This window comes from Carassius auratus, chromosome 36, assembly GCF_003368295.1.
Source record: "Carassius auratus strain Wakin chromosome 36, ASM336829v1, whole genome shotgun sequence".
Taxonomy (NCBI): domain Eukaryota; kingdom Metazoa; phylum Chordata; class Actinopteri; order Cypriniformes; family Cyprinidae; genus Carassius; species Carassius auratus.
In genome coordinates, this window is record NC_039278.1 from 456013 (window position 1) to 528101 (window position 72089).

The 72089-nt window shown below is 38.0% G+C and overlaps 3 protein-coding genes across 7 annotated transcripts in view; all 3 read right to left on the reverse strand.

Annotated features, from left to right (window-relative positions):
- Positions 1 to 20760: 20760 nt before the first annotated feature.
- Positions 20761 to 24955, reverse strand: LOC113054905 (uncharacterized). Its single transcript, XM_026220687.1, has 2 exons — positions 21292 to 24955; positions 20761 to 21101 (listed from the first exon to the last, which is right to left on the reverse strand). The coding sequence occupies exon 1, from the start codon at positions 24917 to 24919 to the stop codon at positions 21677 to 21679; it is 3243 nt and encodes a 1080-aa protein (XP_026076472.1). The 5' UTR covers positions 24920 to 24955; the 3' UTR covers positions 20761 to 21101; positions 21292 to 21676.
- A 15569-nt stretch (positions 24956 to 40524) lies between these two features.
- LOC113054906 (SAP domain-containing ribonucleoprotein-like) lies at positions 40525 to 51651 on the reverse strand. Of its 5 annotated transcripts, none has more exons than XM_026220688.1 (12): positions 51488 to 51651; positions 50623 to 50722; positions 50207 to 50233; positions 50013 to 50053; positions 48875 to 48933; positions 48730 to 48781; positions 46355 to 46428; positions 45983 to 46020; positions 45285 to 45304; positions 45117 to 45185; positions 44929 to 45015; positions 40525 to 40707 (listed from the first exon to the last, which is right to left on the reverse strand). In XM_026220688.1, exons 1-12 carry the CDS (start codon positions 51518 to 51520, stop codon positions 40669 to 40671), a joined length of 639 nt encoding a protein of 212 aa, XP_026076473.1. In that variant the 5' UTR covers positions 51521 to 51651; the 3' UTR covers positions 40525 to 40668. The 5 variants fall into 5 exon arrangements, with proteins under 5 accessions (XP_026076473.1, XP_026076476.1, XP_026076474.1 ...); XM_026220691.1 differs by having other exon boundaries at positions 50013 to 50050; positions 50219 to 50233; positions 51488 to 51650; XM_026220689.1 differs by having other exon boundaries at positions 50219 to 50233; positions 51488 to 51649.
- Positions 51652 to 63129: 11478 nt separating this feature from the next.
- Positions 63130 to 72089, reverse strand: part of mmp19 (matrix metallopeptidase 19) — a 19057-nt gene continuing 10097 nt past the window's right edge. Inside the window, exon 9 of the mRNA XM_026222069.1 lies at positions 63130 to 63446. Within this exon, the coding sequence (XP_026077854.1) occupies positions 63213 to 63446 (234 nt within the window). The 3' untranslated portion in view covers positions 63130 to 63212. The remainder of the gene's footprint in view (positions 63447 to 72089) is intronic.

The following is a 72089-nucleotide window of genomic DNA, read 5'->3' on the forward strand; positions in this document are numbered from 1 at the left end:
TCTCATCAGTGTAGTCTATATCAACAATTATTCTGAGAGAAACCAGCTATACTGAGCTGAATATATGGGTCAATATCACTGTAGGATTCCTTTTGATGTCCTGAATATAAATAAATCATTTGCCATGATAACTGAACATGCAAATGACTATGAAAGGTGTGTTATATTAGGCTAAGTTTTTTTATTCATAACAGAAGCATTACTTGGCTCTTTGGATACATTTTCATTATTTTCTTTAGTTTTGTATGAGAGGATGTATGTTGTGGCACTGCTCATTAAATTTGAATGAGAGTAAAATAGTCAAAAAAAAAAAAAAAAAAAAAAAAATATATATATATATATACATGATGCCCTGTCGTATTGCGGAATCTGCCCTTTAAGAAGAGGCCATCACCATTAGTGACATCATCACAACAGATTTTTATATCTTCAGTGGTGGGAATTTCAACTGCTGAGGTGAGTAGCAGTTGACTTTTCAACTGACAAATTTTCTTTATATAAGTTTGCTTACTTGTTTTGCCAAAGCTTAACATGTCCACCCTGTCGCTATAAAATATACAGGAGTGATTAAAATACAATAATTTCAAAATATGTAAGTTTGAATTTCAAAAAATGTCCATAGCATTAATTTGTAGTTAATATTGCAATTTATAGAAATGTTATATTACATTTTGTAGACCTCTCCTTGAACTGTCACCTTATAGTGGTGGAGAGGTTTGAGTACCGAATGATCCTGGGAGCTATGTTGTCTGGGGCTATATGCTCCTGGTAGGGTCTCCCAAGGCAAACAGGTCCTTGGTGACGGGCCAGACTAAGAACAGTTCACAAAACCCCTTATGCCAAAATTTAAATTAAGGACCGTGATGTCGCCTGGCATGGCGCAGCCGGGGCCCCACCCTGGAGCCAGACCCAGGGGTGGGGCTCGTATGCGAGCGCCTGGTGGCCAGGCCTTCCCCCATGGGGTCCTGCCGGGCTCAGCCCGAAGGAGTGATGTGGGGCCGCCCTCCTGTGGGCTCACCACCTGCAGGAGGGAGCGTAAGGGGCCATGCATAGTGGTTTGGGCGAGACCCCCGACGACCCGATCTCTGGACACGGAATCTGGCTTTAGGGACATTGAATGTCACCTTGTTGGCGGGGAAGGAGCCTGAGCTTGTGCGGGAGATCAGCTTGGGATCTGGAACCACACTTCTTGAGAGAGGCTGGACTCTCTACCACTCTGGAGTTGCCCATGGTGAGAGGCGGAGGGCTGGAGTGGGTTTGCTAATAGCCCCCCAGCTCAGCTGCCATGTGTTGGAGTTTACCCCGGTGAACGAGAGGGTGCTTTCATGCGCCTTCGAGTCGGGGATAGGTCTCTCACTGTCGTTTGTGCCTACGGGCCGAACGCCAGTGCGGACTACCCGGCCTTCTTGGAGTCTCTGGGAGGGGTGCTGGAAAGTGCTCCGACTGGAGACTCCGTCGTTCTACTGGGGGACTTCAACGCTCACATGTGACAGTGACACCTGGAGGGGCGTGATTGGGAGGAACGGCCCCCCTGACCTTTACCCGAGCGGTGTTCTGTTATTGGATTTCTGTGCTAACCACGGTTTGTCTATAATGAACACCGTGTTCAAGCATAAGGGTGTCCATCAGTGCACGTGGCACCAGGACACCCTAGGCCGGAGGTCGATGATCGACTATGTGGTCGTGTCATCAGACCTTCGGCCATATGTCTTGGACACTCAGGTGAAGAGAGGGGCGGAGCTGTCAACTGATCACCACCTGGTGGTGAGTTGGATCCGATAGCTGGACAGACTCGGCAGACCCAAACATACTGTGAGGGTCTGTTGGGAATGTTTGGCCGAGCCCCTGTCAGATAGATCTTCAACTCCCACCTTCAGCAGAACTTCGACCGGATCCCGAGGGAGTCTGGAGATATGGAGTCCGAGTGGACCATGTTCTCCACCTCCATTGTCGCTGCGGTTGCTCGGAGCTGTGGCCGTAAGGTCTCCGGAGCCTGCCGAGGCGGCAATCCCCGAACCTGGTGGTGGACACCCGGAAGTAAGGGATGCTGTCAAGCTGAAGAAGGAGTTCTATCGGGCTTGGATGGCTTGTGGGACTCCGGAGGCAGCTGACAGGTACTGGCAGGCCAAGCGGACTGCAGTCGTGGAGGCTAAAACTCGGGCCTGGGAGGAGTTTGGTGAGGCCATGGACAAAGACTATCGGTTGGCCTCGAAGAGATTCTGGCAAATTGTTCCGTTGAGGAAGCAGTGGCTCAGGACTCACAGGGGCACTCGTCCATCACCCGGGCTGAAGTCATCGAGGTAGTTAAAAAGCTCCTCAGTGGCAAGGCACCAGGGATGGATGAGATCCACCCCGAGTACCTCAAGTGTCTGGATGTTGTGGGGCTGTCTTGGCTGTCTTGGCGGTTGGGGACAGTCTTGGCAGTTGGGGACAGTACCTCTGGACTGGCAGACCGGGGTGGTGGTCCCTCTTTTCAAGAAGGGGGACCGGAGAGTGTGTTCCAACTATATGGGGATCACACTTCTCAGCCTCCCTGGGAAAGTCTATGCCAGGGTACTGGAGAGGAGAATTCGGTCGATAGTGGAACCTCGGATTCAGGAGGAACAGTGTGGTTTTCGTCCCGGTCGTAGAACACTGGACCAGCTCTATACCCTTTCCAGGGTGCTGGAGGGTTCATGGGAGTCTGTCCAACCAGTCCACATGTGTTTTGTGGACTAGAAGAAGGCATTCGACCGTGTTCCTCGCGACATCCTGTGGAGGGCGCTCCGGGAGTATGGGGTCGGTGGCTCCCTACTTAGGGCTGTTCGGTCCCTCTATGACCGGAGAAAGAGCTTGGTTCGCATTGCTGGCAGTAAGTCAGACCTGTTCCCGGTGCATGTTGGAGTCCGGCAGGGCTGCCCTTTGTCACCGGTTCGGTTCATAATTTTTATGGACAGAATTTCTAGGCGCAACCAAGGGCCGGATAGTGTCCGGTTTAGGGACCATACGATTTCATCACTGCTTTTTGCGGATGATGTTGTCATGTTGGCCTCCTCAGACCAGGACCTTCAGCGTGCACTGGGACGGTTTGCAGCCGAGTGTGAATCGGCTGGGATGAGAATCAGCACCTCCAAGTCCGAGGCTATGGTTCTCAGTCAGAAAAGGGTGGATTGCCCACTTCAGCTTGGTGGAGAGTTCCTGCCTCAAGTGGAGGAGTTCAGGTATCTTGGGGTCTTGTTCACGAGTGAGGGAAGGATGGAACGGGAGATTGACAGACGGATCGGTGCAGCTTCTGCAGTAATGCGGTTGCTGTACCGATCTGTCATGGTGAAGAAGGAGCTGAACTTTAAGGCCAAGGTCTCGATTTACCGGTCAATCTACGTTCCTACTCTCACCTATGGTCATGAGCTGTGGGTCATGACCGAAAGGACAAGATCCCAGATACAGGAGCTTTCTCCGTCGGGTGGCTGGGCGCACCCTTGGAGATAGGGTGAGAAGCTCGGTCACTCGGGAGGAGCTCAGAGTAGAGCCGTTGCTCCTCCACATCGATAGGAGCAAGCTGAGGTGGCTAGGGCATCTATTTCGGATGCCTCCTGGACGCCTTCCCAGGGAGATGTTCCAGGCACGTCTCACCGGGAGGAGGCCCCTGGGGAAGACCTAGGACACGCTGGAGGGACTATGTCTCCCAGCTGGCCTGGGAACGCCTCGGGGTCCCCCGGAAGAGCTGGAAGAAGTGGCTAGGGAGAGGGAAGTCTGGGCGTCTCTGCTTAGACTGTTGCCCCCGCGACCCAGCCCCGGATAAGCGGAAGATGATGGATGGATGGATGGATGGACATTTTATAGAAACATCTGCTGTAGATAATAGTTGTAATAAAAAAATATCAGTGTGATTGAGAATGTAATTATATATATATATATATTTTCTAAAGTGAATAAATGTTTAATTGTCATATTTTGTCATGCTTTTTGTGTTCTGCTTTATGTGTCCACTCCGTCGTGGGCTCGTCCACCCTGTCATCTTGGTATTTTTAAATAATATTTAAAATAAAAATGTAATCATACCTATATAATCCATTGTGCTATGTGCAGGGGCAATATAATGCAAACATAAAACTGTGTCCAAATATTGAAATATTTCTCCAAATAAGAAAAAATAGTTTCTTTTAAAAAACATTGTTTAGATAAAATCTTTTATGTATTTATAATTTGAAAGCAAACAAATAACCCTGTTTAGGAAAGGGACATCATACCTTTCAGAAATTATAATTTGAATGTTAATAGTGCAATGAAAAACATATTTAACTGTAATTTATATGTCCACGACAGGGTGGACATATCTATGCTTTATGCTCTAAAAAATGGCCCATAATAAAAAAAAAAACATGGTGGGAGCTCAGATAATATATTTATTATAGTATTTGAGTGTCTACTATTATGACATGACATAAAGTGAATGGTAAATTTAAATCAAAATGTGTGAGTATTGTGAGGGTTGAAAGGCACTCTATGGTGATATTGACCCATATCATATACTATTACATTATACAAGTAGCCTGTATAAAATTACACAATAAACATTCATCAATGAATCATTTTTATTTTAGTGCATTAGAAATCAAGTACTTTAGTACTTTCAAGTAAAATTAAAAAATGAGTACTTCATACTTTTCCTGGAGTAATATTTTATTATACATTTCTGTACTTTTACTTAAGAACTTGATTTTTGTCCACGATTTTAAAATGATAAAAATGTTTAATGTTTATGAATTAGCTGATTTATTTATTCACTTTGTTATAAGCAGCATGCTTCCAGGGAAAGCCCCCTCATGTGCTTCTGATTGTCTGTGGTTTGTGGTTTGATTCTGTTGTGAGGTTTGACACCAGCTTCTTGTTTTTTTTTTCATATCCCTGGTTGCACTTAACCTCAAACCACTTGTTTCCCTGTCATTCTCACCTCATCGAATTTCCTGTCATTTCCGCCTTTATTTTCATCTCATCTGTTATTCTAACTCTTGAAGTGCTGTGATTCTACAGTAATCAATCTGTATGATTAAATATATCTTGACTTTCTTTCAGGTTACTGTTGACTATCTATTACTGCTTTAGTCAGATGGATGAAATAAATTTGCTCTTGAACTAAAACCACTGACCTGAAACTGTTTATGTCATCTGTGTGTTTTAACATATACAGACATGCTATAGGAATATAATAATGTATATGCAAACTGCTGGAGCATCAAAACCACAGATGAGCAAAAACCAACAGTTTTGTTTCGTTTTTTTTTTGTTTGTTTTTTTTTTTGAGTGAAGAAAATGGGACATAAGCAACGTTTCTATGCTGATTTAATTTCCTCTTTTTTTCTAAACTGTAGTCTAAAACACTTGTATGTACAGAGGGAAATCAGCAACTGATACTGTTGAGTGTTACACTTGTTTGAGTCTCACCAATGCTACACACCACAATGAAGGCGGAGTCTTTATTTAATAAAGATGGGTCCGACTGATGAATCTTGAACTCACTCCACCGACATCTTCACTGTGGATCTTTATTTCTATTCAGACTCTGGAGATTTCTACATCTCAATTCATCACAGGTCAGAAACTTTAACATGATAATTTAACATCCTTTTACTTAAGATGTATTATTGTGAAAACTGTACCGGTATTTAATTTCATGTAGAGCTACAGCAACATGTTCATCATTAGTTCTTCTGTTACAGATGTTTGTGTCACTGGCCTTATTTATACATTTCACCAGTGCAAACAGTAAATTATTTCTTTGAATCAAATGAATGGCGTTGTGTGAGATTAAGACCATGATGATGTCATGAATGGTGTTTTGTGTGATTAAGACCATGATGAACTCTTTCATTCTGGAGTCCTGATGTGAGGATGATTCAGACTAATTAAACCCATGTGAAATCAATCATGATCTATCTTTAACAGTGTCTGCATGAAAGACTAGCTGACAGGAATAACATAAAAACAGCAATGAATCAATCACATGGAATGTATTTACTAATATTATTTTGTTTGTGGTTTGAGTTGGAATGATGTATGATTGTGCACATGATCCGAATCTGTAGCATCAGTCCAGCTGCTGTATCTACATTATGATGATGATCTGTTTTCTTAATTTGCAGTCTCTGGTGATCCAGACGGAGCAGTGAAGAGTCGTTCTGATGTATCAGAGAGGATCAGATCAGATGAAGGTAGAAGAGAAAACATCATACTTCACTTTCATTTAGAATAACTAGAAGTATTTTTTCAAGTTTAACTACAAATCTAATCACACTGAGGTTATCTGAACTTACTGTACCTTGACTTTAATTCAACTCTGTATGATTTAAAAGGAGTGTAGTAACTGAATAATGCATAAAGAAAACTGCTGGAGTGTCAGAAACTACAGACGAGCAAAAACCAACCGGACAGAGAGAAAAATGAAGGCCAGAAATAAGACACAAACAACTGGATCTCAAGAGAAAAGCAGACAGAGACTTGTTAGATGTGACAGTATGAAGAGACTAAAACCAAACTGTAAGTGTTGTTCACTATGAAACTTACTTAAACCACATTTCTCGTCTTCCTATATATAATTGATATATAAACACTCCTGTCATAAAATGACACATTCAGTCAGATTCATCACTGACGTTCTGCTTTCATCTGATTAATGATTATTGATTGAGATTATAAACCCCTGATAAATCCTAATGAGGATTAAAATAAATAAATAATATTTGTGATTTATAGTCTCAGATGATCCAGACGGGCCTGTAAAGATTCTTTCAGATGATCTCAAGAACACACAACACACCAGCGGCTGAAGACTGAGCATCATCATCATCATCACTCAGTTCAGCTCCTGTACTCTTTCAGCGTTGACAGACTCATCTGATCACAAACAAACAGAATAATGATCATTCCCTTCCATACGTAGCTCTGTTGAATGAAAGGAAGGGAAAAAAGGAATTGAAAGGACGTCAAGTGTAGATGAGCAGCTCAAGCTTAAACTTGCTCGAGAGCATCTTATGTCATGTGAACAGGATTAGATTGCATCTTTAAACCAGAACTGATCCTTAGAATTTGTCCGCTACCATCGCTACTTTATTACAAGATCCTACTGATCTAGACAATAATTTTAAATAATAATAATTTGAAAATGTATTTAAAGATAGTTTAATGTTGTGTAGTCCATAATAGCCTACTATAGACACAGCCAATTTTACTCACTGAAATATTTATTCATCATAAAATAATTACTTCCTAATTGTATTAGAGTCCTGCACACAGATAATGTAGAGTTGTGAATTAATTTGAGTGATGATGATATTATGGGCGGCGCTTGATGGAGCAGGAAATGCCGATAACATGATCTTGACCCTTAAGAAACTTTCATTAATGCTGTAATCGTAACAAATCTGTCCTAATATGTTCTCTTGGCTCTTTCCTTATACAATTCCAGAAAGGTTTCAAGTTTTTATGTCTGTCTCTTTTTAAATAATATGATGTCATTATGTTGCTGTCTTGCTGCCAGCCAACCGCTGCAGGTTCCAGTGTGAGAAGAGATCAGGGGTCTCATAAACGTTGCATATACGCACAAAATGGGCATAGAAAAATGTGTAGGCAATTTTCCACGCACATATCGGGATTTATAAAAAATAAACCTGGTGTAAATATGCCTTTTTCCTGGAGTGAGAAAAGTAATGAAGCAATGATTTTAAAATCTGTTTCATTTCGATACACACTTTTACATTAAATATTCCTCTCTCATTAATGGAGATACGTACTGAAAATACTAAAAGTCATTACGTAGAAGTTATGATTTAGACATTTATATGGATGATGCCAGGCTCCAACACCACCCAATCACAGCGCACTCCCTCACCCAAATACTGATCACATACATCTGCCGCTCATCTGCACGCCCATCATCCAACACATAGAAGGCACTCACACACACTTCACCACTGTCTGGTCTCGTTTGCACATAGGACTCTCCTACCTGCTGACTTCAAGGACTCAACGTGTTATACTTACCTGTCTTCAGCGTTTCCAAGATCCCTCCTGTCTCCACCGTGAGTGTGTGTGTGTGTGTCCCTTGTCCTCATCTCCATCTCCACTATCGCCATTCGGATCTCAACTCAGCTCTACACCAAGGAGAGTATCACTTCCCGGTCTCTTCTCAGACATTCACCTCACTAAAGCTTGTGTCAATAAAACCATCACCTGCCATCTCTTGTCTCCGACCCCTCTGTACTGTAACAGATGCACTTGATCACTTTTCCTGTGGCATGTTATGGAAAAGAATGAGATCAGATCTATTCTTAAATATTTATCTGATAACTATTTAAACAGTTTTTTTATGGATATTTTGATATGTTTAATTCTAAAACATCACAAGGATATTGGATGATATTTAGCAATAAAAACCTAAAAAAAAACTATGTCATATTCCCTGTTATTTATAATAATGTTTGAGGTAAATTGTGTATTAATTACTGTTCTACAGACAGTGGAAGTACAATCTCTGTTTGTCAGTGCATGAAGAACATCTTCTGAATCTTAACATTCATCTGTGAAGTAAATGAATCATTAAATGACTAAACCATAATCACATCAGCCTTCAGCCAACTTTCTCTGGTATTTATTAAAAACAGACTCAACACATAAAACACAAGAAACTGCTAGCTTAAAATAAATAAATAAATAAAAATGAATAATAATTTCCAGGCTGACTTTCAAACTCACTCCCTGTGACACTTACAGTTGCTTTGGTGTAAATCAAACATCATAACTCATAACTCATCATAACCGTAAATATGTAAATGCAAATATAAGCAAATTACAGTTCAGTAGACACCGCTTCAGGGTGTTGCTGTAAAGCTATAAAGATGTCAGTCTCAAACACTACAGCAGATCTCAGATACTTTCCAGCTCATCACACGGTCATTCAAGCATTTTTATCTTTAATTGTTTAACAAACTGTTACACATTTTTACATTTATGTTTGTATTAGTGAAACTAATGTCAGTCTGTATCACACAAAACTCACTAATAATGTCAAACTCCACTTTAACTCTAAACTGTAGATTTGAGAAATGAATGTCAGAACATCTGTGGAAAAGAGAGGAATCAAAAAACTGAGCAGCAAAGAGGACGAGAGACAATCTAGTGAAGCAGGAGAGAAACAGAGCAAGGGTCCAGCTTTAATGAAGACACAATAAACTGTTAGTGTTTATGATCTTTATGATTAAACACTGATACATGTCTTGCATCCACATCTCTGTTTCATCTCCAGCTATCTGAAACATCAAATGTGAGATTTCTATTCGCTCTGGATTCAGACAGAGCTGCAGAGATTGACTCTGATGGTTCACAGACACATTCACAGATGACAAGAGATATTGATAACACACAGAATAATCAAAGCGCAAACTCAATCTGATGTTATATATCTTTTAGAAGCAGCAGTTCGCGTGGCTTCAGTTTTATAGTAATTATAGTTTTTACTGCATCTGTTTTGTTTTATACAGCTCTTCAAGTGCTTTCTTAAACTTTTCATGTCTGTGATCCTTAAATATGAAGATCTCCTCATGAGGGAATACTTTCCTAAAATATTAGTGCAGCTTTATACTTTCACATATACTGACTTATACTATGAAAAATGAATTATGAACAATAGTAAAATATTATCTATAATTACTTCCTATTAAGTAGACACCTTTATTCTTCATTTAACAAAACAAAAACATTAAAACTAAACAAAGTGACTGATTTTGTAAGGTGGAAACCTCATTTCTTAACATTTGTTTTTAAAACATGTCTAAAGGTTAATATCAGCATCATGTAACAGTGATTGCATTCACACACATTTAGAATCCCAAACACAAATGCATCCTTTGACAGAACATGTGAAAAACACAGGCGACAAACTGTGGCGACACTCGAATCAGATAATAATTTGACAATCAATCAAATCATTTCAAAATAATACAACAGCTGTTCATCTTCAATTTTCAGCTTGAAGTTTTCATAACCAAACTCCATACATTTACTATCACAGTAAAGTACCACAAAACTGTGTCTGCTGAGAGAAAATCACATGAACACCTCAAATCACATCTGAATTGAGATTTTCAGATTTTAAAGTTTTTTGTTTTTTTTTATAGAAATAAACTATGTTCTTAGATGAATTATCACTTATACAGAGATGATTCAAAAAACATTTTATTAAAGCAATAAAGTAGTAAGAATATATGGGGCCCCACACATGGCATGCAGGAAAAATATAAGGCTAAATCGTGTGCACAATTTACTAATTAGTTCTCTCAATTTGCTAAATCGTGTGCACAATTTAACAAATTGAGAGAACGCAATAGTAAATCGAAGGAACGCAATAGTAATCATGTGCTCGTTTTAGTACATTGAGGGAGCGAATGAGTAAATCGTGCGCACAATTTATTTATTTTTCTTGCATGTCGTGTGCGGGGCTCCATAAGAATAAAATCAACTAAATTGAAAATAATTGTACTGACAACATGAGATCATGCAAATTGAGCAGCAGATGGCGACACTAGATCTTCACTGCAAGCTCAAAACCCTTTAGAGACAGTCTGATGATGATGAAAGATTTGATATGAAGATTAATATGAAGCATAAAGTGACTCTGATCATCGGTTAAATGAGTGTAAAACATTCATTGACTGATTTGATATGTATTTCACTCCAATGAATGTTATTATCCTTTAACCTTTTATTCTTTAAAGGTCAAATATTTCTTAGAAGTGATAGAGAAACGCAGGATTTAAGATGAGCATGTTACACATCTGCTGTTCAAACCTTCAGAAATAACATGAAGTATAAACTAGTTTGTGAGCACCCTTGGGGTGTGGCCTTGTGGTGGGGTGGGGTTATTGGGCAGTGGGCGGTCATGGGGCATGGGTGTGTGCACGGGGAAACATTTCCAGACAGGCAGAGACGTGTTAAATCTTGTGTGTAACGCATTTAAAACCTCCATCTGCAATCAACAGAAATGTTTCTTCTTATAGCATGAGCTTTGTTAAACATGGAATCTAAGCATTGAAACAAACTGACATTAAACCAAAAGTACCTAAAATTTTAGGACAAATGCTTGGAGATCAATAGGAGATAGAAGCACATTAACATTTCCTCTCAATGCAAGTTTGAGCAATAGTTTATAAACTATAAATTAATTGTAATTAAGTTAACCACAATTCTAATCAGTTTCAGCTGTCAGATGAGACCAAAATATACTTCAGATAAATTCTAAATATACTTTATTTAGTTTTATTGTGAAAATAATAAAACATGCTAATATAGTATACATACATATATATATATATATATATATTATACACAGTGGGGCTCGAAAGTTTGGGCACCCTTTGCAGAATCTGTGAAAATGCAAGTAATTTTCAAAAAATAAGAGAGATCATACTAAATGCATGTTATTTTTTATTTCGTAGTGTCCTGAGTAAGATATTGTACATTAAAGATGTTTACATTTAGTCCACAAGACAAAAAAATTGCTGAAATTATTAAAATAACCCCACTCAAAAGTTTGGGAACCCTTGGTTCTTAGTACTGTGTTCTGTTACCTGATGATCCTCGACTGTCTTTCTGTTTTGTGATGGTTGTGCATGAGTCCCTTGTTTGTTCTGAACAGTTAAACTGAGCAGCGCTGCATCTCTGCATGTTGACTATAGCTGTACTCCACCCATCTGTTTGGCTTCATTTGCACTCATGCAATCTCATGATGCCTGACATCACAGTTCCCACGCCTCACCCTAATCACAGTTCTGGAATGTGGTATGTTTTATCTTTCAGATCAAAATAATATCTACATGATCTCGTTCGGAGTTCTCCTAACAGTGTTTCTCCACACAAATCATGATGATGGTGAACTACAACATCAGAGGAATGTAAAAACACTTTTTTTGTGAGAATTGTATAATTATATATAATTTTACATAAACTGTTTCTGTCATACTTATATAACATATTCACAGTGCATTATCATTATTAAAAATAATTCTATATTCTATATGATTTGACCCAACACCATGTCAAAAAACAACCCAACAAATGAGTGAATAAAACCCAACAAGACGGTTCAAAGTGTCCAGACGGTTCATTCTGAGACAGACACTGATCCTTTACAGTGAATGAACAGACTGTAAACTGTGTAGTACCTGTGTAGAGTGTGGTATGTTATAGTTCTGTAAATGAACTGTATTATTAGTATTATACATCTTAAAGAATGGAGAATTTCCATGTAATATGCATCAAAGGCATTTAAAGTATTTTCAGGGCAGTTTAAACAGCAAAGCAAAACAGCATAATTAGATATTTTATTAAAATAAAAGCTACTGAAATAAGTGCTAGTGTTCCCGTATTAATTCGCATTGTGTTATAAAGATAAATGTTGTTGCATGACAAAAGTAGTTTAATATTTGACAGTTAAATTGTACAACAACATTTCTAAATAAGATGAGTCTCTGATCTGTGTATTTTGTCTTGTCACATCTATCATTGTGTTTTCAGATGCATTATAAGAAGCCAAACTCATTGGATCCTGGATTATTCATTCAGGATATCCATTCTGATAACTATTAAAAATTATATTATAGTAGTGCTAGGCATGTGTTTACATTTTAAATATCTCATTGCTTCTAAGAGGATGAAAAAAAAAGTACAGCTAAGTACGGTGACCACTCAGAATTTGTGCTCTGCATTCAACCCAAGTGCACACACACACACCCGGAGCAGTGTGCATTATATTAACTGCCTGCTTTACAGCATAAGTTTGTAAGTGTTAATCAATGCAGTGTATACATTTAATTATCCACTATTAGCCATCTCACTTGTAGCTGTATAAACCAGCAATATTTAAAGGTCAGAGAACAAACTTGAATTATAGCATCTGCATCTTGCATAGCCTTACATTCACCTTTGGCTAACTGTCAAACCTATGACCCCCCCCCCCCCCCCAAAAAAAAATACAGAGGCCTTATAGTGTTCTAAGTAATAAACTGTTATAGTGTTAGTTAATTAAATATAAGTTTAGTTACAGTTATTCTATATGTGATAATGAGTTCTGTATGGTCTAATTAGATGCTCTTACATCGTTACACGGGAACTAGTTTTGACTGATTGTTATGTTCAGAGTGCGTATTCTCGCAGGTTCTGGTGCAGGCGGTTGTAGTAAAGCCATCAGCACTGGGCAAGAGCATAACCCCGCTGTTGTAAATTTATAATTTACCAAGTAAAGTTCCTTCAATTGATTATCTTTGTTTTGTGCTTCTCTCCACGCCTCCATGGACACTGATAGACTAACGTTACAGACGAGTGCACAACAATGCTCTCATCTATTGTCAGGGACAAAATCTCAAATTTTATTTCCCTGTCTGAGTCAGTAGGAGACAGTAGCCAGCGTACAAGATAAAACCGGTCTGATGTCCTCACCTATCCGCCCTGCCCTGCCTCATGCACATGCACATGCAACTCAACACTTTGTATCTGTTGTGAGCACCATTTGCCTCACGCAGTGCAACACATCTCCTTCAGGTTGTTGTTTGTGCCTGTGTAATGTTGGTCCACTCTTCTTCAATGGCTGTGTGAAGTTGCTGGATATTGGCAGGAACTGTATCACGCTGTCGTATACACCGATCAAGATCATCCCAAACATGCTCAATGGGTGACACGTCCGGTGAGTATGCTGGCCATGCAAGAACTGGGATGTTTTCAGCTTCCAGGAAATGTGAACAGATCCTTGCAGCATGGGGTCGTGCATTATCATGCTGCAACATGAGCTGATGGTTGTGGATGAATGTCACAACAATGGGCCTCAGGATCAAGATCACAGTATCTCTGTGCATTCAAAATGCCATCAATAAAATGCACCTGTGTTTATTGTCCAAAACATACGACTGCCCATACCATAACCCCACCCTCACCATGGGCCACTCGATCCACAATGTTGTGATCAGCAGACCGCTCACCCACATGACGCCATATGATTGACATTAAAATCATCTCAAATTGGTCCTCCATCGCATTATGGAAAGAGTTCACAAAGAGTGCAGAATCGCGTTCATGCACTGTCATCTTATAATATAACAAAAATAAAGTTTCTGAAAACGTTTCTAAAAAATCTGAATGTCTTTTTGAAACATAAATTGTTCGACTTCCTTTCTTCTCTAATGTGAGTCAGCCTGTTAGGACTGTTGTGCAGCCTGTTAACATGGTAATCCTGTAAACAAGTATTTTAAAAACACAACACCTGGGAGAAAACTAACAGCCCACACCCTCCACAGCGTACAGAAAACACCTGTGTACAGAGCACACCTGTGTCAGCTTCCAGTGCACTCTTCAGCTGCTGAGGACCGGGACAGCAGGATTCACTCGGGATCTTTATTTCTTCAAGATGCATTCTTAATGTAGCACGGTTCTCCTCTTCTCACAGCTCAATTTCTTTTAATTATAGCCTGCTTTACTGAGCAGGTTTTAGCTTCATACGGATGGCTGGATTATTTGCAATTTTATCAGAAACGTTTAATTGTTTGTCTTTATAATCCTTGATTTATTGTTAATTAATTAGATAGAAATTATGGGGAAATGCATTATTACACAAAACAGTGAAAAACTGAACCTTGTAAAGATTGTCAGATGGTGTTGCAGTGAAGTAAGTGTGAACAGATAAACATCAGACATAATGAATATTTTAGGGAATCTTTTAATCGCACTGAGATCACACAGCTGCTTCATCAGGAAATTATCTGATGTTGTGCTTGATATGATCTGAAACTGCTGATGACTTGGATGACTAATTCAACTCTGATTTAACAGATCCAAATGGAGTATAGAAAAGAAAAATCACATAAAACTGCCACCAGAAACCAAAGATGAGCAAAAACCAACAGGACAGATAGAAAAATGGAGGACAGAAATTAAACACAAACCACTGTATCTCAAGAGAAAAGCAGACAGAGACTTATCAGATGGGACAGTATGGAGAGGTTAAAACCATTGTGTAAGTGTTTGTTCACATTCAGACAGATTCTTCAGACTTTCTGCAGTCACAGATGAATGAACCAGATGTGTGATTGTTTAACTGACATGTATTATTGATCAAGAACATAAACTTATAAATTCAAACAATGTTCTGTAGAATATAATCTGATAAATACTGTATACTGTATATTTGTGATTTCTAGTATCAGATGATCCAGACGGGCAGATAAAGTTTAATTCTGATGTCAAAAGCTCTTCAGCATGTTCTCAGGAACACACAACATCACCGAGACACCAGCAGCTGAAGACATGAACATCTTCATCATCATCATCATCATCATCTCCAGACTCCAGTCTCTTCAGCTCCAGAACTGTTTTCAGACTCATCTGATCACAAACTAACAGACTAATGAACCATTTCCTTCGCAGATCTGTGTCTGAGAACCGTTTTATTGATCTGGAGCAGCACCTTATGAGATCATTTTGTATATTGTGATTAATTTAAGAGATTCTATCCAACTTATTTAATTCTAACAGAAATGCAGGCGTGACTATTTGTTATTAAATGTACAGTATCTGGCTTCCACTGTTGTACAGTTCCAATTATTTTTAGCTTGTTATTAGGGGTGTAACGGTTCACAAAATTCACGGTTCGGTTCGATACGATACACTGATGTCACGGTTCGGTTCGGTTCGGTTCGATACGTTTTAGATACAGCAAAATGTAAAAACATCTCAACTTTTCAGAATGCCGCAAGCGCACCGCGGGTCATGTGACAAGAACCAACCAATCAGCTTCATCCTTTCCCGTAACAAGGTTGAGAGCTCAGCCAAGATGAAGGAACAGCTGATCATAGTTGTATATGGATTGCAATTTTGAAATAAATTTAGTAGCAGAGCTACTGCAAGCGATTTTTAGAGCTGCAAATCCATTTATCCTTCGCTGAAATTTCCGCGTCTCATGGAGAGAGCACGTCATTGTTGCTTAGCAAAGACAGACGCCTCATGAGCGCTTCTGCCCGAGCGCTTTGGAAAGGAGGAGAAAGATTTGCTTAGCGTTTTCCACGCGTTTTTAGGAGCGATATGTGAACGGCCCCTAAGGCGCTCGCTCACTCAGCACGCGCTGAAGGCTCGTTGCAAAATGTCTAATGCATTTAACAGACCAGAAATATAAGATCCTAAAATAACCAACAGGTCTGGTGTTTGGGTTGGATTCCCTGTAAGCTATAGTGTCTAAATGCTGCAGGGATAGTTTGCTGCGTGCATGTTTCTCCTTTTTTTCGTCTTTTCCCAGATAGTACTGACGCATATATCCCAGATATTCCCGCTGGTGTTTTTTTTTTTTTTTTTTTTTTTTTTTTGTATTCCCGCTGGTGTACCCTGTCATGTTGCAGATGCGACATACCGTTGTTTTTTTATCCACCACTCTCTTGCCATCACCATTATAGCTTAAAGGGAATCCAAAGTGCACCCAAACACCAGACCTGTTGGTTATTGGGGGATCTTCTCATTTCTAGTCTGTTAAACGCATTGGCTATTTTGCAACGAGCCTTCAGCGCGTACTGAGTGAGCGAGCGCCTGCTGAGTAGCCTAACATAAACATATAAGATGGTGTTTTTTTCTTCTTCGGGAGTGTCAGGGGCGTTGCCTGTTACGTTGTTTGGGTTATTGGGCTACCTTGTTGAACGCATATCATTATATTTCTATCTCTCTCTTTTTTTTTTTTTTTCCAAATATAATTAATTACTCCAACGAACCGTTCGGTATACATAATGCGTACCGCGTACCGAACCGAAAGCGTCGTACCGAACGGTTCAATACGAATACGCGTATCGTTACACCCCTACTTGTTATGCTTCCTGACATTGAAAAACCTGTACTTTTCTGCAGAGTTGAGCTCCAATCCTGAGTGATCCTAAAGACCTTGATGAACCTGTTCGGGTGTTCGATGAGGGCTGGAGATAAACTCTGCAGGAACTGCACCTTAAGGGCCAAAGTTAAGAAACAACTGCTGTATTGTTTCATAAAAATAAAGAAATAATTTTTTTTACAAAAAGCTGAAAAAAGACTAGGAATTGGATTCAGAATGACAATCAAAACATAGATGGAGTTACAATTGGTAAAAGTTTAACTCTATTACTATCAATCTTAGAAGTAAAGTAGTTTATAAAGTCATTACTGTTGTGAGGTTGGGAAATGTCAACACTTCTTGATGCTTTATTTTTCATTAATTTAGCCACTGTATTGAATAAATACCTGGGGTTATGTTTGTTTTCTTCTAAAAGAGACGAAAAGTAATGAGATCTAGCAGTTTTTAATGCTTTTCTGTAGGATAGGTTACTTTCCCGCCAATTAATAAGAAATAGCTCTAGTTTGTTTTCCTCCAGCTGCACACCATTTTTCAGGCTGCTCTCTTTAGGGTGCGAGTATGCTCATTATACCATGGTGTCAAACTGTTTTCCTTAACCTTCCTTAAGCGTAAAGGAGCAACTGTATTTAAAGTGCTAGAAAAGAGAGAGTCCATAGTTTCTGTTACATCATCAAGTTGTTCTGAGGTCTTGGATATGCTAACCCAGACAGCAACATAGTGTCAGCCCAGATCCGGCCCACATCTGGGCCAGATGTGGGCCAAATCTGGACCGAAACTGCTTGCTGTCAGGGAAGGAATTTGGATACATCAGGAAGATTTTTTACAAAGCATTCTTCTTTTTCTGAGCACTCCAGGGTGATTATGAACATGAAATTATCCAGCCATGGCTTCCTGTTTCACAGATATATAAAGAGGAGGGAAAACAAAAGCCCAAATTCAATTTATCATCCATCACAATGAGAATGTCCAGCAAAGGATAATTGAGCTTCACAAATTGGTGAAATGTCTTTAAGAAAAGAGCTAAAGCAGTGAAAATTCCACCATCAGGGCAATAATTAAGAATTACCAACCAACATGAAATCCTATGGATCTGTCTGGAAGAGGATGTTTGTCTATACCGTCCTAATGTGTGGCGTGAAGAAGAATTTGAGTGGCTAAAGACTCTCCAAGGACCACAGCTGGAGAACTGCAGAAAATAGTTGAGTCTCGGGTTCAGAAAACCTTTTAAAAAAATTTCAAACAGAACCTACAGAAGAAAAAATCTCCTAGCTCAACCAAAAACAAACTAAAGCATATTCAGTTATGATTCACAACATATATCTGTAAATTCTCCCTCATTCATGAAAAAAAGGGGGCCAGGAGTAGATGTAAAGCAAGTCACTAATATTTTGAAAATACAAACACTTCCGTGAATCTGAAAAGTGAAGACAGAACAGCTTTAGATTATATCAGATTTATATTATAACACAATCCTACAATTTGATTAAAATAACATCACATCTGATGAAGCTGTACATCTCTGTACAATGATTCATGTATAATAAGCAACTAAGCAATTAAAAAATATGACAAACAAGAGCTGACTTACCTTTCCATGATATTACTTGGTTAAACTTAGCAAGGTTAACTAACTAAATTATTCAAAAGGTAATTTCACTTAATTTTATTTACACTGTGGGTGCGTGTCTGTGTCTAAATATATGTACTGTATATATATATGAATACATTTAAAAGTATTTATTTCTATCAGAAATAAATCAAAACGGATTTATACAGCAATGAGAATACAATAGAAATAAAATGAAATAATAAAATAGAAAGTAATGGTATTGAAAATAAATATAAAATTTTTATGCAAGAACTGAGAACTCTTGGACTACATAAAACATTTGTATTAAGTCAAGTCAAGTAAAGTCACCTTTATTTATATGGCGCTTTAAACAAAATACATTGCGTCAAAGCAACTGAACAACATTCATTAGGAAAACAGTGTGTCAATAATGCAAAATGACAGTTAGGGTGTACTCACACTAGCCACGGTTGCCATGAACCAGACCCGAGTACGATTGTCCCCCCTCCCCACTCTCCCTCTGGCCTGCACTCAAGTATAGGGTTTCAGCATTTGTGCCAGAGCACGCTTATGTCATTATGGTGCGTTTCGGGATAAACAGGAAGAGTGGCGCTCTCTGAACACAATGGAGTCCATCGCTCTGTTTTCTTTGTGGATAATTTTGTGTCGTTTGGTCCACAGCCCTCTCACAGCCTGTTGTTAAACAGATGTGTCGCCTTAGTGGCGCGAAAATTGTCACGTAATCGTGCTGCTCGTATGAGGATGTTTGCAGCTGAGGTGCCAGCTGAAGTGCAGCAAGGACTTTGCTGTTTTTGATTTTATGCGTTTTGCACCTCTGCCGTAGACCAAAGCGACCCTTTCCCTGCCATGTTGGTTTTGGAGCGTCGCAGGGAAGTCGTGGCCTAATGGTTAGAGGGTTGGACTCCCAATCGAAGGGTTGTGAGTTCTAGTCTCGGGCCGGACGGAATTGTAGGTGGGGGTAGTGCACGAACAACTCTCTCTCCACCTTCAATACCATGACTTAGGTGCCCTTGAGCAAGGCATTGAACCCCCAACTGCTCCCTGGGCGCCGCAGCATAAATGGCTGCCCACTGCTCCGGGTGTGTGCTCACAATGTGTGTGTGTGTGTTCACTGCTCTGTGTGTGTGCATTTCGGATGGGTTAAATGCAGAGCACAAATTCTGAGTATGGGTCACCACCATACTTGGCTGAATGTCACGTCACTTCGCAAAACCGTGACGCAACGCGTCCTTTTCCGTGCTCCTGCACGGTTAGCGCTCACACTGCATGCGAACCGCGCCCGAGTCCAACTGAAACGTGCCCTGGCCCACCTCTTCCAAGCGGGCCAGGGCCGGCTAATCGAGCCGCGCCTGGGCACGGTTCGGAGCACTCACACTAGTCAAACGAACCGCGCTTTGGTGGTCACGGTTCAAACTGGCTAGTGTGAGTACACCCTTAAAGGCAGTTCATCACTGAATTCAGTGGTGTCATCTCTGTTCAGTTTAAAAAGTGTCTGTGCATTTAATTGCAATCAAGTCAATGATATCGCTGTAGATGAAGGGACCCCAACTAAGTCGTGGTCATCTGAGACAAGGTCTTTACAGGGGATTTGTATCTGGGGCTCTAGTTGTCCTGGTCTCCGCTGTCTTTCAGGGCTATAGAGGTCCTTTCTAGGTGCTGTTCCACCATCTGGTCTGAATACTTACTGGATCCGGGTGACTGCAGTGACCCTCTGATCTGGATACAGACTGGATCTGGTGGCCACGGTGACCTCGGAATAAGAGAGAAACAGACTAATATTAGCGTAGATGCCATTCCTCTAATGATGTAGCAAGTACACAGGGTGTTATGGAAAGTGTTCCCGGTTCCGGTTTACCTAATTAATGCAGCCTAAAAATACTTTAACAGATTTGGATATTAAAAGCATATTAGTATGTTATGTGTAGGCCAGGTTAAAGATATGGGTCTTTAATCTAGATTTAAACTGCAAGAGTGTGTCTGCCTCCCGAACAATGTTAGGTAGGATATTCCAGAGTTTAGGCGCCAAATAGGAAAAGGATCTGCTGCCCACAGTTGATTTTGATATTCTAGGTATTATCAAATTGCCTGAGTTTTCAGAACCCAGAGGACGTAGAGGATTATAATGTAACAGGAGTTCATTCAAATACTGAGGTACTAAACTATTCAGGGTTTTATAAGTAATAAGCAATATTTTAAAATCTATATGATGTTTGATAGGGAGCCAGTGCAGTGTTGACAGGACCGGGCTAATATGATCATACTTCCTGGTTCTAGTACAAACTCTCAATGCACCATTTTGGACTAGCTGTAGTTTGTTTACTAAGCGTGTAGAACAACCACCCAATAAAGCATTACAACAATCTAACCTTGAGGTCATAACTTCATAGTTTAACATCTCTGTATTTGACATTGAGAGGATAGGCCCTAATTTAGATATATTTTTGAGATGGAAAAATGCAGTTTTACAAATGCTAGAAACGTGGCTTTCTAAGGAAAGATTGCGATCAAATAGCACGCCTAGTGTAGCTCCCCCCCAGTAATTTCACGAGCACAAGGATTCTCTGATGACGATTTATTGACTGGTTCACCATGAGGATAACCATCCAACTCAAGATGCCGTGAGAACTAAATAAACAAAAATAAAATTACAATAAAGAATATAAATACATAAATCAAATAAATAAATAATTTCTTTGTAAACTTTCCAAACAGATTTTAATTAACTTTAACAGCAAACTGCGGTCTTTGTATATCACTTTTCACACATAGCAACACAATTCACAATAATCACATACAATATAAATGACAAACTTACTTCATTGGCTGCTTATTACCAAAGGAGAACTTAATCTTACATCTGGTAATATCTTCTGTAACCTCCGTTGAGTAAATTAACTTAAATGCACTTTAGAAATGTGGATTACAGCTTCAGGTTCAGCTTGCCATGCGGTGTAGACAACAACTTCCTGAGTTACACGGTGCCTTTCATAATAAAAGTCTCAACTCAAGCAGCTCTCTACAAAGCAGTTTCAAATTAAAGGTCTTTAACAAAATAAAATAAACATGAAATATTAAACTGACTTCTCTGTCAGTTACACTCCCACCAAAACACTTTCTTGTGATTTTTTGTAACTTAGTGACAACTTTTATTCAAAAATCTTATGGACTAACCCAAAGAATGGTAGACACAAGGTACGCTTTTAATCTGCTTCAATCAGGGTAACTATTTTCTGAATGGGCCTTTCAAGGTAAGTCGGTTTAGTAACACGTTTGCCCTTTTTATCCAGTGTCGAATCACTGATCAACAACTTCACTGTTCTTACACAGCCATCTGTACCACTGTGCACTTCTGTTATCTTCGCTAGCTTCCACTGACTGCGTGGAGCTGTGTCATCTTTTAGAATGACAATGTCATTGACCTTTACATTTCTACGATGCTTGTGCCATTTCTGCCTGTGTTGCAGGTTTAGAAGATATTCTTTTTTCCAACGTGACCAGAACTCATTCGCTAAATACTGCACCTTACGCCATCTCTTATGAAGGTAAAGGTCTTCCTTGACAAATTCTCCAGGTGGTGATAAAATTATTGAAGTCTTCATAGTCAAGATATTGTTAGGTGTAAGAGGCTGCGGACCTGATGGATCATTCAGATGCTCCGTGGTTAAGGGTCTGCTATTCACGATAGCCATGACTTCATAGAGAAATGTTCTTAGTGAGGCACTATCAAGTCTTTGAGCCGATTGATCCAGAATGAATGTCAAAACACTCCTTATTGTCCGAATTTGCCTCTCCCAAATGCCACCCATGTGACTGGCTGATGGGGTGTTCATGATGAATTCACAGCCAAACTCCTTTAGGCGTTCTTGGTTAATTTCCTTTAGTGCTTCAGCAAATTCTCGTTTTGCACCCACGAAATTAGTGCCCTGGTCGGATCTAAGTTGACGTACAGTTCCACGTATGGCAATGAAAGCACGCAATGCATTAATAAATGCGTCAGTGGATAAATCATCCAGCATTTCCACATGGATCGCCCTGCAACACATACATGTAAGTAGAAGCCAATAACGCTTCAACTCCTTTCTTCCTTCTTTGACGTAGAAAGGACCGAAACAGTCCATCCCGCAGTATGTGAAAGGAGGGGTTGTCTCCATACGTTCCTGAGGAAGATTCGCCATCCTTTGCTCTTCAGTGCATCTTCTCAGTTTCCTGCACCTAGTGCATTTGTAGATATATGAAGACACTGCTTTGCTACATCCCAAGATCCAGAAACAGTTTGATCGCAGTTCATTTATAGTCATTCCTCTCCCTTGGTGATACACTTGCTCATGATAATGTCTGATGAGTAATGTTGATATATGACTATGTCGTGGGAGAATTGCTGGGTGTTTCACATGTGGGTGTAATGCAGCATGTACTAAGCGACCTCCCACCCTGAGGATACCATGCTCATCTAAGAAGGGATTCAGGCGATGCAGTTTGTTTGTGCTGGACTCAATCTCCTTCTGTTGCCGGAGTCTCTGGATCTCATCACAAAAGGCTGATTGTTGAACCATTCTGATAACGGTAAGCTCTGCATCCTGTCTTTCTTCAATACTGGTGGCTTCATTAACCCTTGAACTTAGACCTTTCACTTCCCTGGAACATCTCTGAAGTCTTGCAATAGCTTTTACCACTCTTGTCCAATCTGAAAACTTCTGAAGTCGATCAAGCAATGATCTTTCTTCTTTTGCTTGAGTTTTATGAACTTGAGCTTTCCGTAGCTCTGGGTCATTGTCTATGATCTCTCCCACCTTAACATCACTGGGCAGTTCATCCTTCCACAGAAACCTTGGTCCTGTGAACCAGTTGGAGGATATGAGCTCTTCTGATGTAAGGCCCCTGGACGCATGATCGGCAGGGTTCTCTTTAGACGTCACATATCTCCATTGTTTAGTATCTGTGCTTTGTTTAATCCGTTGAATGCGGTTTGCTACAAAGATATGAAATCTTTTGGCGTCATTATTAATGTATCCAAGGACAACTTTTGAGTCAGTCCAGAAGTACTCTTCTAGGTTGGCTATATCCAGCTCCTTTCTGAGCAAGTCACTTGTTTGTACAGCAACTACTGCAGCTGATAACTCCAGCCTTGGTATGGTGGTAACTTTAGAAGAAGCAACTCTAGCCTTGCCCATAACCAAGGAGCAATGAACATCTCCTGATATGCTAATAGCTCTGAGATATGTGCATTCTCCATATCCCGATGTACTAGCGTCAGAGAAATGATGTAGCTCATAACGCTGAACTTCCTTAAAAGTTGACGGGAGATAACATCTCTGAATCTTCACATCCGCCAAGTTTCGCAGATCTGTAAGCCAAGCTTTCCACTTTGTCAACAACTCCTCTTTAAGTGGTTCATCCCAGCCCACCTTATCTTGACACATCTGTTGCAGTATTTGCTTACCAACAAGAATTAAGGGTGCTGCAAAGCCAAGTGGGTCATATACAGAAGCCACTGTTGACAGGATTCCTCTTCTAGTGAGTGGTTGTTCCTTAACGAATACTCTGAACTGGAAGCTATCAGATTTGATGCACCATTTCACACCAAGTGCCCTTTCCATGTGAAGCTCACCCAAAGCCAAGTCATGTTCCATAACACTTTTAGCACATTCTTCCAGAGGAATTGATGCTTTTACTTCTTCACTGCTTGACACGAATTTATGCAAACGAAGCTTTCCTGTGCTACAAAGTTCTCTTGCTTCCTTCATCAGTTTGATACCTTCATCTACAGTTGAGACACTTGTCAACCCATCATCAACATAGAAATTCCTTTCTATGAATCGAATGGAGGATTCACTGAAGCAACCACGACCTTGAGCAGCAATATGCTTGAGGCCATAATTGGCACACCCGGGCAATGAGGCTGCACCGAAAAGGTGTACTTTCATCCTATAAACCTGTGGCTTGGATTCTAGATCTCCCTTCTCCCACCAGAGGAACCGTAAGTAGTCTTGATCTTCTTCCTTCACATGAAATTGGTCACACATGATTGCCACCGGACCCTTATGGAAACGACAGAGAACACCTACAAGGGTATTTGTTAACTCTGGACCAGTTAGCAAATGGTCATTGAGGGATGAACCTTGAAACTTTGCTGAGTAATCAAAGACTACACGGATCTTTTCAGGTTTTTGAGGATGATAAACCCCATGATGGGGAATGTACCAAGCAGGGATTTTATCTGTTTCTTCAGCTGGAACCTTCTCAGCATCTCCTCGAGCAATTGTCTCATTCATAAAGTCTACATAGTCTCTATAGTATTTCTCATCTCTTTTAAGCCTTTTTTCTAAGCTTTTGAGGCGATGAATAGCACATCCTTTATTGTTGGGCAAATTTGGTCTGTCTTCTTTGAAAGGCAAAGGCATTTCATAATGACCATCTTCCTTGTGTCTGATGCCTGTTTCCATTTTTGACAGAAAACGTAAATCTTCTTGAGAAATACAACTATCCACTGCTGCTTTCTCATTGAAGTCCGACTCAAGAGCTTTGATGACATTTGGTGGAGTGATCACTTCCTTGATCTGTGTTCTACATATGTACTGAACTTTACTTGTAAGATTGAGAGAAGACTGTAGACTTGGCAGCACTTGTTTCACTATAATGCGATGGCTCACTCCAATGGCATCCCCGTAGTCTACAGAGGAATTGCCACAGCCAACAATGCTCCAGCCCAGATCTGTTCTTTGAGCAAATGGCTGATTTTCTTTACCAGACACAATTTATCTAGGAAGAAGAGCTTGAGGGCAGTTGTAGCCAATCAGAAGGCCAATATCACAAACTTGTTTAGGAGCAATCTTCTCAGCTATATGCATTAGATGAGGCCACACTCTTGCAGTTTTGGGTGTAGGAATGTGAGTTCTGTTTGCAGGAATAAACTCTCTAGAATAGGTTACTGGCAAAGAGATCTTCTTATCTGAATAAAATCCTCTCACCTTTAAACCATGAATCTTCTGGCATGGAACAACTGTACTCTTGGATACCATTGTTGAGAGCTTCAGCTGCACAGATTCCTTCTTTGTGTCAAGAGCTTGAGCTATCTCTTCCAGGATGAAGGTAGTATCGCTCTGGGTGTCAAGAAGTGCATATACCAGAACTTCATGAGTTGGTTCATCGGTAGCTGATACCCATACTGTAACAATTGTAGAGGTGTGAGTATTATTTACATCCTGTATTACTCTGTTAGATGTTACTTCACTTACGGTATCTTTATTCTGTACCAACTCTGGGTTTCTTTCCTTCAACTTCTCCTTTGACTGACCTGACTGTGGAGTCCTCTTTGCTTCCTTGATACGATCCTCATGTAAGCATGATGGGTGTTTCTTCTGACATTTCTCACAGACACTCCTGTCTTCACAGTTCTTTGAATGATGACCAGGATTCAAACATCCAAAGCATAACTTATTCATTTGGACAAACTTGACTCGCTCTGCAACATTCTTCTCCATAAACTTACGACATTTGTGAATACTATGTCCTAGTCTCTCACAGAAGGTACATTTTACAGCATCTACCTTTTCTCTGGACTGTACCGTTAACACTTTTGCTCTAGTGTCCTGATTTCTTGATATCTTTCCCTTTCCGATCTCATTAGGCTTCAGTGCATGAAGCGATGTCACTGGATTACAAGCTATCTTAGCTTCTCGCGTAAGAAACTTTACAAACCGACTGAAGGTAGGAAATGTCTTAGTTTCTTCTTCAATTTCTATGACCTGACGATTCCATGCTGAGGCTAACCAATCAGGAAGCTTGGAAATAATTTTCTGGTTCTCATTACAATCATTGAGGATTTCAAGACCCTTAATCTGAGACATAGCTGCTTCTCAGCCTCTGAGGAAGTCAGTAAATTCTCTCAGCTCAACACTGTCCTTGGAACCAATCTTTGGCCATGAATTAAGCTTGTCTCGAAAGGCTTTAGCAATGACGAATGGGTTTCCATACCTTTCTTCTAGTACGCCCCATGTTGCTTGATATGCGGACTCCGTGCCTAGGAGGAACTAACTTTCAATGGCCTTATTAGCTGGTCCTTCCACATACTTGCTTAAGTAGTAAAGCTTCTCATTTACTGGTATGTTTTTTCTGTCTATCAGAGTTTGAAATTAAAACTAAATCTGAGAGAGTCTCCATAGAATGTTGCAGGTTCAGGTATAGGAAGACGACTTGAGCTGATAGATTCTGCTAACACCTTAACAAGGTCTGCAGTGCTAGCTTCTTGATATGATTTTGTTGCACCTTCCTGTAGAGGTATGCTCTGTAACACTGAGCTGCTTAACTTTGGTACATGTTCCTTTCTTACCGATGCACAGTCACGAAGTAGCTCTCTTGTTTCTTCCTTTGAGTCTTCATTCTGCTCGTAGACTTGCATTCGTGCCCTTGCAGCATTTAACTTTTTTAGTGTCTCCAAGCGCTCAAGCTCTCTGCGCTTGTCTTCTAATGCTTTCCGTCTAGCAACATTTTCAGCTTCAATCTTAACACGTAACCTAGCTTCTTCTTCTTCTCTTTCTAGTCGTCGCTTCAATTCTTCAGCTTCTTGTTCTGCTATTCTCCTTTTGTCTTCAGCCTCAAGTCTTTGTAGTTCTTCCAGTTCATGCTCTTGTTGCTGTAATATTTCTAATGTTGCTTCAGTTGCAGCAATTTCTACAGCAGCCTTTTGCTTCTTAGCTGAGGAAAAACTTGAACCTCTGGAGCTCAAAATTGAATTTTTCATAGACTGAGAAGACCTGGAATGTCCATGACTTGATTTGGAGGCTATGGATGAGAACACTGAACCTGTATCAATACAGCATGCTTCTGGTCTAAGAGGATCTTGACCCTTAACTCCCTCACCTAGACGACTCCATGCAGACTCAACTATCATTTTTGTGACTGCTCCACAAGTGTCTACTCTACGGCGAGTATCACTATCTGGATTCACATTTTGTCGCAATTCTTCATAAACAACATTAACATCCTTTGAAGAACCACTGATTGCATCTATGAGGCTGTTCAACTTGTCACTGGAGACACGCCCCATTAGTCTTTGTCTACTATCTCTAGCAAGAGTCTTCCATTTCTCATAAGAGCGTTGAAAGCTATTTTTAAGTTTAGTCAGCCTTTCATCGTGCAACTCTTTACCTTTCTCTGTAAATTTCCGTGCTCTTTGACTTCTTCGTGGTTCTTGCTCTGTTGTGTCATCAACAGCTACTAATGCTTGTGTGTCTACACATTCTTGGTATTCTAGCTGCTGTGGTGATTGCACAGTATCTTTTATATTTTCTTTGCCACACTTAGCAGACTGACCATCTTCTGACATTTTTGTATCTCTTAGTTACACTGACTACTCTAATTGAATAATTATACATGTAACGTGAACTGTACTGAACTTAGGCAAACAGATGTTTCTTTCTTAGATTATTAACTCTGGTTAAAGTAGTATTTTAACAGTTCAATCACCTGTAAAATTTAAATTGTAAATGAAATTCAACTATTTTTAGGCATTGCACTTTGCTATTCTTCACAACTATTATCTTACTTGCAGCTTTAAACCTGATCAAAAATGACTTAAACTTGAAAAGGTAAATACATAACACTTCTTCAAACAATGTACTGAACACTTAAAGAGTCATTTTTAACAAATGGCAAGAATATGTCCACTTCAAGCACCTTAACTTGAACTTGGTTGTGCTAATCTTCTTGTCGGCCTTAACTTGACAATGCCTTTAAACTCTGTGCATATGCGTGTCACTTAGTTCTTGGTTACCAGTGTATACAATGCTTGTAGAATCCAGAATGATGGAACTTGGAGTTAACTTGATGCTCACTTAGCTGCTGTTCAGAAACGTTCCTTCTCCTACCCGTGAAGAGCAGATGAATTCTCACTGTAGCTCCCCCCCAGTAATTTCACGAGCACAAGGATTCTCTAAATAAACAAAAATAAAATTACAATAAAGAATATAAATACATAAATCAAATAAATAAATATTGTCTTTGTAAACTTTCCAAACAGATTTAAATTAACTTTAACAGCAAACTGCGGTCTTTGTATATCACTTTTCACACATAGCAACACAATTCACAATAATCACATACAATATAAATGACAAACTTACTTCATTGGCTGCTTATTACCAAAGGAGAACTTAATCTTACATCTGGTAATATCTTCTGTAACCTCCGTTGAGTAAATGAACTTAAATGCACTTTAGAAATGTGGATTACAGCTTCAGGTTCAGCTTGCCATGCGGTGTAGACAACAACTTCCTGAGTTACACGGTGCCTTTCATAATAAAAGTCTCAACTCAAGCAGCTCTCTACAAAGCAGTTTCAAATTAAAGGTCTTTAACAAAATAAAATAAACATGAAATATTAAACTGACTTCTCTGTCAGTTACACCTAGGATCCTAACTGATGACGAAGAATTGACAGAGCAACCATCAATTCTTAGACAGTGTTCTAGGTTATTACATGCAGAGATTGTAGGTCCTATAATTAACACCTCTGTTTTTTTTTCAGAATTTAACAGTAAGAAATTACTCGTCATCCAGTTTTTTATATAGACTATGCATTCCATTAGTTTTTCAAAGTGGTGTGTTTCACCGGGCCGCGAAGAAATATAGAGCTGAGTATCAGCATATCAGCATAACAGTGAAAGCTGACACCATGTTTCCTGATGATATCTCCCAAGGGTAACATATAATGCGTGAAGAGTAGCGGCCCTACTACTGAGCCTTGAGGTACTCCATACTGCACTTCCATTGATGCCAACAAAGAGTTCAAGTCATTATTAAGATCCAATAAAACTAATAGAGAACCCAGCATTAAGATCCAATAAAACTAATAGAGATATACAACCACGATCAGATGATAAGAGCATGTCACTTGTAACTCTACGGAGAGCAGTCTCAGTACTGAGATACAGTCTAAATCCTGACTAGAAAACCAGTTTTCTAGTATCTTGGACAGAAAAGGGAGATTCGAGATATAATTAACTAGTTCTTTTTTTTTATGAGGCTTAATAACAGCCAGTTTGAAGGTTTTGGGGACATATCCTAATGACAATGAGGAATTAATAATTGTCAGAAGAGGATCCATGACTTCTGGAAGCACCTCTTTTATGAGCTTAGATGGTATAGGGTCTAACAAACATGCTGTTGGTTTAGATTATTTAACAAGTTTATACAATTCTTCTTCTCCTATAGTAGAGAATGAGTGGAACTGTTCCTCAGGGGGTCTACAGAACACTGTCTGATGTGATACTGTAGCTGATGGCTTAATGGTTACAATTTTATTTCTAATAGTATCGATTTTAGAAGTAAAGTAGTTCAGAAAGTCATTACTGCTGTGCTGTTGAGAAATGTCAACACTTGTTGAGGCTTTATTTTTCGTTAATTTAGCCACTGTATTGAATAAATACCTGGGGTTATGTTTGTTTTCTTCTAAAAGAGAAGAAAAGTAATCGGATCTAGCAGTTTTTAATGCTTTTCTGTAGGATAGGTTACTTTCCCGCCAAGCAATACAAAATACCTCTAGTTTTGTTTTCCTCCAGCTGCGCTCCATTTTACCATGGTGTCAAACTGGTTTCCTTAACCTTCCTTAAGCGTAAAGGAGCAACTGTATTTAAAATGCTAGAAAAGAGAGAGTCCATAGTTTCTGTTACATCATCAAGTTGTTCTGAGGTTTTGGATATGCTAAGGAATTCGGATACATCAGGAAGATAACTTAAAGAGCTCTTTTTGTCTTTTGTGGTAGAAGTGATGTTTCTTCCATACTTGTTACAAGTAGCAGAATTTACAATTTTGGCTATATGAAGTTTGCACAAAACTAAATAATGATCTGAGATATCATCACGCTGCATAATTTCAACACTATCAATTCAATGTGACAGTATTACATTTAGAGTATGCTTAAATAGAATTTAATATGGTAAATCAATTAAGAATTGGCGTTATATATTTATTGTAATGTATTGTAGATAAATGGTTGTCATCATCTTTGTCCAATAGCACAACTGATTTTCACTGCAAACTCAAAAGGCCTTAAATTCAGAGGAGAGACATTCTGAGAAATAAGAAACCTGATCCAAAGCTGAATGAGGATCATCATGTCACACATGAAGCATAAAGAGACTTGAATATGCTTGAATCTGTATCATATTATATTACAGGATCAGTGTTAATTGGCTTCATAAGATGAAAATGTTTTAGTGAGAAGGAAAGAGCTGATGACAAATTTGTAAAAAAATAAATAAAAATGACATTATTAATATTCTAATTAATACATTAAAATAACGCATTAAAATAACACTGAGAAGTAGCCATAAAACACACACACACAATATATATATATGTATATATATATATATATATATATATATATATATATATATATCAAATTAAATGGTTACATATTTTCTCTCTTCTAATTATATTCTTTATAAAAAAACTTGAACTATTTATTTACTGCTTGTTTTCTTAAAATCTAGTTTCTCTTTCTTTTTGCATTCTATTTGTTTTCTTTTTATTTATTATACAACTATCAAAAAGCAAAAAAGGTCTCTCTAACACTAGCTCAGTTTATTCCTGTTTTTTTATTATTTATTATATGATTTAAAACACATTTGTAAGTCTGGTTTGATAAAAGCATTCTGCTAAATGTCTGAATATTAATGCTCCTGAAGTAACGCTGCTTGAGGGCCGTGGGGTACAGGGGGGGGGCCGCTGGTGCTCATGAGGTCAGCGATCTGTTGCAGAGCCAGTAAACTGGTGTGGTCTTCCCCTTCTTCATCTGATCCTGGATCAGAGACTCCAGTTCGTCACAGAACGCCTGAAACACACAAAACACACAATCTCACAACCAGAACCACACGGCTGCTATCAGCATCTTATTTTAGATATGGCTAAACATGACGCATGATTTCAGGACGCATGTGTGTCTGTGGCACAATCTTCGTTCAAATTTAATAAGACTGCTTATCGTGTATTGTTCCTTAAATCCTTACTATTGTTTTAGGGTTAGTAATTACTAAATGATGAATATAAAATCATTAGCAGGGTGAATACAGACTCTACAGCTCTTAAGTCAGCTGCTATTGTTACATGACACACTGAACACACAATAGATAAAGAGAGAGAGAGAGATAATAAGGCAAGGCAAGGCAAGTTTATTTATATATATTTCGTACACAATGGTAATTCAAAGTGCATAAAAGAAAGTAATAATGAAGAAAAATAATAACAAAAATAAAACAAGCTATTTTAAAACTTTTAAAATTATTAAAACTTATTTAAAGAGCCACACAGATGGGAAATCAAAAAGTACCTGTATTACAGTGTATGATGTAGCTGTCCATCAGTGTAAACAATGTGCAAAGTAATTAAACCAAAAAGTACATGATTTATAAAGTTATTGGTTTCTAAAATAAGAAGTCGACTCTGAATTGCTGAAACGAGTCGTTATAGATTTCAAATCTTTTGCCCATCTCTATGTACGTCACTAGGAACACTTTGCATAATAATCTCCGCCTACCGTCTTGGGAGAAACGGAACGCTGACCTGCCCTACCCCCCACAAAGATGCTCTGGTTGGTGTGATAGCATCATGTGGAGGAGACAGTGTGTTTTTTAATTGTAAAGGCAAGTTTGTTTTATTTTCACTGCCAAGAATGAAGATCAGAAGAACCAATGGCTAAAATTCATTTTTACCACAATACCAGAGCAGTACAACAAATCCCTTTTGTTGTGTTCAAAACATTTCACTGATGACTGCTTTTCTAATCTCGGTGAGACCAAGGCAGGATTTTCAAAGCGTTTGACCATAAAAGAGGGTTCATTACCAACTTTATTTAGACCAACAATCATCTCCGAATCACAACGTGAAGTATGATTATGAAGTTATGTGTTTGTTTTCTCCCGAGCGTCTTATCAGTATGTGTGCTGTCTGCAGCCTGTCTGCACTGATCTTCATTTACAAACACGTCATTAAAATGAAGTGTAACAAGTGCTGCTAACAGATATTCTGTGATAAAGTAATCCATATGAAAACAACGCGATGTCCGTTTTTCATGTCTCCCTTCATTATATCCAGAGCCAAGGCTTGAATACACCCACACAGAAGAAAAAGCAGCGAGACTGTTCAAGTTTTTTATTTTACTGTTTGCTTCGCGGTGAGAGGAATAAGACATAATTCACCCCAAAAAGATGCTAACGCATTGTTTACCATGAAGTTGTATGCGGAACAACCAATCAAAACTATGTCAGTTGACCAATCAGAACACAGTATGCTACCGAAAGGTGGGGTTTAAGGAAACTGAATCTTTTGAACAGCTTTGCGCCAACCGTCTGGGGATCTCTGAGAATTGAGGTAATTTTAAAATGATATTTTGACAAAATGACAATGTTTTTTAACCTTGGATGGATTTAAACCTATTGTACAGGACTTATAAACAGTGATAGGAAGCTTATAATTTTTATCTTACTGGCTCTTTAAAATGAATTTAAAACGAACAACAACAACAACAAAAAAACAGTGAAAATATAGTGCAATCAGTTCAGACATTGCACAGTGCATATTCAATACATGCACATCTAAACATGAGTTTTAAGTCTAGATTTAAATGTGACTAGTGTTTTAGCACATCCGATTTCTTCTGGAAGCTGATTCCAACTGCGGGCGGCATAGTAACTAAAGACGGACTCCCCTTGTTTTGTGTGAACCCTTGGTATTTCTAACTGACTCGATCCTAGTGATCTGATTGCTCTGTTAAGATTATATTCAGTGAGCATATTTGCAATATATTCCGGTCCTTGGTTCATTTAGTGACTTATATATGAGTAAAAGTACTTTAAAATCAATCCTGAATGTAACTGGAAGCAAGTGTAAGGACCTGAGGACTGGTGTGATATGCTCAGATTTTCTGGTTCTAGTCAGAATCCTGGCAGCAGCATTCTGGATGAGCTGCAACTATCTAATTGTATTTTTGGGAAGTCTGGTGAGGAGACCATTACAATAGTCCATCCTGCTGGTGATAAAGGCATGAACAAGTTCTCCAAATTTTGGCTGGAAACAAAACATCTAATTCTTGCAATGTTTTTTAAATAATAGTATGCTGAATTAGTTACTGCACTGACATGACTACTGAAACTAAGGTCTGTCTCCAGAATCACACCAAGATTCCCGACTTGATTTTTAGTTGTTTGAACCCTGGAGTCAAGGTATGCATTCACCTTGAAAACTTCCTCTTTGTTTCCTAATGAAATGACTTCAGTTTTTACCTTGTTTAACTGAAGAAAGTTCTGGCACATCCAGCTATTAATTTAATCAATGCATTGGCAGAGGGAGTCAATGTGGCTGTGGTCATTTGGAGATAAGGCTAGGTAAATCTGGATATCATCAGCATAGCTGTGATAGGCAATTTGGTTCTTTGTCATTATTTGATTTAGTGGGATCATATAAAGGCTAAACAAGAGCGGTGCAAGAATTGACCCTTGTGGGACTACGCATGTAATTGACGTCCACTTAGACTTATGCTCTCCTAGACTCACATAATAGCCTCTCCCTTCTAAGTATGACCTGAACCATTTGAGTACCATCCCATAAAGCTCGACTCAGTTTTCCAGTCTCTCTAGTAGTATATTATGATTGACAGTGTCAAACGCAGCACTAAGATCTAGCTATACCAGCACCGATATTTCGCCAGTCACAATTTAAGCGAATATCATTTATTATCTTAATGAGTGCTGTCTCTGTGCTGTGATGCGGTCGAAAACCAGATTGAAAATTGTCCAGATATCCATTTGAGTTTAAGTATTTGTTCAAGCTGATTAAAAACTACCTTTTCTATACTTTTGCCTATAAAAGGAATATTAGATATTGGTCTAAAATTGCTCAAGATAGTGTTATCAAGATTGCTCTTTTTCAGGAGGGGCTTAACAACTGCGGTTTTTAAGGAGTTTGTAAATGTCCCAGAAAGAAGTGAGGCGTTCACCACTTCTAAAAGATATGCTTCTAAGCAGTTAAGCGCACTTTTGAAAAAAGATGGGGGAAGTGTGTCAAGATAGCAGGTTGACGATTTTAGGTGCTGCACTATGTCTTCCAGAAAAACTTGAAAAACAGACATAGTATCTTTTTGATATCGTGGCCTAATCTGTCTGGCCCCTGAATTACTTGAGGATGTGCTAATTGCCTTCCTGACATTGAAGATCTTTTCAGAAAAGAAGGATGCAAACTCATTGCATCTACTGTCTGAGAGCATTTCAATGTGAATCTGACTTGGGGGGTTTGTCAGTCTCTCAACAGTGGCAAAAAGAGTATGAGTGTTTCACATTAAAAGCATGAATAATGAATAATAACATACTGACACTGTCAGAAACTCTTCATAATTTATGAGTTTTATGTTAACAAGAACATGAAACCCTTTCTACAAGCCGGAACTTTCTCATAATGTGGCTCATATACGCTTGATATCAAGGTTTCTACGGCAGATGTCATAGATGGCCTCACTGTCAACCATGAAAGCACAATCTGAATGCTCGGGGGTGTTGTGGGTGGTAAGAATGGAGTTGTAGTGCTCCACCACAGCAGTATACACCTGCGGAGCCGGGTAGATGGCATCTGTCCATCCGGGTGAATCCCATGCTCAAGGCACTAAAGTTCCCAGCAGGCATTGACAATCTGGACGCATTTGTTTCTCTGGATAATGTTATATGAAGCACCCATACTTCAAATGAGTGATACTACTTGAAGCCTGCCCTCTGAGAAATCCTGAAAACATTGTTCTAAATGGAAGCAACACCTCCCCCTTTGCTTTTTGGACGCAGCTCATGATTATAACAGTAATCTTGTGGGTAGACTCATTTAAAATAATGTAATCATCAGGTTTTAGCCAGGTTTCTCTCAAACAGAGCACATCTAGATTATGATCAGTGATCATATTATTTACAAAAAAGTGTTTTCGTAGAAAGGGATCTGATATTCAATAAGCCAAGCTTTATCATTTGTTTATCCTTATTGCATCTGTTTCTTGTTTGTTGAACCTCATTAAATTGTTACTCTTTACTTGGTTTGGACTTTTTTGTATTTTCTTGTTCGGGGAACAGACACAGTCTCTATAGTGTGATATCTAGGTGAAAGAGCCTCTATGTGTTGAGAATTAACTGACTTCTGTGAAGTGAGGCGGCTAGCAGATGGTCAGTTTAGCCAGTTTGTCTGCTTCTTGACCTGGGCCCCAATAAGTCAAGTATAAACTCTAAGACTATTTGCCATATTTCTAGAGAGAAGAGCGCCGCCACCCCAGGAGGGATGAAGACCATCTCTTTTCAACAGGTCAGGTCTGCCCCAAAAGCTCATCCAATTGTCTATGAAACCTATGTTATTCTGCGGGAACCACTTAGACATCCAGCCATTGAGTGATGACAATCTGCTATGCATCACGTCACCACGGTAAGCAGGGAGGGGACCAGAGCATATTACAGTGTCTGACATCATGCTTGCAAGTTCACACACCTCTTTAAAGTTATTTTTAGTTATCTCCGACTGGCGAAGTCAAACATCATTAGCGCCGGCAGTAATAACAATCTTACTGTATTTAAGTTTAGCATTAGCCAGCACTTTTAAATTTGCCAAGATGTCAGGTGCTCTGGCTCCTGGTAAACATTTGACTATGGTGGCTGGTGTCTCTATATTCATGTTCTGTACAATATAATCGCCAATAATGAGAGCACTTTCATCAGGTTTCTCAGTGGGTGTATCACTGAGTGGGAAGAACCTGTTTAAATGTGGTTTTATTAAAGTTCGAGAGGAGCACGATCAGATAATCATCCAGTTTAGCACAGGTGCATCTCATTTAGCTAATCATCTTACTCAATCAGGCCTATTTTGCATCGGGGCAGCAACTTAAGCAGCTCAAAATGGGCCTCTCACAAAATCTGATAGAGGCCCTCGGTAGTTGGTCATCAGACATTTTTAAATCACAGAAAATCCTGATCAATATAAAATAAAAAAATTAAATTCATCGTTTTAAATCATGTTGTTTACTTGATTAATTGAAGCCTCTCCTTCCCAATGCAGTCAGTTATCACTTATTTGGTCAAAGTAAGGGCCCTCCAACCGTCGTTACAATTTCCTCGCCTATTCATCATCAGACAGGGCTCTCCGTTCCGGTGCAGCAGGGCAGTGTTTTCCTTCGGTCATTGTGACAGCCCTCCATCCGATGCATCAAATCACACCTCGTATACAGTCGCAAGGGGGACTTCCAGTGCAGCAGTGCCACAGCTCCCTTCGGACGCAGCGAGAGTACCTCCATTAGTCACGTTTTCTTGCCTACTCCACATCAGACCGAGCTCCCCTCCCGGTGCAGCAGACCTATCAGCTCCCTTCAATCACAGGGTCATTCTTCAGTCTGATGTTCTGAGTATGATGCATGCTCGGTGGTGGACAGGGGATCTCCCTCCCGGTGCAGCATAACCTTTGGCTCCCTTCGGTGGCCGTAGGAGCCCTCCAGCTGATGCATCAAACTACGGCTCCTATTCAGTTGAAAGGGGGACTCTCCCCTTCGGTGCAGCAGAGCTGCAGCTCCCTTTGGAATGCAGTGAAAGTCCCTCCATCAGTCGCGTCTTCTTGCCTATTCTGCATCGGATGGGGCTCCCTACCCATGGCTCCCTTCGGTCACGGGGTGAACCCCCCCTCTGACTTAGGTTGCATGCTCAATGACGGACAGGAATCTCCCTCCCGGGGGAATAGAGCCACTGGCTCCCTTCGGTTGCAGCAGGAGCCCTCAATCAGATGCATCAAACCATGCCTTGCATCGCAAGGGGGATTCACCTTTCTGGTGCAGCAGAGCCACAGCTCCCTTCGGACGCAGCAAGAGTCCCTCCAGCAGTCGTATTCCAGTTACCGTCAATCAGGGCTCTCCCCTCCGGGGCAGCACTCCCGATGCAGCAGAGTCACGGACCCCCTACGGAGGCTGGGAGAGCCCTCCGAGGTGTAAAACCATGCCTCACATCAAGCCGCAATGGGGGACTCCCCCTTCCAGTGCAGCAGAGCTGCAGCTCCCTTCAGATACAGCGGGAGGTCCCTCCATCAGTCGCATCTCTTTGCCTTCTCAGCATCGGGATAGGGCTCCTCTTTCGCTGCAGCAGACCGAGCCGCTTCCAGTGCAGCAGAGCCGCAGCTCCCTTCAGATGCAGCGGGAGGTCCCTCCATCAGTCGCGTCTCTTTGCCTTCTCAGCACCGGGCTAGGGCTCCTCTTTCGTAGCAGCAGACCCAAGGCTCCCTTCGGTCGCAGTGTGAACCCCCCATCTGAGTTATGTTGCATGCTTAATGGTGGCTAGGGATCTCCCTCCCGATGGGGTACAGCGGCTGGCTCACTTCGGTTGCATTAGGAGAACTTCATCCGATGCACAAAACTGCGGCTCAAATCTCATTGCCTATTCAGCATCTGACGAGGCTCTCCCTTCTGGTGCAGCAGACCCATGGCTCCCTTCGGTCGCATTGTGAACCCCCCGTCCGAGTTATGTTGCATACTCGATGGTGGCCAGGGATCCAGTGTTGTGCCTGAACGCGTTCATTGAACGATAGAACTGAACATATTTTGGCCGAACGTGAACTGAAAGTGCTGTATTAATGCCTGATGAACATTACTGTCAACTCGTTCATTCTGGTGTCTGTGAACGGCACGCTCTCTCAGGTTAACTTCGTTCAATAGGGTGCCAGATTTCTATAGAGCCTTCCAGGCAAAAACCCGGATAAAACACACCAGTGTCGCACCGCCGTCCACCGCATGCGTGACGCGTCATCAAAAAAAATAAAAAAATAAATACCATGGAGGCGACAGTAGCATGTAGCAAGAAGGCGTATGATCATTTAAAATAATTTTATGATGTTTATGACAAGGTCAGTGAGAATGGGAGACAAAGCATTAAAGCAACAATGCTGTCCCCTCAATGCTAATGTAAACCCTGGTTGGATAAGGATTCTAAATTGGATATGAAGATGAAATCTCACACATAGCTTCATTGTTAAAACTGATAAAATAATTGCTGTCCGTGATTCTATATGGGCTGTGGCAATAATTGTGAAAAATAATAGCTCGCAGCAACATATGGAAAAAAAGAACTATGAACTAGTTCATTTTTGGAACTGTGAACTCAGTGAACTTAGTTCAAAATTTTGTAGTTTGAACTATGAACTGAACTAGTTAATTTTAAAATTTGTGAATTGAACTTTGAACTAGTTCATGTAGAAAGTGAACTTTCCCAACACTGCAGGGATCTCCCTCCCGATGGGGTACAGCTGCTGACTCCCTTTAGTCGCCTTCCCTCCATCAGATGCACCAAAGCGCGCCTCATACTCAGCTGCAAGAGGGACTCTCGCTTCCGGTGCAGCAGAGCCGCAGCTCCCTTCGGAGGCAGCAAGAGTCCCTTTTTGATATCCAGCATCGTGCTCCTCTCCTCACAAAACTGAAACAAAATTCCAAATTGCAAACAAAATCATGTTTCCTGATCATGTTATTTTTTTTTGTGTGTGCTTGTGGTCTTTTCCCCTTTGCTCTTGTTTCCACGTTCTGCGCTTGCTTTTCTAAAAGTTGCAGTTAAGACTGAGTTTCATGTAAATCAGGGCGGGCTTTAGTGTCACCATTGGCCCGCGAGTACTAGATTGACAGCTGCTCCTCTGATTTACATGAAACTCAAACTGCAACTTTTAGAAATGCAAGCTCAGAATGTTCAAACAAGAGCAAAGGGGAAAAAAAACACAAGCAGACAAAAAAGTAACATGAGCAGGAAACCTGATTTTGTTTGAGATTTGGAAAAGTTGAATTCACGTTTCAGTTTTGTGCAATATATTTTTAAATGCGTTTACATTTTTGATTTATGCTTATTATTTTTTGATCCATGACTGTTATTTTGTGCGTTATTATTTTACACGTGTTTTTAAATATTTGATCTTTGCTTATTATTTTTCGATCTGTGACTGCAATAAATTTGGCGGGATTCTAATCCTATAGGAGAGGAGAAAAGAAAACGGCGATAGGTTAGAATGAAAAGGCTAACGAAAGGCTAACGCAATGCAGGTGCACTGCACTCACGGATAAATAAAACTGAACAATCAAAATTAATCTGACAAGACTGATCGATAATATCAGAAATATGGTGAATTAAGTTATATTTTATCACTTTAAACAAAAGAGAGTGATAGTAACAAAGATTCTAGAGAAAAAAAAACGCTACACGGAGCTATGATCAGCTGCAGCAAGGCCAACAGGAAATAGAAAACTAACTTAAGTAACTCTCATTTGAGTGTTAGCAAACTAGTTTTACCGATTTATCTACAACATTTCTGGACCTGGGAACATTTCAGTTGCGTTGCTGTCTATAGAGGATCATAGTGCTCCGATTTCATCAAAAATATCTAAATTTTTTGTCCAAAGATGACAAGACAGAGTAATTAAATTACATAATTTAAAGTTTAGGGTGAACTAACCCTTTAAGTATAAATATAAAAAATATAAATATTATGCATATACAGATACATCTCAAATTAAAATGTCATGGAAAAGTTTATTTCAGTAATTCAACTCAATTTGTGAAACTGGTGTATTAAATAAATTCAATGCACACAGACTGAAGTAGTTTAAGTCTTTGGTTCTTTTAATTGTGATGATTTTGGCTCACATTAAACAAAAACCGACCAATCTCAACAAATTAGAACACTTCGTAATACCAACAAAATTAAAAATAAAAGTGAATTGATGGCCTTCTGGAAAGTATGTTAGTTTACTGTACATGTTCTCAATACTTGGTAGGGGCTCCTTTTGCTTTAATTACTGCCTCACTTCGGCGTGGCATGGAGATGATATGGAAGCCCTGAGTCTCGTTCTTCCTACAGTCTTGTGATTGTGCTGAGAGAGCATTTTGAAGGCTCGGGAATCCTTTGCAGGTGTTTTGAAGGATTCATATTAATACCTTAAGGACCCACACACACACACCTAAGCCAAATGCTATTCATCCATCAAGCATATCAAGAATGAAAGACAAAATCAAAACTAGTAAGGAATTGGGGTAGTTTTAATGTAAATAGCAGACAAACAACCATGGCACTACAGGGATTGCAAGCTTAAATCATAAAATGAATCGCAAAGAACACTTTAAAAAAAATTAATAAAAATACTAAAAGGGTAAGATCCATTTTTATACATTTCCAAAGCGCTCAGCACGTTTTCTCTTTGCCTGAAAGAGAAAGAGAGGATGGGGTAAGAAGAACGCTTACATAGAAACAACATTTTTATATGGTCAGTACTGATATAAACAGGAACTTTGCTTGAGGTGTTGCAATGATTTACAGTGTAGGTGTGGATTAGACAGAACTATTTTCACTATATTTATCAGTGGGACAATATTCATACAATACTAGAACCTAGAAATAATTTAAAGGGGTCACTTGCAGGCCACAGCATCATGAATTATGGGTCCATCAACATCTGATTTAAATATTATCCCTATATTATCTGATTCAAAAGTTAACAGTGAGTGGTGGTTTCAGACATCACCGCACTGACTCTTATTCAGCCTGAAAGAATGAAAGAGCCGTGCTGAAGGTGGAACGATTCAACCAATCAGATGAAAGAAGCGTTTCAGCTCCGCCCACAAGTGTGAGTGAAATATTGAAGCCATAAGCCGATTTGTATGTGCACATTGAATTTTGCTACATTCATTGCGGGACACTGAATGAAATTTCAATCGTAAGTGTCTTGACTGTGAGTGTAAATGCAACTAAGAAAAATAACTTTTGAATGATCATTTTGCCACAGTTTTTGCTTGAACATGTTACACATATCTAATCATTTCTGTAATCCATTTTAATTTTGCAACTTAAGCGTTGAAAGTAGTATTCATTTTACATATTAAAACTAGTTTATGAAATGGCAAATTAAAATAATGTAAACTTTCATTTTGCACCAAACGTTGCACAAATGTATTGGAAAATGTAAATGTAAATACAGAAATGCATTGCCATTTTACATATTGCATTGTCATTTTGCATATTACAACCCATATGCAACCAATAAGTGATTGTTGTTTGGTTTATTATTAAAGTTAATTTAGAAAAACGTTTGGAGCATTTGTGTGTAAAATATAAGTTTTAGACGACCAAGCTGCCAGCGGCAGACAGTGAGCCTAGGTTTGATCAATTTGGCCTTCTCAAATCATCCCGACTCGCCTAAAATAAAATCTATAGATATAAAACAGTTCAAGCATGTTTAAATGTTAGACCCATATAATTGTGAGCTATACCCATCCAATAGTTTGTGCTGAGACACTCCAGGACATGGAGACACCAGCGTGATCACTTTTTGCTCATAAGAGTAATACATCATTCATAACTGCAAAGGGTCTTTTATTTGTGTGCACTCACAATATCAACAAAACATTGTGCTTTCTGCCATCTCGTCTTTAACAGGAGTACAAAAATGAACCAACACTCAGTGAAAACATGACTCACAGACATGATAAATATCTACAGAAAGCTTTAAATGACTACTTCAAACAAATCATTATAAATCATAATTCTTAAAGATGCATTTCTCTCGGAAGGCATGTCTAATGAGATTGCGAGACAGGCAACTTAATCCTTGTGACACAGACTCAGAAAACACTAGTTTATTAGTAAATAATAAAAAAAATCTCCTTACTATTTCCCCTTTGTCACATTTATGAGAATTACTTTTGCCAGTCCTTTGCAAGCTTGAGCCTATTGCATGTATTTTTGAAAAGAGAACCACAGGGAGACTTTCGGAGTCTAAGACTTTCCCCCCCCCCCTCAAATGGCTGGTCGCACCGATGCAACTGTTTTCTTTTCCACCATTGAGAAAGTAGGTTGCACTCTAGAGCCCTGTGTTGGTACCCTTACGTCAAAGAAAACCCAACAGTCACTGAAACAACTTGAAACACACAAAAGTAATAATAAAAAAATAAAAAATAAAAATACTGAAAACTAATGAAAATAAAACATTGCTTTTGGATTGTGGTTCAACAGAAGCTCCTCAAATTCTACTGAAACTGGCCTGGACAAAAAAACAGTCACTGTGTTGTTTGGTGGCATGGTGTGTACCACACGGAACATGGACCACAGAAAGCCAAGGAGAGAGTTGTCTCAGGAAATTATAATAAAAAAAAATCATAGACAAGCATGTTAAAGGTAAAGGCTATAAGACCATTTCCAAGCAGTTTGATGCTCCTGTGACTAGTTGCACATATTATTCAGAAGTTTAAGGTCCATGGGACTATAGCCACCCTCCCTGGATGTGGGCAACTGATGACAAATTGAAGAGACTGATAATATGGATGGTAAGCAAGGAGCCCAGAACAACCTCCAGAGATTAGAGGTGAACTTCAAGGTCAAGGGACATCCGTGTCAGATCGCACCATCAGTTGCTGTTTGAGCCAAAGTGGACTTAAATGGAAGAGAGGACTCCGCTGTTGAAAGCAAGTCAAAAAAGCGAGACTGGAATTTGCCAAAATGCATATGGACAAGCTAAAAAGCTTCTTGAGAGAATGTCCTTTGGACAGATGAGACAAAACTGGAGCTTTTTGGGAGGTCACATTAGCTCTATGATCACAGATGCAAAAATTAAGCACACAAAGAAATGAACACCGTACCTACTGTGAATCATTGAGACAGCTTGGTTATGTTCAGGGGCTGCTTTGCTGCATCTGGCACATGGTGTCTTGAATCAGTGCAGGGTACAATGAAATCTCAAGACTATCAAGGCATTCTGGAGCGAAAGGTGCTGCCCAGAGTCAGAAAGCTTGGTCTCAGTCCCCGGTTAAGGGTCCTCCAACAGGATAATGACCCAAAACACAGCTAGAAAGAAACAAGAATGGCTAAAAACTAAATATTGGAGTACTCTGAAGTGGCCTTCTAGGAGCCCTGATCCTAATCTTATTGAACACCTGTGGAAAAAGCTGAAAAATGCAGTCTGGAGAGGGCACCCTTCAAACCTGAGACAACTGGAGCAGTGTGCTCATGAGAAGTGGGCCAAAATACCCGTTGACAGGTGCAGTAGTCTCATTGGGTTACAAAAATCACTTGCAGTGATTACCTCAAAAGGTTGTGCAATAAAACAAAAAAAAGTTAAGAGTGTCCAGTCTAGTTTTATTAGTTTTTTTATGCTTCTTTTGAACCACAATTCAAAACTAATGTCTGATTTTCATTAGTTATCTTTCATTAAATTTTATTATTACTTTTGACAGCTTCAAGTTATTTTAGTGACCACTGTGGGTTTTTCCTTCTTTAATGCAAAGGTAACCAACAATTTTGTCCATGTGTTTATCATGTGCAATTTACTTTTCCAGTAACATTATTAACTGGACCATATATATTTTATACACACACACACACACACACACACAAACACTTCTATTGGTAGCACCTTAATAACTTCATTATTTTGCATTAGTTATTAAATATATTATGAAATTACAAATCAGCTATTGTCTGTGCACCCTCCTGTTTTCCATATTCAACTTTGCAAAGACTAAACAAATCTAAGTCTACTTAACCAGTTAATCAATAACAACCCTCAAAAGACACTTAATGTTTTGATGACGTTATTACTGTTCAGCCAGAGACATTTAGCACTGCCCCAAATAAGCCATTTCATTTAGTTTGCGTGACGAGAGAACAAACTCTTTGGTTCTCATATGTCAAGCAAGCATGTTTGAGCTTCTGTCTATCATATGTAACCCTGTACCACAAAACCATTCTTAAGTGTAAATGTTTCAAAATTTTGATTTATACATAAACTGAAATATAAGTAATTTAAATAAATAAGCTTTCTATTGATGTATAGTTTGTTAGGCTACGACAATATTTGCCAAATAATTTGTCCAAATTAAGTTCCTAGCAATGTATATTACTAATAAAGAAAAATCTATAATTTTGACCCATACAATGTATTTTTGGCTATTGCTACAAATATACCCCAGCGACTTAAGACTGGTTTTGAGGTCAAGGGTCACATATTTTGGTGTGCTCTACATATGTTCAATAGGACTTTACTAATAACTATGGTAACTGTATTTTCAAGAATAAATGAATGTATATAGATGGATAAATGCAATGTACAAAAAAAATAAATGAAGTTGAAATGAGTGTGGTGAATTTGCTTCTGTGTTCAGAAATGAAAACTCAAAACGGTAATCTTCAGAAAATATACTTTGTAATATCCATCTACTGAAAATATACGTAATAAACGTTTAAGCATATATATATATATATATATATATATATATATATATAGTAATAGTTATGGACAGCAGTTAAATCTAAGTCTCTTGAAGGGACAATCATTTTATGATGAAACGGGCATTTATTCATGTATAAACACTGTTCATTACACATACATTTAATAAACCTTTTAAAACCACGTTATCAGCACATACTCATACCTCTGTATCATTGGCTCCAGACGCTGCTGCACTAGTGACAACGCCAAATCTCTCCTTCCTCTTCTTAAGCTTTTCATCATCCTCAATCTGTGAACACACAAAATAGGCAACGAAACATTAAAATAGCTCATTTCCTAATCTTAGGAATTGTCAGCTCCTAATGTTTGGAAATATGAAAAAAAAAGTACCTTTTTAGAAACTGAAGAGACATTCAAGCCAAAACGTTCTGCTCTCTTTTTTAATACCTCAACATCAACCTGAAAGAGAGGCACGTATGACAGTGGTTTTACAGAGATTCAATTATTTCATATATTAATTTCTAAGTCCCCACCAAAATGTGCAACCAAATTACTCACATTAACTTTGGCTGAAGTTCCTAAAAAACAAACAAAAAAAAAAAAACGCATCAATAGATGGAAATTCTCATTAAGCACTGTACAGGGTTCGTACACATTCTTACCAATAAATGTCCATGACTTTTAAAGGCAATATTCATGACCTAATGTTCAATTATTTTACAAGTAAAATGAAAAAAAAAAAATCTGTTCAAATTTATCAGAGCACGTGTTAGCTAAAATGTACGACTATTAATGCTTCTTATTTGCTTTCTATTAGTTTTAAGTACAAGCTTCAACTGTGCCAGAGGCTACACCACACAGTGAACATCACATCACTGAATATTATAATTTGACCAATATCAACTAAACTCACGACCTGAATTTCATTAAGGAGACCATTTAGGTTTAACAGTAGTATTCAGGTAGAGAAATATACAGAAACTGAAACTAAAAAAAAAAAAAATTATCATTAAAAGTCATAAATGTTCAGCCAACAGCAGTGATTGACCTATTTTTTTCTTTTGTTGTTTCATAAACATTAATGAGACTGCACAGCTTTATTAAAGGTGACATGAATTGAGAAATCAACTTTTACTTGAGCTTTTTATATTTAAGAAGTCACTGTAGTAAAATAATACCCTGTATGTTTCAGAAGTGAAAACAAAAGGAACTTTGAAAATAGTTTTGAGATGCACTGTATTAGATTGTCAACTCACCTTTGGATGATACAGCTTCAGGTTCTTGCAGACCAAACCTAATAAAACAGACAATGAAGGTCTCAAAAAACACATGCAATAATCTACTGCATTATATAAGCATTATAGCTGACAGATGATACCGAGGTATATTTTCCCATTTTACAGTCATTTTTTTTCTCTAGAATGCATGCCATATTTACGATTGTTGTCAAATTTTATTTATATTTTTTAGTGTTTTGAATCAGTTTTGACAAAGGTATGTAAATTTGTCTTTTGCCATTCAAATAGACCAGTCCAAACACTGCATTTCAACCAAAATAAATTCTCAAGACTTTTAATGACATGACAAGAAGAAAAATAAAATGTAATCTCTCTCTCGAACAAGCAAACCTTGCTGCTCGTGCTGCCTTTTTGCTGTCGCCACTTGGTGGAATATTGAAGCGTTCTGCTCTCTTCTGAAGCCTCTGCAATGAAAATAATACGTTATTACTTTTATGGCAAGAAGAATATACCATAGGATTTAATTATATAAATAATACACATCTGTTAAATGTGTAGTGTAAAATATAGGCCAGCAGTATATTGTACAAAGCACTGCTGTCACAGTAATTTCACTGTAACAATAGTCAAATTAAATATTCTATGATAAATAATTAGTGACAGCGATATATGATAATGACATTATAATATCAATAACATTTTATTGTTTCGCTCTTTAGGGGCCAAGCCCAGAGGGCTGTAGCCCCTATTGTATCTGTACGTTTTATTATTATTATTATTATTATTCTTCTTCTTCTTCTTCTTCTCGTCCAATGGGAGTCTATGGTAGCCCTATGAAGGGAAAAAGGGAAAATGATGAAATTTGGCACACTTGTAGAGATGACCATTATTAGTGATCTGACCAACTTTGGGGTCTCTAGGGCAAACTCTATAGCGCCACCACCAGCTCAAAAATTCAACATTCAAACATTAATAACTCTTGAACCACTAATTCTATTAAAATAAAACTTAGTACATCTGTTTTGTCTCTTCATGGAGATTCCATTCCATATCTTACATTAAGACTCCTCCCATTACAGTAGCGGCCATTTTGAAAAGTACAGTATTCAGTCTAAGCACTACTCCTCCTTCAAAATTAGTCCAATTCTTCTGAAATTTGGCTCAGATGTTCTTTGGACTGAGCCGCACAGAAATGACTCAACAGAATTTTTTGAACACTAGTGAAAAAAAAAGTTATGATGCTGTGAACTTACTGAGGTTGACCTCAAATGGGTTGAGATGCTGTATCTCGGCCAAACATTGATCAATCGATACCAAACTTGGTTCACTTCATCTACACCATAACTTGGGGGTCCATGCCAAATTTGGGAACAGCGCCACCTATGGGTGTTGAGATACCAAAAATGCACTTTTTTGCTTATAACTTCTGAACAATTCATCAGAAAATTATGATCTTGATGTCTATGGTTTCTGTAGATCATTTTGAATCTGTGGATGTCAATTTTGTCAAGACCACCTGGACCACCCGTCCGCCATTTTGAAATTTGTCAAAAATTGCTATAACTTTTGAACTACTGTACAAATCTTCACAAAAATCGATAGGCATCATCAACACCATGTGCCGGAAGTACCCCGGAAGTTGGAAGACAGCGCCACCTAGTGTTCAAGAGATATAACGATTCTTGCAAAACCCCTTATAACTACTGTAAATGTTGATCAATTTTTGTTATTTTTATGTCATTTTATTCCTTTGGTTATGCCGATTCTGATGATGTCTCAATTGTCATTTTCCAACATGGCGTCTGTCCGCCATATTGAATGGAATGAAATACAGTTTTTTCGCTACTCCTCCCTGAAATCTTGTTCAATTTTGTTCAAAATTTTAACAGATGAACTTCAGACCGGGCCTGACAGAAATGACTCAACAAATTTTTGATATTCACTCCCGTTCCAGAGATGTACAGCTCCAAAGTTGACCGTGCCTGTGCTTGTTGATTTATGCTAGTTAGCTTAGCATGCTAATGAACTAAAATGCTAACACTTTTCTATTCACTCTAATGGGTCTCTTGAGCAATCTGGTTAACTTTGACAATGTTAGCATTTTTTAGCGTAGCATGCTAATCTGGCTAAAATGCTACTTCGGGCTTGTGAGAGAGATCATTCTCACACCTTAACTTCTCTTCTGTGCCGTGTACGTTGTGTGTCAACTAATGTGGCACACTTAGCTAAGGCGTTGGTACTGAACCTGTGAGGTTGTGGGTTCGAAACCTGTATGGGAAAAGTTTAAAATTGGGTATAAAGTTGTCATTTCAATTCCTTTATTACATGGTTAAGAGCTGTACTAAAGTTTCTTAAAATGGGATCAAAAATAAGTGTGTTTTTGTAACTTCATTCTGCGTTCGTTCTCATCAGACCTTCTGATTTCACCTTATCTGTAATTCTGAATCTATCTGTTCGGTAAAAAGTGCTGAAAAAGTTGCTTGAAAAAACCTTAAAAGCCAAAGAGCAATAAGGGCTTGGCCCCAGAAAGGCTGCTTGCAGCTTTAATTTTATTATCATATCTGTTTCCAAACGATAATGTCTGAATTTCAGTCCTACTGGTGCGAAATGCCCCTTTGTGCCACCTGGCCATGATTTCACAAAAGTTTCACAGAAGTGTAATAGTAGCAAAGTAGGAACAAGGGCTGTAGAATCTAAAGAATTGTCCTGTGTGTGCCATATGTGATTTGACTACTACTGTATGTGGTTTGAGTAAAGATCATTACCTCACCAACTGTAGCAGGAGGGTTTACCTTGACCAGTTTTTTCTCAGTCTCCCTGAAATCAAGAGCACAGTGAACAAACCAACATATATATATATATGCCATGTGCAAAGTATGCTGATGTATAGGTGAAGAGGGAATGACATACTCTTCAGGAGGAGTAAACTCTTGCTTTTGGGAATCGGTCTCTTCTTTGGCAAAGGCCTCCTAAATCACATGCAAAGTATGTTACATTGAGCAAATCAAACACTATGACTGTTGTCCCATCTGGAACCTGACACAAGAAACACATTTGTTTGTTTACACCCATTAAAACCCATTCAAAATGCATCCATTTACAGTACTAAAATACATCTCAGGTGATCTGATCAGTTCAAGACGTTTTGTAATCAGATTAATTAAACCACAAATAGAGGCAGTCAGAGATGCATGTGACCACATTGCTTTGAAAGGTACACTTGCATTTGTTTTGCTGTATCCTGGACAGTAAAGGACCATATATTCACCTGTCAATCATCCACTGACTGCACTTTTGTTATGCTTTAAAATAAAGCTAGATAGGTGAAGTTTGTCAAAGACTAGGGTTGTATGATATGACTTTATACATCTTGACAGTGATAAAGTGTGTATTGATAGAGACTTTTTACTTAAAAACAAAAAACATACAGGACATGCTTGAAACAAAAAAAAAAGATAATTATTTTATAAATGGTGAAAAAGAACTCAATTGGGGGCTCAAAACCTTGAATCTAACTTTTCTTATCAATATTTAGATTAATTTATGTTCTGAACATAATAAGCAAGCACTGTAGTTTTGTTCATACAAGTAATACATGCATATGAACTGGATAGCAATGTTTAGGGTTAATATAAACAGAACTTTCAGAATCTGAAATTGGATCCTTTCAAAACAGATTGAGGTTATTAACAACATGCATTAATGTATAAACAAAACCCTTCAGATCAACCAGGACATATCTTAATACCAGGCTTAAACTGGTCAAACACTACGGACTACAGACACAATGCATTTCTATATATATATATAAAGAAACCTTGCTACATGTACTGCATTAAGCTATCTGAGACTTATAGCACTTGCATATCATTGCTCTCCTTAATTTTGATTGCTTCTGTTGTCCTCATTTTTAAGTCGCTTTGGATAAAAGGGTCTGCGAAATGACTAAATGTACAAAATAACACTCTAGCTACTACATTCAGTGTGCATCTATTTGAACTTTTACCCTGAAAATTCCCATGGAAACATCACATCTGGGAAAACTTACCTCACCATATTCTCCCAGGACTTCCTCTTCATTCACTTCTTCTAAAAACACATTTTAAAATGTTAAACATACATTATAATGGTTTCACAATTTAATGTTTATTCTGCTACGATGCTCAAAATGATTTTTATTCACATTAGAGGAATTTTAATCAGCCAAAAATACAAATTCTGTCATCATTTACTCATCCTTATGTTGTTCCAAACCTGTATGAGTATCTTCTGTTGAATACAAAAGAAGAATGCGAGAAATCAAACAGTTGCTGGTACTTTTCCATCTTGGTCCCAAATTACTTCAATGGTATCTTTTTTGTTTTTTAATTCTATGGAAGTCATTGGGGACAAAGAATGCTTTCATCCTAACAATCTTTCTTCAACATATTGTCTTTTGTGTGGTGCAGAAGAAAGAAATTAATATGGTTTTAAAACAACATGTGGGCAAGTAAATGACGCCTCCTCTTTAAGAGAAAAATGGATTAGTGCAGTATTACATCTATCTTTGAGATATCTAAAGAACATAATTGTAATGAAAACTGGTTAAGGGTGGAAAAAAAGTGACCTTAAAGAAAAATACATTAAAAAGCTGAAATATTGTATTAGCAAATGCATACCATGCTCTTCCAGATAGGCTTGCAGCCGGGCAATAAGATCGGCTTTATTTCCTTTGGCATCCAGCCCACGAGCAGTACATTCCTGCTTCAGCTCAGCCAACTGTGGGGATTATATTAGTTTTAATGACAGTGGCTATGTTAAATCACAACCAGAAATCACATACCTGATGTGTGAAACCTGTTTTGTTAGTCCACAAAGTTGGTATTGGAACAAATATGGCTGCTTCTAAATAATTGAGTTAAATGTACCATGAAAATCCTTGCATCTTCATCTAGGTCTTTGTGTGGAGTAAAGAGTTGTTTACTAAAGCCTCTCTACAAATTCATACATTTACACCCAAAAATGCAATTTATGAAGGCAGCTATGAGCTAATTAGGTATTGAAGAACTACGATGGACAAAAAAGTAAGCAGTTATATTGCTTTAGATAGATGTTTGTTGTTACAACCCACTTTTTAGGCACTTGTAGGAGAAGAACACGTGCTTGAGTTTTATTTTTAGAGTGAACTGATGTAACGTTAGTTGATAAACTGGAAGAGTAAAATAGTGCCTGCGTGGTGAAGGAACAATGTAAAAGTCTCATTTTAGAAGTCTCTGAAAGATTGAACTAAAATGTTTTTTAATTAAGCAGGTAACTTAGATGTTTTTCAGCGAGTAACGAAAGGTACACAGATCACTAGAGTCAAAAGAAACAAGTGCTGAATGAACCTTGACACGTTAACTTAAATATATTACGGTTATTATCATAAGCAAATTTAGCACAACTAAGAATAGCTCGCTGTTACAACCAGATCCAAAAAAATAAATAAATGGAAAAATACTAACAAACATTCATAGAAACGTTCTTTGCACTTGGTTTCTTTACCTTGAGTTTATGCAATTCCACGACTTCCGCCATTTTCTTGAAGAGGATTGTATTTTGAAATCTTATTAATTCCGGTTTTAAAGTCTTCACCGATGATTTTGCGCTGCAGCGCAACCGGTCGGTCAGGAGACTGGGACAACCTAATGTGAGATGGTACTTTGTAGATATGCATTTCTCTAAAATGTAAAAATACATTTAACACATTTAGACTGATCCTAAATGAATTCCTACCTTAAATCACTACCAGTGGCAGCGGTACAATCAGTACAACTCGGTGGCTTTTTAAATATCACAATAATAAAGCTACCTCCACAAAATCCCTGAATTCACTTGAGCTAAAAATATTAGTTTATTTAAGTTTATTTCACAGAATTCCATAACCAATTAACTTTGCAAAATTGAACCTGTTTTTAAACTAAATGGGCCTTATTTATTAAAAGAACACACAACAGAAAATTTGATGTACGGTCGTTTTAACCCAAAACTTGTAATTTATCAAAATGGACATAAGCGTAATGATGGCACAGAGTGGATCACAGGCTGATTGTTAGTGGGAGGAGTTTGGCCCAGATCAGTCCAAGTCTCGATCAGTCCAGTGATCATTTGGCCCAAATCAGGCTATGAACTGGCAGCATATTATGTGACCCATAATAAAAGATAAATACAATATTGCATGATTATTGTTAAATGTTAAAGGAAACAAGATGCATTAAGAGCTGGGGGGTGAAAACTTTTGGAATTTGAAGATCAATGTAAATTGTACTTAATTTGTGTACCGGGAAACATACAAGTATCTTCTGTTGCTTACGAAGGGCAGAACTAAATGGAAAACAATTATATTTCAACAAAATAAGAAAAATTTGGCCATCTTCATCGTGTTCAAAAGTTTTCACCCCCCAGCTCTTAATGCATCTTGTTTCCTTCTGGAGCATCAGTGAATGTTTGAATCTTTTTAAATATTTGTGTTTGAGTCCCTCAAATGTCCTCAGTGTGATAAGATGTATCTCAAAATCATAAAGTCACTGCTTGAAAGGGTTCAAATATGTAAAGATGCTGGAAAACTGAAGAATCTGCAGGACCTTAAAGATTTCTCTGAAGAACGCTGCTCAGTTTAACTGTTCAGAACAAACAAGGGACTCATGCACAACCATCATAAAACAGAAAGACAGTCGAGGATCATCCGGTGACCACACACAGTATTAAGTACCAAGGGTTCCCAAACTTTTGAGTGGGGCTATTTTAATAATTTCAGCATTTTTTTTTTTTGTCTTGTGGAATAAATGTTAAAACATTTTATGTACAATATCTTACTCAGGACAGTACTAAATAAAAAATAACATGCATTTAGTATGAACTCTCTTATTTTTTGAAAATTACTCATATTTTCACAGATTCTGCAAGGGGTGCCCAAACTTTCGATCCCCACTGTATGTATCTCCTTCCTCTGTAGCTAAAGTAACAATTAAAAAATAGCTGTTAAAGGGTTCACTCAAAAATGAAAATTAAGCCATAAATTACTCACACTGAAGTCATCCGAAGAGTATATGACTTTCTTCTTTCAGACAAATCCAGTTGGAGTTATTATACAAATTTTCTTTGATCTTTCAAGCATTTTGATACCACTCAGCGGGTGTTGCATTGCATCAGTCCTTGTGAAGTTGAATAAAATGCACATCCATAAAAAAAGTGTCTCACGCAACTCCGGGGTGTGAACAAAGGCCCTTTAAAGCCCCTTGAAAGACCTCATACGTCAACTCCCTTGAACTGGTTTGCTTACAACTGTGGGTGCAAGCTAGATTAAACTGATTATTACGTTTTACGAATATAGATATTTTTCTTACAAAACACATCAATTCACTACAGAAGGCCTTTGTTCTGCTTTAATGGATTAGCTTTTTATTCAAATTCTCTTTGACTGATGCAGTACAACATGCATTATGGCTTGATTTTCATTTTTGGGTGAACTAACTTTTTAAGAAATTGTTTGCGTTGTTGAAATAAGAAACGTGTGCCTTGACAGACTATTCCCTGTATAAAATATCAGTGGTGTAGTCTGGTTTCAGTACAGTTGAGCTCTTAATTTTTAGTATAGTTAGTCCCTTGTGGTCTTTTCTCAGTTGGGGGCCAGTTCTCCTCTGACCAGACGAAACCATAGTTCAATTCCAGGCTGCAGCAAAGTCAGATTGTGCAGAAGAATCATCTGTTTCCTGTGGTCTTGTCCTGGTGGTCCTCTGAGACAAGGTCTTTACAGGGGATCTGTATCTGGGGCTCTAGTTGTCCTGGTCTCCGCTGTCTTTCAGGGCAGTAGAGGTCCTTTCTAGGTGCTGATCTCCATCTGGTCTGGATACGTACTGGATCCGGGCGACTGCAGTGACCCTCTGATCTGGATACAGACTGGATCTGGTGGCCACGATGACCTCGGAATAAGAGAGAAACAGACTAATATTAGCGTAGATGCCATTCTTCTAATGATGTAGAAAGTACATAGGGTGTTATGTGAAGTGTTTCCGGTTCCGGTTTACCTAATTAATGCAGCCTAAAAATCCTTTAACGGATTTGGATATTAAAAGCATATTAGTATGTTATGTGTAGGCCAGGTTAAAGAGATGGGTCTTTAATCTAGATTTAAACTGCAAGAGTGTGTCTGCCTCCCGAACAATGTTAGGTAGGTTATTCCAGAGTTTAGGCGCCAAATAGGAAAAGGATCTGCCGCCCGCAGTTGATTTTGATATTCTAGGTATTATCAAATTGCCTGAGTTTTGAGAATGTAGCGGACGTAGAGGATTATAATGTAAAAAGAGCTCATTCAAATACTGAGGTGCTAAACCATTCAGGGCTTTATAAGTAACAAACAATATTATAATATATATACGATGTTTGATAGGGAGCCAGTGCAGCGATGACAGGACCGAGCTAATATGGTCATACTTCCTGGTTCTAGTAAGAACTCTTGCTGCTGTATTTTGGACTAGCTGTAGTTTGTTTACTAAGCGTGTAGAACAACCACCCAATAAAGCATTGCAATAATCTAACCTTGAGGTAATAAATGCATGGATTAACATTTAAGACATTTAAGAATTTAGCAGTAAGAAATTACTCATCATCAAGTGATTTATATCGACCATGCATTCCATTCGTTTTTCAAATTGGTGTGTTTCACCGGGCCGCGAAGAAATATAGAGCTGAGTATCATCAGCATAACAGTGAAAGCTAACACAGTGTTTCCTGAAGATATCTCCCAAGGGTAACATAGTTTAATCTGACCAGAACAGTTTGGCCCCCGTTACTCTGATCTTTATTCCTGCCCATTTCTCTTGCATCCACACGTCTTACACGTTTTTTTGTTTTTTCGGATTCCATGTAAATTACCCAGAACTTCACATGTGACCTTTCTAGAATATGATTAACGATATTTACTTTACCTCAGTTCATGCCTCAGTTTCCTCAGTTGTTGGTTGGTTAATGTGGAGAAGAGAGCATAGTTACAGCCCAAATTAAAGACAATGCCTTAATTGACTAATTATAAAGTCCGATCAACCCTATAGTCTAGGCCAGGTCTGTCTGAGAAATTTATTCTAGTCTACCAGCATGAACAATCCAGTTGTCTAGCTAGGGTAGTATTCTTATTATTTATCTTTATCTTATTTTCTACTTTGCATACCAGAGGGAATTTTACTTATTTCAATAAAAAAGCAATCTTTACTTTTGTGACAGTGAGGAAAAATTATGTTATTTAAATGAAGAATGATATTCATAATGAGATATTATGAGCCACATTGCACATATGCATGCTTTCCCCATGCTCCTTTTTGTTTAATATAAAAACTGTAATAAAAACCATAATGTACAGGAAAAAATAAATAAACTAAAGCTTGCAACTAACAACTAACAAACAATACTAAAACTAACAACAATATAACTAACAATATATCTAACAAACAATGCCAAAACTAACAAAGAACAATCTAAAATACCAAAACTACAACTGGAGTGATAACACTGAAAATGAAAGAATTTATTTTTATTTTATTATTATTATTATTATTATTATTATTATTATTATTATTTCAAGTTGATTGTGAACCACTGATTTAGAGACATGATAATGATTCAAATATGTTGATTATGATAATGAAGACACTCATTAATATATTCTTTTTTTTTTTTTTTTTTTTTTTTTTTTTTGATATGGTCATAAATGGTACTTGGCTAAATATATTTGGTTATTTACAATTTTGTGACTGCATCTTGAAACTATGGTTGAATGAAATCAAACAAACTCTTGTTTAATGTAAGCTGTTGTCAGTGATGTTGCATTTTTAGCACTGGTTAAACAAGACCGGTTTTACATGCACACCAAAGATTTGACACAGAATATTGAAAAATGCTGTCTAAAAATGAACCTTCTCATGAATCTTCACATTTGAATGATGCTTGTATAGTCAGTTGAAGTCATTTAAACTCATTTGTCCCTGTCACAATTCTACATTATCAATAAAATATTGCACACAAAAACTTTCCACAATTGGTAATATTCAAGAAAGGTTCTTAGTACAAAGTTATCACACCACTAGTCAGATCGTGGTCTCATGCTTTTATTTGGGTTGTACATATTTTCCTTTCACAAAATCATTGTTAATTACACTAAATGTTTTCATTGCATGTCATAATGATCTTCTGTTTTTGAAACAAAGCACAACAATATGATCTTCTTTACACAAATAATTTTAACAGTTTGTTCAAGATGATAAGCAAGATATATGTCAAAGCCATGATGCTGAATTAAAGACATTACAGTAATGCAGACTACACTACATTTGACACATTATACACTTATCTCATACAAAATAAACTTACATAAGTAATGGACAGTAATTGAAGTAGAGGCAGTAATGGAGGCTAGATATTAAAGCTAATTCAATTGACTTTTTTTCTCAAGTATGTTGCAGATGTGTGAGCGTTCCAGCATTGGTACAGTGCATTTGACTCACAAGTGACAATCGTCCATTTTTTTCTTCATGTCTTTTTAGGTCTTTCTAATGGTTTTGCTTGTTTTTAGGCACAAGGGAGTACAAGGGAGGATAATCAGTCAATGACTGTCTCCATCAAGTTGAACAGTAACACATCCAAAGGAGAGAGACAGATACCAAGTAACAATGTTATCAAATACAGATATTTTACATCACATATGCCATGTTATACTGTAATCAGAGTCCTTACCATGGTAGAGATTGCCACGTTACTGTAATTCACCTTTTAAATGAAAAGGTCCAACAGTACATTCATATGGTACAGTGAGAACATTCACTGCATTGGCAGCAAACTCTTTTCTAGGCTCCAGCACAAAACCTCATGGCTGTGTCATATTTTCATCACACCTTTTGAAAATGCTCCAGCGAGACGTGATTTCAAACATTATGGATTTTTTGCCTGTTGTGTAATGTAAGTGTATTTAAAACATGAATTTTGCATTGTTTGCCAACAAGTGAACTGTTACAGGTACTCAGTTGAAGCGCTGGAGTTTCATGCCTTAGATTGCAGCCCACTTGGTTATTTTTATTTTCTTTTGTATGCCTTTTAACTCTCTGTTATACATTTTTCATCTATTATTTCTTGCTTGCATATCTCCAATGATGACTTTTTTTTTTAAGGTTTTGAGTAAGGGAGTTAAGGGAGTCAAAAGATAATTACGTCATCATTGCCAATTAAATTAAAGAAAATAAGGAACAACTTTGATTATCTTATTCTTTTTTTTTATTAAAATAGTGCTTATTGTTGTACTGTAGAAAATAAGTGTTTTCTTTAAGAAAATAATGGAAAGAATAAGGGATGTACCAAATATTTGTACTGTAACATAAAGTCTGCCTGCAGTTAAAAAATTCCCAAAGTTACAATTGTTTTGTTTAACCTATTTATCAAGTCACGTCATGTCAAGTCTGCTTTATTATCAATTCTTCCACATGTACAGTACATACATACAGAGAATAAAAATTTTGTTACTCTCAGACCCTCGGTGCAAACAGATAGCACTAACAGTAGAGCCTAAAATCTAGATCATATATAAAATATAAGATGCAACTATACAATAAGGCCAACGTATGTTAGTGGGGGGGAGTGGGATGTGGAAGGACCTGGGGATGTGCGATCTGACCCCCCCCCCCCCCTCCCATTATATACAGTTATTCTATGAAGACTTTTAATGTAATACAGAAAATTTCATCAGCCTAAGTAATTGTACCATCATACAAACTGTGACTTCACACGTGTAATGGTAGGAGGTAAAAAAAATACTGTGAAATTACAGCTGGCATGAAATTTGAAAGCATAACAACTGCATTTTTTTAACCAATGGCACTTAAAATTTTGAACTAAAATATAATTGCAACTACAGCCTCTGAATTAATGAAAATTCATATTTTTCAATCATGGAAAGCATAGAGAGTGTGGGCCGCTGCTGATGCTTTGATTTGTACTTCAGTAATGAGGTCCAAGCTTAAGAATAGCCTACGCTATAAGTTGTTTTTATTTATTTATTTTATTTTGTAATGCATTTCCCCCCTCTCTTTAACAGCATAAACTTAGAATAAAAGACATCTTCCCTAAAGTAGATTAAATGTTTTCCTGCCATGCTGGATGTTGGGCTCATGATCAATCAAGGTGTTTGCAGTCGCCCAAACTGATTTTGTAAATAAAAAAGTTGACGGTGAAAGGTGCAGTTAGCACGAGTAGCGAGTAGCAGCCGGCAGAGAATTCCGCTTGGTTTTAAAGCCTTCCTCCAATGCCTACATTCACATATAAAACAATGATTTGTGCAAAAAGAATGATTAGTTATTGATAATTTGTTACTGATTATGGTCTGAAAATAATATGAAAATAATATTGGCTGCAAGAAATAATGAAAAGAGTGGTGCTTCTGTGAGTGCAGGCAGTCTAAGGACAATATAGTTCAACCCAGTGACATGATAACACCAGCCCTCGTGGCCCAAAAACAAACTGGCCCACCGGGAAACAATGATTATGTGGAAACAAAGTATGTTCAACTGAAATGAAAACATGAGATCAGAAAGAATAAGATTTTGATAAAATTACTGTGACAAGTGTAATAATGTTAAAAGTGTGTTCATATATTTTAGAATGGGAACCTGTTTTGTGAAAGTACCAAAGCAAATTGGGGGTCTAGTATCTGATGTGTGAACAGTTCAGACAGAACATCTAGGCTCTTGAAGTATCCATGGCTTTTTTTCCCTGTGAGCACAGTCTGCTTTAGACGTTGACAACTGGGTGTGAAGAAACAGCCGACACAGCTGTGTGTGCATCAAAGATTCATACAAAGTAATTAGAGAAAGGAATGTTTCATGTGTATTTCAGATAATAAAGCATACTTTTTTATGTAATTTTCATAAAACACAAATAAACCAGAGTCAATCAGCATTTTATTATAAAAATTTCACAAACACAGGGATATCATAGGGCTCAAGGAACCACTGAAATATTTGTCTATAAGATGTCAGCTGTGGTCTGACTCAGGACACGTGTAGAAGGCATGTAAGTACACAGGACTACTAATATACAACTGAAATATTTTATCTGAATAGTGCTTAATAACTACAGTGAGTTTGAATTGATGACTTTGTAATAAATTATTTCCTGCAGTTTTTATGAAGCTTTTTATTATATAAATAATATATACAATGGAATTATAATGCAATTCATAGAGTACACAAGTCCAACAAATACACTGATCAGACAAAACATAAAAGCTACCTGCTAAATTTCATATAGGTCCCCCCTTGTGGTGCCAAAACAGCTCTGATGCGTCAAGCCACAAACTTCACAAGAACTCTAAATGTGTCTTGTGGTCTCTGGCACAAAGACATTAGCAGCAGACCCAGCAAGTTGGGAGGTGGGCCCTCTATGAATTTGGATTTGTTGGTCCAGCACATCCCTTAAATGCTCAATCAAATCTGGGGAATTGGAGGACAAGGAAACACCTTGAACACAATTGTTCCTCATTCCTGAATGATTTTTCAGTCTTCAGGTATAATTCTTTTGAAGTATGGTGCAGCCTAATGATGATCTCAAAGATAATTATATAGTCTTGTGTAAACTTCATATAGCTAAAACTGTAAATTATACTCCTTGTTATAAGTATGGTAGAGCCATCACCACTACCACAAAAGACTGCTTTGTAAGTAATCTTCCTGATTTATCTCAAATCCTTAGCACATTCAAAAACTCAGAACAACTTGAAGATCTGAAGATCTAACAGAAACTATGGACTCTCTCTTTTCTAGCATTTTAGATACGGTTGCTCCTTTATGATTAGGGAAGATTATATATATATATATGTGTGTGTGTGTGTGTGCATAATGAGCACACTCGCACCCTAAAGAGAACAGCCCAGAAAATGGAGCGCAGCTGGAGGAAAAAAAAACAAGGTATTTCGTATTGCTTGGTGGGAAAGTACCCTAGCCTAGGGTCACAAAGGCTGTGCCATGTGTACGACTGCACAGGTCCTCGAGCCTTTAGAGTTCCTCGCTCCTGTCATGCATTGTATGTCGTTTATGACTGCTTTTTCCCTCATTTTCTCCTTTGAAAGACTAAAATATTTATAGCTGATAGAAAGAATAAGACACACAGAGTCTTATACTTTCTATCAGCTATGACTATTTTATAACAATCAGTAAAGCTATTTATTGTTAGGATGACAAAAAGTTTTAAAAGTTAAACGTTTTGGCTGGTCTAGAGCCCTGAATTTCACCCAGACTTTTGGCGTCTCGGCCCATCCTTTGGGCAAATTTTTACTTCATAGTTCAGACACGGCCAGGCCTCGGGCATGTTGTAGGCTTCTCCTTATTTTTATATTTAAGACATCCATCAATAATTGATGAAAGAAAATGCCATGCTGGTGGAGACAAAACGAGGTTCACTGGGTCACAAGGCCACTTGGTCGTTACTTTAGAAAACAAAAATGTATGTGTAATGAACAAAATATGCTCCAAACGTTTTTCAAAATTAACTTAATAAAAAATATAATAATAATCACTTTTCCATTACATACAAAATTAACTATTTTAATAGCTGGAACAGAGAGCTGAAAAGTGTCTCTGGCTAGGGCTTAAATTTGAGGCAGGGCTCTAGGCTGGTCTGCCTCAGTGGTCCAATATTAAAATGATTGAGATGGCCAGTCAAATCAAAGCATGTGGGTCTTACTGTCACTGTCACAATGCAACTGGAGTTCATGGAATGATGTTAGTAGTACTGTATTAGACAACTGTTTTACAATAGAAATGTTACTCATTCTCTACTTTAGGAAAGGAATAATTGTATAAACTTGTTATATCGTCTAAACCAACAACATGTATGTTAAGACCCTATTACATCTAAGCTCCTAAAAGAGGTGCTTCCAGAAGTCACAGGTCCTCTTCTGACTATTATTAGTTTATCATTTTCATTAGGATATGTCCCCAAAAACTTTAAACTGGCTGTTATTAAGCCTCTCATCAAAAAACAAAAACAAAACAACTAGACAAGAAAGAACTAGATAATTACATGTTGAATCTTTCTTCTCTGTCCAAGATACTAGAAAAGGTAGTCTCCTCACAATTACATTCCTTCTTAGAGAAAAATGGTATCTTTGAAGATTTCCAGTCAGGATTTAGACCGTATCATAGTACTGAGACTGCTCTCCTTAGAGTTACAAATGACCTGTTCTTATCATCAGATCGTGGTTGTATCCAGTGCTGCGTTCGACACTATTGACCACAACATCCTCTTGAATAGACTAGATAACTTGGGTGGCATTGATGGAAGTGCATTATTATGGTTCAAATCATACTTATCTAAAAACAGCATGGAGTACCTCAAGGCTCAGTACTAGGGCTGTTACTTTACTGTTTTTTGGGAGATATCATCAGGAAGCACAGTCTTAGCTTGCACTATTAGCCACCGGGACAAGACCACAGAAACCAGTAGAGTCCTCTACACAATTTGACTTTGCTGCAGGCTGGAACTGAACTGCTGGTTTCATCTGGTCAGAGGAGAACTGGCTCACGACTGAGCCTGCCTTCTCCCAGGTTTTTTCTCCATTCTGTCACCGATGGAGTTTAGGTTCCTTGACGCTGTCGCCTCTGGCTTGCTTAGTTGGGGTCACTTCATCTACAGCGATATCATTGACTTGATTGCAAATGATTGCAAATGATTGCACAGATACTATTTAAACTGAACTGAGATGATGACATCACTGAATTCATTGATGAACTGCCCTTAACTGTAATTTTGCGTTATTGACACTGTCCTAATTAATGTTGTTCAGTTGCTTTGAAACAATCTTTTTTGTTTATAGCGCTATATAATTAAAGGTGACTTGACTTGACCCTTTGCCGCCTGGAGAAGCATACCAATTTGAAAAACGAACACAATGCATAGTCAATATAAAAACCTGGACCAGGAGTAATTTCTTACTGCTAAATTATGAAAAAACAAAGGCATTAATTATAGGATCTAAAAACTCTGCATGTAAAAACCTAGAACAATCTCTATGACTTGATGGCTGCTCTGTCAATTCTGCGTCATCAGTTAGGAACCTAGGTGTGCTACTTGGTCTTTCCTTCGAAAGACACATTTCTAGCATTTGTAAAACTGAATTTTTCCATCTCAAAAACATATTTAAATTATGATCTATGCTCTTAATGTCAAATGCAGAAACATTTATTCATGCGTTCATGACCTCAAGGTTAGATTGTTGTAATGCTTTATTGGGTGGTTGTTCTGCACGCTTAGTAAATAAACTCAGCTAGTCCAAAATTCAGCAGCTACAGTTCTTACTGAATGAAAATGAAACTACAGCTATACAGTATAATGACTGCAAATGATCCTAAGCATGCAACTTCATCTGTAAAGCTTGGTGGAGGTGGTGTCATGGCATGGGCATGCATGGCTGTCTCTAGAACAGGACTTCTTCATTTTAATGATGACTTAATGTATGATGGCAGTAGCAGTATAAATTTGAAAGGGTACAAAATAATTTTGGCTAACATTATTCAAGAAAATGCCACCAAACTCATTAGAAAGCACTTCATATTGGATCAGGACAATGATAAAAAAAAACCTGCCAGTTCAGTCAAGGACATTATCAGGGCAAAGAAAAAGTCTTAGATTGTCTGAATCAATCTCCAGATTTAAATCTGATTGAACATTAATTTCACCAGCTGAAGAGGAGACTAAAGACAGAAACTCCCCAAAACAAGCAACAGTTGGAATTGGCTGCATTAAAGGCTGGGGAAAAGCATTTCAAAGCATAAGACCAAGAGTCTAGTGATGTCTATGGGTTGCAGACTCACTGCTCTAATTGCATGCAAGGAATCTGCAACTAAATATTAGCTTTAAATCTTTTACATCTTCCTTAAATTCAACTGTTCCAATACTTATGTGAAATAATAAAAGATGTCGAAAGACCTAATGATAAAATGTGACATTCTGCAGTTTTGTCACATATTCATCTTTTAATCATATATGCAAATGTCTTGACCCCACAGCAATTTTGTCTTTACTGTTCAAATACTTATGGAGGGCACTGTATATATATATATACACACACATACATACCTAAAACAATGATTTGTATTTTAGTGGTACCGGGATTGAATTTAGCCTGGCATGTTACAGAGAATACATAATGTAGCGTAAAATGTTCACTGAGTTTAAAGGGAAACATTGTTGCAAATTAGTTGCACCTCATCCAACGGACACGTTTGCTGAGTGGGTATCCAGAATCAACAATTAATTGCTCATTTAAGCGCCAGTACTTGTCACCTTTGAAGAAATACATCTTCCCATTGGTCCATGTCAAAGCTGCATCAGGATATGATGGGATGCCAATAAACAGACGGGAAATGGGTTTGGGATAAATGCTGAGGTCATTATAAACCATTTCATCCCACTGCCAATAGCCTGAGCCCTGATAAAAAATTAAAAAAAAAGTTATTCAAAGTTGTCATTAAATAGTAAATAAAATGTTCCTTGATCTTTTGACATATCAGGGTTATTGAACTATAAAAATACACTGTAGGTTTGAGATAAACACTTCCTTGTTAATCCAAAACAGCTTTTAATGAAACCATCGAGACTCATTTTGGACTTCCTTGTCTTTACGATGAGAACAAGACTTCCAGCACAAAACCCACTTCTTCATCATCATCCCTTTGGCCTGCCCACTAGCACATGTTAGTGAGGAGATAAGAAGAAAAGAAAAGAAATAATACTAAAACAGGATCGCTTGGAATAAAAATGAATTTAGATACCTGCTAAGTATGTTATACAGTTCTTATTATTATGAAGGATTCATGGAGAGTGAAAAATGTTAAGTGCCTGATCAAGTTATTATTATTAATAATAGTTATTATTATTATTATTTTTTGTTGTTGTTAAGAACACCAGTCACAAATGGATGCTAGCTCCAAATGGACACACTTTTACTGAAATATGTGCTAGACCAACTTGTTAATGTTCATTCTAAAGCCTGATCTGTGATAAATTAATAATAAAAGGACTCTGTTTTGTGTAATATTTCTGTTTAGTGACAGCTTTGCATTGTTCCGCTTAGCAGCAAGAAATGATTTAATTTTTTTATTAAATTTAAATTATATAATGACTGTATCTGTCAATAAATTCACTTCAGTTTAAAGCAGTCATGAAATGGAGAATCAAATTGTTCTTTATATTTATGCATATAAGAGGTTTCTCTAAAATAAAAACATACAGCAAGTTTTAAAAATAGAAAAAAAAAGTAAAAAATAAAAAAAGGAATATTGACATCACAATTCTCATAGACATGCCCTTTATCTGTCATGCAACTAAGGAGATATGTTCTCAACAACTCATGTTTTTCCATCAATCACAAAACTGCTGTTAGGCAAATAAAAACCTTTTTGGTGCAATACTTTATAAACTAACCTTGAGAATGTAATCATAATGTATCATAATGTAGTCATAAAAAACTGACCATCATTACCTATGATCTTTGTAATATGTAAGGGCTCATACAGATGTTTGTTGCAAATTTGGTTTTGTGGTTTGGTTTGCTATTTATGCATTAGTGAATCGAAACCAGTGATTGAACCATCAACTTCACACTTTTAGTAGCATCTGTTATCTATATTGTGATGATTTTACATAAAGAAACCAAGCTCATACATTAAGAGTGTTCTCTTTATAATCATACAAGTCAATTCAAGATCAGTGAGAGACTATCAGTGATTTGATTTCTGCATTTTCATGAAATCTCTATTATATATAATAAAACTGACAAAGAGTCTCTCATTTACATTGTGTTTTCACTGTGTTAGTTACAATGAAAGTTTTTGTGAGACTGCATAAATCACATTGCAATAAGGAAATTATTGCATCATGTGTAGACATGACTACATTCGGCTACAGTGCAGTGCTGCAACCCTTTGAGCAATGGGAGTAGTTCTAAATCTAATGCTATATATAACCTACCTATAATCTAACGCTTCACAAACCAGACACCACAAAGTTTTTACATTACTGTGCATCAAATGTTATGCATTTTGTAGGTGATCAAAATCTGATTAAGGATTTAGAGCGAACATCTTATGTACACTCCCCAAAGAACTATTTACAATACTCCAGTGGTTCTCAATTCTGGTTCTGGTATCCCACTGCTCTGCATATTTTGTGTGTCTCTATTACCTAGCACACCTGATTCAGATCACCAGTTCATTATGATAGATGTCTATGAACTAGCAGAGATTAACAACATAATTTTCAACTACACATCGTGAAAAAGATTTTATGCATTTTGGCTGTTAATTTACATTGTTTTGGGGGCCTTAAAACTTTCGAAAACTGGTTTCAAAGTTCAAGATTTTGAAAACCATTACATTATCATCTCAATGTAATCTACAGAAATGCTAATTTGTGAAAACGGTTATGTCATGCTCATACATAATATGCATCAGTCTATAGCCATAAATGCGCAGGTGTGTAGTTTTTATTTACTCTTAATACTGAAACATCTTGAGGTGGTGGAGCAGTGGCAGGGATGTTTCTCTACTGTCCCCTGCAGAAAGGCCATAAGATCAATTTTTGCTCACATCTTGTCTTTCATCTGGAGCTAGAGCCAAAGGCTTCCGTTTTGCCTCTTCTGTCAGATGTTTAAGGGTCTTCGTCCATTTGGACAAGGGATTTCATGAAACAGGATGGATGCTCCAGTTAAGCCCCTGCACCCAACGTCTACCGGAAATGTTAAAGCAATCTACCCAGCTTGTGAGCATGCAGGTGATAGGTCTGCATACCTTTCATATACCTTTCAAAGGCAGCCTCCATTTCTTATTCCCAAGCAGTTGGTCAGTTCTGCCAAGATGACGAACATAGTAGAAATGGACCAGAGCACAAATGTCTGGCCGAAGTGAGGTTATGGTGATTTCAGCTGGCATTCAAGGTAAATGCTCATTTTCCACTTAACTCTGAGTCAGAGGAGTAACCATGATCTTGTTTTGCTACTATGGACCATACCTCCTTGCCTAGCAAACGGGATAAGCTGTTGTTGTGTTGCCAGGCTAGCCCTTTTTTTCCCTCCAACCTGCGTACCTCCAAGATTTTGGCCAGCTTGCACAGGAGCTGGTCTTAGTGCCATCTGCAGTGGCCTTGAGACAATGCTGCTTTGCAGGCAGATAATATTGGCACTTTTCCACTGCTTGGTACAGTTAACTTTTAAAAGAACCACTAGATTTATATTTACTATATGTGCTGCAAGCTTGGGTTATTGGAGTTACAAATTTGGCAGTACTCGTCCAAAACATACCACAAATGTCGGTTCCGAGGACTGGGAAGGGTGTTGAAAAGGGGCCCGGATAGTGAAGCTCAAACTTGCTTAAGGAATTCTCCACATGTTTGCCCAAGTGATGGTCCTGTCTACGACTGCCGCCCAGGTTGTCCGACAGCCCTGGAACTCATGACTTGCTGCTTTGATCTTGTAGGTCTCCTCCTTCATCTTAAAGAATTTTGAAATCAACAAGTTTCACCTTGTTTGTGGCTTTGGAGCACAGCTTGCGAGCCGATCCCCATCCAAGGCCGGCCCTGCCTGTCTGCTGCTAACCAACGTCCTCTTGAGGTTTTCGCTGGTTGATGGCCTGATCTACGTACTACCTATTCCACTATTGTCCAGAGCAGACTTGAACCTTGGAGTTTTGAACAGTGGGGTGAGGTGAGTCTCTTAGCTTATACAAGTACCTTACCCACTCCTGCTTGTATAAAATTCATCGCTATGCCTTTTTGTAGCTAATGCCCACAAGGTATCCCTTGTGTAGCAAACATAGAACTTGTTGAAGTAGTTTACTACTGAATTATGGATACTTGATGGTATGTGGAAGAAGTTAATTAGACGGTAGGGAACAGTATTGTAAGCATTCGCAAGATCAAGCCAATTATGTGGAGGTCTGATTTGTTGTGTTTGACTGTTTGTATTTGTTTCCAGATTATGGCAGAGAGTTCCACAAAGCAAGAAAACCCAGGCATGCCTGCCTTTTGACAACTGCTATCAGTGTAGTTGTTAACTAAGACATAGGCAGTGAGGCGTTTTGCCACCACAGAGAAGAAGATCAACATTTATGATGCATCTGAATTGGCCGATGCTGCAGGAGTCTTTTTCCTTTGGCAATGAAGCAATGTTTCATATAGGTGGGATGGATTGGGTTTTCCAGCAAATGTATTTTAGCTTCCTTAACAGCTTCAGGGGCCTAGGAAGTTCTTGAAAACCCTGTAGGGTATGCCATTTTGGCCAGGTACTGATGCAGCTATATAGTTCTTTGAAGAAATTCTCCAACTCCAGCTCAGTTGCCTGCATTGTCCCTGATATTTTTTCCTCCAGCAATCCCAGAGCACACTTAAAGTGATACTGGATGAGGCTAGCACTTGCATTCTTCCTCTGCTGTATGATTCTTTCTGCTTGTCTCAGGTTTTTGAGATGTGTTATTATCTGGTTCCACAGGCTTCTGTGTGTGCTTGGCTAGTGGTTATCTTAAAGGTTTCCTACTTAATGTTTTGTTGGGATTCTCTTGCAGTGGGCTGACTTGCTGCTGGTGCAGATTCGGATGGGAAGACTACTAACCTTCCTCCTCCTGTCCTGATGCAGAGATGGGGACAATATCAATGTGTTGGTAACTTGGCTATCATTCTCCCTTATCTGAACTGCCTGTCGCAGTGCAAGCATGCATCTGGTTACCGTCAAACTTTGACTTCCCTTGTTGGATTCAAATACCCAGATAGTTTGCAACAGTAGACCACCCACAGCTGTGTTCTTTTAGGATCCCTTTAATCTGACATAAAATTAAAGGTAACATTTACTGTTGAATATTTTTGTTATATAAACTAAAGCAGTGCTCAGTGGACTAAAGCATTAACCAGATAATCAAATCAATCAACAAATTAAACTCACTTGTGCTGCCAAAAACTACTAAATAACATTCAAATTTGACAAATAAATAATTTTCTTGTTCTTAATAATCAAAACTATGAATGTGAGACTGTAATATGAACTGCAGTAGTACTAAACTGTTCACTGCATCATATAATTAAAAACACAAACTATCAATGTATAAATCAAACTCACTAAGACTGCCATCAGTTATACTGTACAGGTATACTGATGTATGTGGTTACAGTAAAATCGCATAAATCAGTTAAATCTTTCTTGAACTTGAGACATTGACATTTTAGCATCACTGACATAGTCTTCACTCCTATTGGTTGTTCCTCTCAAAAATTGGGTCTCAGTTGCATAAACTTTGTCATGTGAATCGCATCCCATGACATGAGTATTAATATCCTATACATTCTGTCAGATTGATGATTTGTGACGTGACTTATGACCTAATTTATGACCCGTCATCGTTGATTGACAGGTTTTCATATATCAAATGCATACCTGGTCAGATTTATGAGCTGATTTATGGGTATATGACCCTTTAGTCATCCTGACTGACATGACGGTGGTGTGTGTAAATCAAAAGATCAAATTATGTTATAGTAACAAGATTCAGGAGGAGCGCGTCAGACACTTAGCCTAATTAACACAGGTGGACCACAATCAAGTAATCAATATCATAGTATTGACTTTTGATGTATTTATGGCTGGATTTATGATGGTTTTATCTCTTACCTGTTCCATGGGGGTTTTTAATGGCAATGTTCCAGAAGCGTAGGAGTGATTTTGAACCTGGGGGGGACAGTAAATGCCGGGGTGGGGTGGGGTGGATGGGTTCGGGGGAAATTCCCCGGATATATATATATATATATATATATATATATATATATATATATATATATATAAATAATAACAAGGTTGTCTGGGTGCCTAGCTTCCATGTTTGTGTTTTAGGTCGACACCTTTGGTTGAAGACATCCGAACATGTGTCTATCTCAACATTAAATGGTTCAATTTGGCTTGATTAGGTAAATTTATGAGAAGGAGTGTTAAGGTGAAAAATTATTCAAACCACCAACTATCCACCAACTCTACTTCACCTATCCATTTACTTCTAACAGTGAATGTGGTTGTGGGGTCTAACTGACAGTGGATAAGATTCTCCTCTATGTACTTGACTTAATGGCTTTACAACATTAATCTCATATAGATCTGCACAGTATCATGCTTTAGCAACACTGTGGCTGATTCTTTTGGATCACACACAAAAATGAGTATACTAAATTTTAAGTATAGGCAGAATCATATATGTTGTGTTTACTTTTTGTTGTTTTTTAGGAAATGTTTTCACTTTAATTCAAACCATAGATAATATGTGTACTGTAAAATAACAAATATACATTTTTACTTAAAACGTCTCAGTAAAATAATTACAATCACAATTTTAAAACATGTTTAAAAAGGTTAAACACATTACTAAAGCAAGGCATGCTGTCTGTTGTCTTTAATTTTCATTAAATAGTCTCATGACCAGTATTGTTTCTTTAGAAAATCAATGCACCCAAGTGCTTTTTGACAAACACATATTCATTTATTTTTTACTTCATAAATCTTTTAATCTATATATATATATATATATATATATATATATATATATATATATATATATATATTTGAACTTTTCTCATTTGACAGACCTCTTTTTCAAATTATTTACCTGGCCTTTAAGACTTGGTGTAAAATTTCTAACCTAGAACACAAAACTTGTGCACTTTAATTATTTACTATTTTGTAGATATCATGTCATTTTTAATGACTTGCTAAAAGATTAAACACACTAGAATCTGTGATTTTCAACATGAAAAGAAAGTACAAAATTAAGGATGTTTCTATTATCATAATATCCTTTTGACCCTGATAAACTGGTAATTAATTTTCTATGAAAGTGACACAATATACAGTTCTCATACTACTGCGTGTGTATAAATAGCTGTGCTAAAACATTTGTGAGTATTTTTGCATGCCAACAGATTTTCGCCAGGGATATGGCACATCTAAGAATCACAATGTTTTGTTCATTACTCTATTTTGTTTCTTCTTTTCTTACATCATTAAGTCATATTATCAATATTTCAGATAGCCGTTTGCAATTTGTGTGTTGGACTGTGTATGTTTTTAAGTGAAGACATCTATTTGTGAGCTGTCATCATAATAGGAATATATGAAAATTAGGAAATTAAGTTACAGTTTTTCTCTTTGAGATATTTATTTTAGTGCAACTTTGTGTTTGTCCACAAAGTGCGATCACATGAAGCATCAACACAAAAATTAAGTCTAGCTGGCGATAGTAATTGATAAAATTCTTTAATGTTTAATGATGTTGTGTTGAAAAAGATTTGGTGGATAAAAAGCTCAGGGAAAATTATTTGAAATGGAAGTTTGTGAAAATAATAAAAAGTTCCGACAAATGTTTAATATTTTTTCTTGAATTAATAGGTATGTGCTCATCATACTCTCTAACCCATGCGAGGATTAGCATGAACTTGATCTGAACAAAATGACTAAATCTAGTGGAGTGATAAAAATATATTTTACAAAACTGTTAATGAAACAGATTTTGTGAATTCTATATGCATCATAAACATTTATTTTCTTGCTTGCATCTCTTTCTTAGTGATTTGGTCTCTTGAATTCACGAAAGGTTATGGGTGAAATGTATCTATTATCTTTACAAGAGTGGAGGCGTTCGGATCCATGTGCAGAATTTTATTAAGAGAATGGTCATACAGGCAGAAATCAGGAATGGTGTCAGGTATGTTAGTGATATCCAGAATCATTAATGGTAACAAGCAGAGATCAGGGCAGGCAGCAGAGAATCAGAGTCGGTTTAAACAATCCAAGATGGTACATGGGAAGAACAAACACTAGGAAAAATGCTCGGAAATGTCAGACGGGCTAAACAAGACTTCGCCAAGTGGTGGAGTGAGTGTGCTGCTTATATGGATGTATGTGTATTAGCTGCAGGTGTGTAATCATATTCAGGTGTGAAATCAGATGCAGGTGTGTGTGTGTGTGTGTGTGTGCGTGTGTGTGTGCGTGTGTGTGTGTGTGTGTGTGTGTGTGTGTGTGTGTGTGTGTGTGTGTGTGTGTGCAGTAAGTACCAGGAATGAGGCAGGATGGCAAATGGAGTTCAGAATGAGTCCTGAGTCATGAGTGGAGTGCCTTCTACTGAAGCTCATGGGCACTCCAGCTAGTGATCGTGACACTATCATAGTATCTATCCTAGTTCTGAGACTGCTCTCCTTAGAGTTACAAATTACCTGCTCTTATCATCTGATCGTGGTTCTATGTTTCTATATATAATAGTTGTCTCCGTTCGACACTATTGATCACAACATTCTTTTGCATAGACTAGAAAACTTTGTTGGCATTAATGGAAGTGCATTAGCATGGTTTAAATCATACTTAGATGACCGCCATCAGTTCGTAGCAGTGAATGAAGATGTATCAAATCAATCACAAGTGCAGTATGGAGTACTTCAAGGCTCAGTACTAGGGCCATTACTCTTCACGCTTTACGTTACCCTTGGGAGATATCATCAGGAAACACGGTGTTAGCTTTCACTGTTATGCCGATGATATTCAGCTCTATATTTCTTTGTGGTCCGGCAAAACATTCCAATTTGAAAAACTAACGGAATCCATAGTCGATATAAAAACCTGGATGACGAGTAATTTCTTACTGCTAAAGTCTAAAAAAAACCCAGAGATGTTAATTATAGGACCTAAAAATTGTGCATGCTATTTGATAGCAATCTTTCCTTAAAAAAGCAACATTTCTAACATTTGTAAAACTGCATTTTTCAAACCTCAAAAATATATCTAAACTACGGCCTATGCTCTCAATGTTGAACTCTTATTACATTATAGTCCTCCATGTCCGCTGCATTCTCAAAACTCAGGCAATTTGATAATACCTGTGATTGCACTTTGTGAACAGACACAATGTTACACTAAAAATTGTGATTCTTAGATGTGCCATATCCCTGGTGAAAATCTATTGACATGCAAAAATACTCACAAATGTTTTAGCACAGCTATTTATACACATAGTATGAAAACTGTACAGCATATTGAGTCACTTGCATAGAAAAT

Excerpts from the sequence above, each read along its gene's own strand:
- LOC113054906 (XM_026220688.1), bottom strand. The coding sequence starts at position 51,520 with ATGGCGGAAGTCGTGGAATTGCATAAACTCAAG. Across the intron at positions 46,021-46,354 it reads AAGGCAGCACGAGCAGCAAG|GTTTGGTCTGCAAGAACCTG; the intron begins GTTTGCTTGTTC and ends CTGTTTTATTAG. Across the intron at positions 40,708-44,928 it reads CTGGAGCCAATGATACAGAG|GCAAAGAGAAAACGTGCTGA; the intron begins GTATGAGTATGT and ends TTTCTCTTTCAG.
- LOC113054905 (XM_026220687.1), bottom strand. The coding sequence starts at position 24,919 with ATGGAAACAGGCATCAGACACAAGGAAGATGGTCATTATGAAATGCCT.